At 41.0% G+C, this 72089-nt stretch overlaps 3 protein-coding genes and 2 long non-coding RNA genes across 11 annotated transcripts in view; all 5 read left to right on the forward strand.

The window, feature by feature from the left end:
• The window catches only part of LOC145431187 (uncharacterized), a 1412-nt gene extending 546 nt beyond the window's left edge, over positions 1-866 (forward strand). Inside the window, exons 1-2 of the long non-coding RNA XR_013911533.1 lie at positions 1-705; positions 824-866. The exon at positions 1-705 is cut by the window's left edge and continues 546 nt beyond it. This is a non-coding gene — a long non-coding RNA (uncharacterized LOC145431187). The remainder of the gene's footprint in view (positions 706-823) is intronic.
• Positions 867-3428: 2562 nt separating this feature from the next.
• On the forward strand, positions 3429-26584 carry LOC113029632 (uncharacterized). Its single transcript, XM_026180604.2, has 4 exons — positions 3429-3744; positions 21857-21932; positions 22127-23393; positions 26172-26584. The coding sequence occupies exons 2-3, from the start codon at positions 21915-21917 to the stop codon at positions 23390-23392; spliced, it is 1284 nt and encodes a 427-aa protein (XP_026036389.2). The 5' UTR covers positions 3429-3744; positions 21857-21914; the 3' UTR covers position 23393; positions 26172-26584.
• Positions 26585-28194: 1610 nt separating this feature from the next.
• LOC145431188 (uncharacterized) lies at positions 28195-28888 on the forward strand. The gene is made up of 2 exons (XR_013911534.1): positions 28195-28727; positions 28846-28888. It is a non-coding gene; the product is annotated as an uncharacterized LOC145431188 (long non-coding RNA).
• A 3256-nt stretch (positions 28889-32144) lies between these two features.
• LOC145431189 (uncharacterized) lies at positions 32145-58999 on the forward strand. The gene is made up of 4 exons (XM_080306776.1): positions 32145-33194; positions 51597-51672; positions 52875-53639; positions 56854-58999. The coding sequence occupies exons 2-4, from the start codon at positions 51655-51657 to the stop codon at positions 57430-57432; spliced, it is 1362 nt and encodes a 453-aa protein (XP_080162902.1). The 5' UTR covers positions 32145-33194; positions 51597-51654; the 3' UTR covers positions 57433-58999.
• A 5452-nt stretch (positions 59000-64451) lies between these two features.
• LOC113029633 (uncharacterized) overlaps positions 64452-72089 on the forward strand; it is an 18620-nt gene continuing 10982 nt past the window's right edge. For 2 of the 7 annotated variants that reach the window (XR_013911559.1, XR_013911560.1), the window contains exons 1-3: positions 64477-64768; positions 70171-70276; positions 70713-71393. Coding sequence is in view for 3 of the 7 variants with exons in the window: in XM_080306793.1 (XP_080162919.1) it covers positions 70259-70276; positions 70713-71393 (699 nt within the window). In the remaining 4 variants the exon portion in view is untranslated. Of the gene's footprint in view, positions 64769-69985; positions 70277-70712; positions 71394-72089 lie in introns of those variants that run through there. The other 5 variants (XM_080306793.1, XM_080306792.1, XR_013911561.1 and 2 more) reach the window with 5 other exon arrangements.

The following is a 72089-nucleotide window of genomic DNA, read 5'->3' on the forward strand; positions in this document are numbered from 1 at the left end:
ATGGATGAATGTAACCTTGATTGCGATGACTATTTACATTACTGTTTAAGCTGCTGATGTTCTTTATTGTGATATAATTGTGATAAAATAGTTGATACTGGTACAAACAAGTTACTGTAACTCTTGTAACTTGGTAAAGCTAAATGGAATGCCATTTGTTATTAATACATTTGGAAAAGAAGTTCATGAGCTCATGTTAAGAACACAAGATGGAAAAGAAATTCATTGTTCTGCACTGTTTGTGTAGATTGGTTTTTTGAACTACTAGAAAGGATTCTGGAGAACCACTGACGGCGAGAACAGCCCAAATGAGATCCTGAATGATCATGAAATGATGTGGCCAGCCATGCGATCGGATTGTAGGATTTGCCTGAGAAACTGATTCAAGCATCCCTGTATTTCAGACAAGCCCTATCCCAGATAATAGGGTTTGCACACTGACACTTCCGCTACAGTACACCTGTTTGGGTTTCAACGACTTTAAAGGACAATTCAGACTGGACAATTCAAACTTCACAACGGGAATACTTCCATCCGTTTTATTCATTCAAAAGAGTTCTGATACAATTCAGTATAAGTCTTTCATTCGACTGTCTTTATTTTATTTGTTCTGCTTTATATCTATTCACCTTTAAAATGCACTATTAGTGTGCAGTTTGGTTTATTGTGCTGTATATGTTTATGAATGGTACTGAGGCAATAAAGGTCTCAGTTGTTCATTTCCAAGCCAATTCCTTTTGTGAGTCTCCAAAACAAAACCTCCTTCTGAACCTATTAAGATGTCTAGGGTCTCTATTTGAAGTGAAAGTGTACTGGTCCTGAGTAGAGGTGCTACACAAATGTGGCGCACCAGCCAGGAGGTTTAATTCCTTTTATTTTTGGAAGTTTAGCAACTGGTGCTTTCATGCCTTTTGGGTCAAATCATTACATTTGTCAATGACATTCTGGGTTGGAGTAATAAGAACATGGATGTAATCCAAACTGAAGGTGTCAAAGTACCTAACTCTGTCCTAGTAGGAGGGTAACAGGTGATGAGGTTGACAATGAGGTTATTGATTACTTAGGGTAGTTTGGTTCCATTGGAAGAGTAATTAAAATAACTAGCACAGAGGCACATTTTAAAAACACAGCCATTGTGGAGTTCCAATCAGGTGAACCAGTCCAGTTCCTTAAGGATAGCTTACCTTGCAAAAGACAAAGCCGTAACCCAAGTGTTGTCCATCATATCCAGCTTCTGTCTGGCTGTATGCTGCAGACAGGGGTTCGTGTTTAATCCATTCTTACCTAACTGAACTAAAAGGTCTTGCCGAACTGAGTGGTGCAGATTTTGAGGTTTTGTTAGGTGAGCTGGCCAAAATGAAGAAGTCCACTGAGAGTAACCCCACAGTTGGACCAAATGCATCAGTGCCTAGTCAAAATCCGCAGTTCACTAGTGACACAGACTGAGATGAACCAACCATCATTGAGGATCAAAGTCCTGTTAAATTGGGCAGTGGTTCAACCCACTCGCCTGAGCATGGCTCTCACTCATCCTCTCCAAGTGTAGAGGTGACTGCCTCGCACAGAACAACCACTATCTACTTACCACCTGAACAGCTCACTCCACCTGAAGTACAGAGAGTAGTAGTTGAGGATGTCATTATGAACAATGAAATGCCTTCTCAAGGTCACGCAAAGGCCCTTCTCGGAGAAAACCCCTTGCTCTACTTTCGAAGCTGATTATGATACGTGGCGCAACAATGTTGAATTCCCCCTCACAGATCGTACCATATCTGACAAACATATGGTAAGGAAAATAGTTGAGAGCCTTCTTCCGCCAACTGCTGACATTGCAAAGCACTGTGGTCCTAACGCTTCATGATTATATCAGCCTTCTTCAATCAATCAATCAAAATTTATTTATATAGCACATTTTTAAGACCGAAGTACACCAAAGTGCTTTCCAGTAAAATCGCAGTACAAATAAAATCACAATAAAATATAAATTACAAATATCTAAAATATAAGATAATTCCATAATCTAAATACAGAGCCAGATGTAAATTACCCTAATTCGCCTTAAATGCCAGATCAAGCAAATACGTTTTTAAATGTGATTTAAAAGACTGAATGGAATCTGACGCGCGAATATGAAGAGGGAGAGTATTCCATAGCCTGGGTGCAGCAACGGCAAAGGCACGGTCTCCTCTGGTCTTCAGCCGAGACCTAGGTTGCACCAAGAGCAGTTGGCCCGATGATCTTAGTGCTCTCTGAGGGCTGTACAGACAGAGGAGATCAGCTAAGTAGTCAGGTGCCATATTGTTTAAAATTTTCTAAGTAAACAATAGGATTTTAAAATCAATTCGATATTTGATAGGAAGCCAGTGTAAATTTTTCTTGACATATCCTATGGCACTGTTGATGATGGGGATGAGCTTTTTGCCAAATTCTTGAGCACAAACCAGAACTCAGGTGAAAAGCCTTCTGCCTATTTACAGCGGTTGCAGATAACCCTGAGTAAAGTCATTAAAAGAGGCGGCATCACTACAAATGATTCACTTCCGCTTCCGGCTGCATGGAGTGAAGTAGTGGGTGTGTCCAGCTCCGCTTATTAATTCTAAATATTGCATTTTCCAGACAACGTAATTCTTATTCTTGGTTAGCTGAAACCACACTAAAATGGATACTAAGAAGACCAGAAAATGTCTGTGAAGGTTCTCAGTCATCCAGGTCATCGTAGTCAAAGGAGCTTGCAAAGAAAAGCGTCTGGACTTCTTTAAGTTGCTTGAAGACGTTTCACCTCTCATCCGAGAAGCTTCTTCAGTTCTACACATCAGAAAATACACACAAAAGACCATAGACATCGATTCGACCACCTCAAGGACCTGAAGGACAGAATTGTTTAATTCCATGTGTGTGTCTCTTGCAGTCCTCCATAAGAGTCCTTCGGGCGTAACATTGTTACAGAGAGACGGGTGTAAGGCTGTTCCAATTCTCAGCAGCGCTCTTTGCTTTTCCTGAGTCCTTAGCAATTCTTCTTCCTACGATGACGTTTTCATCAAGGCCAATGAAAAGAAGTTAGGAAAAAAGGAGAATGGAGGAACTTTTGGAACATACCCCATGTGGTTAAAATGTGCTGCTGAGTCACGTGACTGCACGTGACTGGGACATTGTGCATTAAATAAAACACTACAGATGATAGGAGAACATGAGACGGGGCTTTGTGGAGTATGCCAGGAGGAGATGGAGACAGTAGAGCATGTAATACTGCGGTGTAAGGGTTATGATGTGGAGAGGTCAGTTCTGCAGAATAGATTGAAGGAGCGGGGAATTGGAAAATTTATTTATTTATTTTTGGATACAAATTGTAAACTCACTGTCTGACCCATACTCCGGAACAGTAGGAGGCGGTAATGCTCCTTTACGTTGGTTGCCAACCGCCGTTAAACACAAAGAAGAAGAAGAAGAGCAGAGGGCGGAGCAAAGTGTGTGTGCACGAGAGGAGCCGAGCAGAGAGAGCTCCTTTGTCATGAAACGGGAGTAAAGTAGTGAACTTAGAGGAGAGAAACAAACTAAAGTATCGATCATAAACCACTACCAACGTCCTGATCGATATCTGCATCGATCTGCCCACCCTTGTCTCCTGGATCGTAGCTGAGATCAGCGTGAACCACGTGGGTCTCTGCTCCCTGATCTGTTTCCTGTGTTTGGAAAGAGTTGCAGCTTCATCGCGGAGTTTCTCTCGGTTTGTGGGCTCATCTAAAGGTAAGCACCGAGCTAACTTTACTGTGAGTTCAGTTCATGTTGAGTTTAGCTCCTGAATGAGGTCTTCTGCTGCTCTCCTCGGTGTCTGTTCACAGTTTATTGTGAACACGTTGAGAGAAGAGTGAGAGAGTGTTTGGAGAAAAACACCAACTAATCATTAGCTCAGCATGCTGGGAGAAGTTGGAGCAGAAAAGTCTTTTCATTGTCCCTGCAGCTGTTTTTCTGCCTGCACCAAACCTCTACAGCCTCGTTTCTATTTGAAGTGATAACAGGAAATGGATGAGAGCGATCTGCTGCAGTATCAGGGTCACTATAACTTTATTGTCCAGGTGCTGTGGATGAACACGTTGTTTTTGTAGATCTGGGGTTTATAATAGCAGCAGTATTAATGAGACAAGGACAGCTCTGTCTTAACATAGTGAGTCCCTTTATTGGCAGGCCACAACAAAAAAAACCAGACGGTGCTGCATGAACCATTTAATTAGTCCCTACCATAACACCCATCCTCTGAGTATTCAATTCAGTTATATTTATATTTTTTTTATATAGCACCAAATCCTCAAGGCGACTGTTGTTGTGATTTGGCTTCTAGGATATCTTCTTTCCGTAGTTTGGTTACTTGGTGGTATATGAGACTTGGGTGGGTGGGGGATTGTCTCAATGAGATAATATCGTGGAGAATTCCGCTCTGCTTTATATTGTCCCGTTTTCTTTCATGTCCCAGATCCAAACTTGATCTCCTGGTTGTAGTCCAGTGAGGTCTTGTGCTCTCTGTTGTTGAACCATTTCCACTGTTTCTATCTCTCCTCTCTCTCTTTTTTTCTTTTTTATGTCTCTCAGCATAGTGATGTTTATCCTGCCTGGTTTGAGGCAGGATGGAAGTATAGGGGCTGTGGTACGAAGTTTCCTCCCCATTAGAATCTCTGCAGGGCTATGTCCATTGGCAAGTGGTGTGGTGCAATATGCCATGATGGTGAGAGATGGGTCTGCTTTCTGTAGAAGGCTTTTTACTGTTCTCATTTCTCTTTCAGTCTCACCATTTCTCTGAGGGAATCTCAGGCTGGAAGCGGTGTAGGCAAAGCCCCACTCTAGAGCAAACGTTGGGAAGAGTTCTGAGGAGAATTGTGGGCCATTATCTGACTTTAATTATGTTGGTATGCTGTGGCGTGCCAATACGGACTTTAAGTGTTCAATCATTGCTGCTGATGTGTTAGAAGACAGCTCAGGTATTTTTGTGTATCTTGAGAAATAGTCCACTACAACCAAATACTGGCTGTTACTCCAGTCAAAAAGATTTTGCAGTAGAGTTGGACATGTTTTATTGTTTCATCTCTGTGTTGCTGCTGTCTTATTTGTTGTTGTCTGTCCTCTATTTCAGGAAGGCCTGATGTGCATACAAGTCCATTTCATCTCTTAATGTCGTGTTAGAAACCGCTCTTTCTGGCACTCTGGCAGCACGTCTGCAGTTGCTGTGTGTATGACATGTGAGATGGTGAAAGAGAACCTCATTACCGTATTTTCATGACCATAAGACGCACTGTACTAAAAGGCGCAGTCTCAGTTATGTGTGCCATTACTGTATTTAACACACACATAAGGCGCACTGGATCATAGGGCGCATACAAGTACCGTATGCGTATTTAAAAATAAAGCGGGAGCAAACCTGAGTTCGGTACCTTACTCACATTTCTATTACCGGTAATCGTCATCATCAACAACACACAAGCATACAAGTGTGCGTATTTAAAAATAAAGCAGGAGCAAAATAAAGTTTGGTACTCACATTTTTATCATCAATCAAACCCATCGAAGTCCTCATCCGCTGTGTCTGAATTGAACAGCTGCGCTAAATCTCCATCAAACATGCCAGGTTCACTTTCTTCACTGTCAGAGTCACTTTCCGTGCCGTGCGGCTCCTCGGAAACGATGCCGGCTTTTGCGAAAGCTCGAACAACAGTGCCAGCAGACATGTTAGCCCAAGCATCTACAATCCATTGGCAAATTGTGGCGTAACTCGCCCGGCGCTGCCTTCCACTCTTAGTGAAACTGTGGTCTCCATCGGTCATCCATCGCTCCCAGGCCGCTCGCAGCCTTACTTTGAATGGGCGGTTCACACCGATGTCCAGAGGCTGGAGTTCCTTTGTCAGGCCTCCCAGAATGACAGCAAGCTCACAGTTCCTTTGTTTCACAAGTTTTTTCACATCGGCTGTGAGATGGGCACGCATAGAGTCACAGATCAACAGCGATGGTGATGCGTGGAAAAAACCACCTGGTCTCCTTACATACACCTCCCTCAGCCACTCTTTCATCATTTCCTCATCCATCCAGCCCTTTTCATTTGCCTTAATGATGATTCCTGCTGGAAACTTCTCTTTAGGCAAAGTCTTTCGCTTAAAAATCACCATAGGCGGCAGTTTCTGTCCATTAACATGGCAGCCAAGCACAACAGTGAAAGAAGACTTTTCGTGCCCCGTTGTGCGTATCGCTACCGTGCTGGTCCCCTTCTTCTCCACAGTGTGACTCACTGGGATGTCAAAAGTGAGCGGCACCTCGTCCATGTTAGTGATGTGGCTGGGCTGGATGTTTTTGTCGCCGACGTGTTTGCTGCAGTAGGAGCGGAAGATGGCCAGCTTTTCCTTATAATCCGCTGGAAGTTGCTGCGCTACCGTAGTCCTGGTCCGGATGGAAAAATGGCACCGTTTCATAAAACGAAAGCACCAAGACGGACCTCCTTGGAAATGTTCAATGTTCATCTCTTCAGCTAGTGAAACTGCTTTTAGCCGAATGGTGACCGTCGAAACGCTTCTCCCGCTCGCTCTTTGCTCGATGATCCACCGCTCGAGTCTTTCCTCCAACTCGGGCCACCTCGCCTTATGTCCGCGGAAACTCAGCTGCGTTTTCTTGACCTGCCGGAGCTCGTTTTCTAGCTTCCTCCATTTGCGAACCATCGATTCGTTAATCTTAAATTCTCTCGCCGCTGCTCGATTTCCATGTTCCTCCGCATAGCTGATGGCCTTCAGTTTAAACTGTGCTTAATAAGCGTGTCTCTTTGCCATTTTCAGGGTTGTTAAAACAACGATGTTCCACATAATGCACATACCTGTTCTTTTATACAGGTATGTGCGATTTTCCGGTATATACGATCAACACCCACACTTCACCCTTTAGCGTTCTCATGGTGTTCTCTACTACGTCCTCCTTACAACACACAGGGCGCACTGCGCTATAGGGCGCGCCGTACTTTTTAAAGAAAATCTAAGACTTTTAAGTGCGCCTTATGGTCGTGAAAATACGGTAATCTCATTCTCAGTCTTTGTACTCGTGGCGGTAGTTCATCTAAGTTCTTGGAGACTAAAAGTAGCTCTAAAGGCTTGTGATCTGTCACAACATGAAACTTGATGCTGATGAGAAAATCACTTGCACGCCCAGGTTATGGCTCATAGGGCTGCCAAAAATGATTCTTTTGATAGTCGACTAGATTATTTTTGCGATAATCACGTCATGCATCCATTGGATGGAAAATGAACTGCTATTTGCACCAGCATGCATCTGCTCTTATATAATTATCATTAGCTTATAGTGTTTAAAGTATGTGCTAACCAAAAATAAAGACAAGATGACAGTTTATTAAACTTTTAATGAAATTTGCAGATTGCCTCTGTGGAGTTCAATAACCTCAGCCTCCTGCTTCTTGCTGTCTAAAAAATAGCAGGACACTGGAGTAAATTCTACCATCTTACCCTTCTGTTTAACCAGTTTTCTGTTTGACGTTTATTCAGCTGTGTGAAAACTGTAACTTTAATCTCAGCCAAACCGATTTACCAAACGGTAACATTTTTACAATAATCTTTATTCTACACGAGGTAGTTTAGATGAACAGAAATTTGAAGCATTCTTTACTGATTTAAACCTGCCACAGCTTTCTGCTACTGACCAGCAGATTATAGATGCTCCAATTACAGTGGAGGAGATTACCCGTGCAATTAACAGTATGCCACTTAATAAAGCTCCAGGATTAGATGGGTTACCATTGGATTTCTATAGAGCATTTGAGGATATGTTAAGTCCCCTGTTGCTTGATGTTTTTAATGAGGCTTTTAAAGTAGGCTCATTACCTCAGTCAATGCACTCTGGACTTATAACATTTATTCCTAAAACTGGGAAAGACCCTTTAGACCCAAGTGGTTGAGCCCCATATCTTTGCTGAATTCTGACCAAAAAATCTTGTCAAGGGTCTTCGTGGGTCGATTAAAAGTAGTAATGGCGAAAAAATTATATATATGATTCAGTATATCCAAAAGTGGCCCTATTGCTGGATGCTGCTAAAGCTTTTGATTGTGTTGAGTAGGATTATTTGTTTAAGACAGACCTTCCCAAAGTGTGGGGCCCGCCCCTAGGGGGTCACAGAGCCATTGCAGGGGGAGAGCGGTATGAAAAGGGGGGAAAAAAACCAAAAAAACCCAATGTAAAAGCTGAAGATAGAGACAAAATACTGTTAATCTGACTACCTGCCATTCTGCAATTCATCTCCTGTAAACAATAACGTGGCGCACAGCGTGACGTGAAAAAAAGGCACATACCTTTGACCTCTGTATTCCTTGTCCACACGTAAACAGAAAAAAAAGAGTTTTAAAAAAAATCTGTTTTCAGTGATTCGAAACGCCGTTTACGTGTGGACGAAACAGCTGCGTTTTCAAACATACCCGTGTAGGTGCGGACGTATTTGGAATTTCGATGGTTAATAGTCAACATAAGCTTCTATGATATGCAGATGATATGTTGTTACTTATGACCCAGTCTGGGAAGTCAATTCCAGCCCTATCAGAATGTATAGAAAGCTTTACGCTGCTTTCAGGGTATTGCGTCAACTGGGATAAATCAGAGGCAATGCCTATGTCAGGACACTGCCCTCATACTTTATTTAAACAGTGGGAGTTTGGGTGGTCTGTGAATGGTTTGAGGTATTTGGTAGGGCTGAACGATTATGGAAAACAATCTAATTGCGATTTTTTTTGCCCCAATATTGCGATTGCGATGCGATATGCGATTATTTTTTAAGGTCTTTGTCTTCTGTATTATTAAACAAAGACAAGCAATACATCTTATAGTATGGCCAATACTATATTACATTAATTTTAAACTGTTCTTTCCTGGAAGACAGACCTCTGTTATGATAACATGAGGTGATGCATGAATTGATGACTGACATTTTTATTTAACTTCTTCAATCACAACAGTATATTTGAACATACACAATAGTTTATTTTTAGCTTACAAACATCTGAGCATAAAGTGCTGACAAGGAACCCTGGTGTAAACATTAAAATGAAAGTCAGTACAATGTGCAGATTGCAGAAATATACATAAACAAAATCAGTGGCTTTACCACACTCAGTTTTTCGACATCTGTGAACTACTAGACAGTCATTCAATTAAAAAATAATATTAAATAAATAAAACTAATAAATAAAAAATACACACATCTTACTGATCTCTGCAGTCAGTAACATTACACATAAAGTGCAAACATAATAGCAATTGTATAAACACACACACAAACACGCCTTTAAAGTTTAAAGGCGTGAAATTGGACGGTCTAGTTCTGATTAGCGTCACCGCTGTCTCGGTGGAGTTTAATAAACTCGGCCGTCTGCTTCTTGCTATCTAAAATATAACCAGACACTGGCGTAAATTCTCGACTGTCTCATACTTCTGTTTAATAAGTTTTCTGTTTGACGTTTAGTCAGCTGTGTGAAAACCAAGGAGGAACCCACCCGGGGGATTAATAAAGTTTTATTTTATCTAATCTAATAACTTTAATCTCAGCCAAACCGATTTACTCACGAACAAACAAAACACTGAAAAAAGCCCAACAATAACATTTTTAGGTTGTCTAAGTGACTTATATATTACGTTTAACCCGAGCAGCGAAACTCCGCGGTGATCTGAAAATGATGTGCCGGGAGTTGTGCCGTTCTCGGCCGCATCAGTAACCCTCGAGCTCCCGGCTAGCTGTCGAGCTGGTGGGTAGCAGACGCCTCTGAAAACGTCGAAGCACTTTTGCAAATATGGGATATCTTGATAAACCGAGCAGATATTTGATGTTTACACAACTACTTTCTCGCCTGAAAATATGTTAAAAGTTTATTTTGTGACCCAGAAAGATTAGTATGAGTAATTTTAAAACTTAGTAGCGGCCGCCATTGTTGGAAACTGGAGTTTGGCTGGGCCGCGCTATGAATTCTGGGATATGGTAGTAATTTGGACAGCCTTCGGCGCGTCGCTGTGACGTAATCTGTCTACAAATGCGGCCTCAGGAGGATGCAGCCCATGAATTTGGACATGTCCAGAGTATAATCGCAGCCTTTGCGGTTAGAAAATTGCACTTGATCATGTCGCGATATTATCGCAAATGCGATATATCGTTCAGCCCTAGTATTTGGGGATACAAATGACCTCAGATTACACTAAGATGGTCTGAGCAAATATGGAGCCAATGTTTGAAAGAATAAAAATGGAATTTGCTAGATGGTCCAGAGTGCGTCTCACAATATGTGGTAAAATGAGTTGTATTAAGATGATGACTGCACCCATGATCTTTTATATTTTATCCAATATTCCATTACACATTCCAGATAAGTATTTCAAAGATCTAGATTTTTTGATTCGGCAGTTTCTTTGGGGTAGCTCACCACATCGTTTAAGTATTAAGAAACTTCAAGCGAGTACAAAACAAGGAGGTTTTTCATTGCCTAATTTCCAATGGTATTATTGGGTGAAGAATGTGAAACAACTTAGAGCATGGTTACCTACTGCACCAGTTAAACCCATCTGGTCCCATATGGAGACGGAAGTTAATGGCGGTATTTCTCCTTGGAGGGAGCTGTTTGATACCAGTCATAAACGTACCCATCCTATAATTGCAAATGCAAAGACATTGTGGTGTAAATTACATAGGGTGGGTCGCTGGGACTTTATTAAATCTCCTTCGGCATCCTTATGGGGAAATAAAATAATTTTAATTGGAGGGACATCGGTTGACTGGTTACAGTGGTGTAAGGCAGGCATCCTTAATGTATCAGATTTATTTGATTGTGGGACTAAATGTTTTTTAAGCTTTGATAAAATTGTGGAATTATATAAGTTGCAGCGTAATCAATTCTGGAGATATGTCCAAATACATAGTTCATTATCAAAGTGGTTGGGAACCTGTCCTGTGGGCAGCCCTGTGGAAGTCCTGCTCTCAAGACCATTACCTCTAAGATTTATCATTTATCGCAAGAACGGTCGGCTGACCCTCTCCTTAAAGTTAAGGGCTACTGGGCCCAGGACATGGCATTGGCCATATCTTCAGTTGAATGGGATTCATGTTTTCAAAATGTTAATACTAGTTATAAAGAAACAGGCAGTAGATTTATTCAACTTAAAATAATCCATTGGTGGCATCGAACACCGCAACAATTGTATAAATGGAACCTGGCCTCTACGGACGAATGTTGGAGATGTGATGGTCAAAATGTTTCGATTTTACATATCTTATGGAGCTGTTCGGGACTTCGGAATTGGTGGGAAAATATAATGGAGGTAATTTTCAGTGTTTTGAAAAGGAGATTTGGTATCTCACAAAAACTGTCCATACTTGGCATTTTCCAGTTATACAAAAAGATTAGGCCAAAATGCAAAACACTGTGTGGCTGAAAACTAACACTGCACATCACTCTCAACACACCATCCCCACTGTCAAATATGATGAGGCAGCATCATGCTCTGGGGGTGCTTCTCTTTAGCAAGGACAGGGAAGCTGGTCAGAGTTGATGGGGAAATGGATGGAGCCAAATACAGAGCAATCTTGAAAGAAAACCTCTTGGAGTCTGCAAAAGACTTGAGACTGGGGCGGAGGTTCACCTTCCAGCAGGGCACCCACCCTATACATAAAGCCAGGGCAACAATGGAATGGAAAGTCCAGATCTAAATCCAATCGACAATCTGTGGCAAGATCTGAAAACAGCTGTTCACAAACACTGCCCATCTAATCTGACTGAGCTGGAGCTGTTTTGCAAAGAAGAATGGGCAAGGATTTCTGTTTCTAGATGTGCAAAGCTGGTAGAGACAGACCCTAAAAGACTGGCAGCTGTAATTGCAGAAAAAGGTGGTTCTACAAAGTATTGACTCAGGGGGCTGAATAATTACGCACACCCCACTTTGCAGTTATTTATTTGTAAAAAAATAAAATAAAAAAAATGTTTGGAATCATGTATGATTTTTGTTCCACTTCTCACATGTACACCACTTTGTATTGGCCTTTCACGTGGAATTCCAATAAAATTGATTCATGTTTGTGGCTGTAATGGGACAAAATGTGTAAAAGTTCAAGGGGCCAAATACTTGTGCAAGAAAAACTGGTGATCTCACTGATAATGTGGTCCCATTCAGCAAAATGGGCCAAAAAATTGCACAAAAAGCTTAATATCTCAAAGTATAAAAGTTATGTGCACCAGAAGATATAGCAGGCATTAGCAGAAGGAGCAGAACAGTTTAAAGTGTGAATGGTGAAAATCAGATGAAAACTGAGGGAGTAGTTAACCAGCAAATGTCTGAGCAACTAGAATAAGGTAGAACTAGAAAAATTTGCATTTCCTGCGAAAATGCAGTGTGGATGCTTTAAAGCTGAAGCTGTATGCAAAAAGTAGCTGAAAAAGTTGAAAAGTTGCAGAAATTGTAAAAACTTTGCAGAAGCAAAGGAACTTTGCTAAAATGGAATAACTTAGCAGAACTGCAATATCTTAGAGGAAACATAATACTTGGCAGAAATACAATAGCATAGCAGAACTTAGCAGAAATATTGTAACTTACCAGAAACATAACTTCTCAAAAATACAAGAATTTAGGAGAAATAGTATAAGATAACAGAAAGAATATATTTAGACAAAAATACTTAAGCATTACAGAAACACTATGATTTAGAAAAATAGTACAACATAGCAGAAATACTGTGATTTACCAGAGACACTGTGATGAACTATGAATATTGTAATTTTAAATTAAGACTATGTTTTAGCACAAATATTATAATTTGGCAGAAATACTATGATACAGCACAAATACTCTGGTTTAGCACAAATATTATAACATAGCAGAAATACAATTATATAGCAGAAATGCTATATTTAGAAAGAAAAATATAATATAGTAGAAATAGTATGATTGAGCAGAAATACTACAATATAGCATAATAACAATGATTTAGCAGAAATACTATGATTGAGCAGAAGTACTAAGATGTAGTAAAAGTACTTTGATTTAACAGAAATACAATTATGGAGGAGTAATACTTTAAAATGGGAGAAATATTGATACACACACACACATACACAGAGCCTAAAGGGAAGAGTATTTGTGCCATGGAGTGTTAAGAATGTGAGGTCCATATTAGAAAAGCTGGTAAAATCATAAAAGTTTGCAGAATTGTAATAAATGATGAATATGAATTACTGGTCTGTGACAGTGTATTAATTTGTAGGGAAAAAAACATGTTGACCAAGGTGGAATCGAACCCACGATCTTTGGCTTGCAGACCCCTGTCATTACCAACTGCGCCACTGGGAGATGAGCAGTCAGAATTAGATCCCGGTGAGAGGCGAAAAACGCAGTTTTTTGGAGTTACAAAATGTTGTGTAACTCAAAAACTAGGTGGGCTAGAGGCATAATTCTTGTACTGGGTGAATCAGCGGACTTTGGTGTACTTTGACTGCGATTTTCATTGCTCTTTGTACAACCGTCGCTGAGATATGACGAGAGAGGAAACGGAAGACCTCAGACATGATTGGCTGGGTGGGAAGCCGTGCAGGCCCTGATATGTGATATGTGTCTGAGTCCGCACAGAGGATTAGCTGCCTGGCAGAAATATATAGAAATAGTATGATTAAGCATAAATACTACATTTAGCAGAAATACTATATTAAGCACAAATCCTATAAAAAGCAGAAATAGTATATTAAGCACAAATCCTATAAAAAGCAGAAATACTATATTAAGCACAAATCCTATTAAAAGCAGAAATAGTATATTAAGCACAAATCTTATAAAATAGCAGAAATAGTATGATTTAGCACAATAGTAATAAGTTAAACAGAAAAATTGGAAAAGCAAAATGGACAGCTGAAGAAATGCTGAACATGCTGAGGGTCCCTCAAATATACTTGTTAAATGAAAAAAATCAGCAAAAAAATATATAACAGCCACACAATCAGAAATATGTACACATAAGGAAACACACATGCACAGAGAGACACACACACAAGATCCAATTCAGTCAACCAGTCTAAATATATTGAATTTGAATCTTAGAATGAGATCATCCCATTAAAAGGCCTTCTCTCTCTCTCTCTCTCTCTCTCTCTCTCTCTCTCTCTCTCTCTCTGTCACACACACACACACACACACACACACACACACACACACACACACACACACACACACACACACACACACACACACACACTCACACAGGGAGAGAGAAGTAAGTTTCTAGCTCAGTCAGCCTGGGAGCTGCTGAATTTGAATCCACCAATCAGAGAGCCTGTGCACTTTTTCCCGCCAAAACAGGTGCATCTATTTACACACGCAGCACAGAGAGACACAGGATTATCCGGTTGTTCAGTCTGACGTCACTAGCCGTGTCTGGGTCTAAACTCCGCTGCAGGTCCATATATCAAACGATCACTATGGCATTACTGTGAGTTGAAAAACTGTCTAAAGTCTTTCATCTTTAATAAAATGATCAGCGTTCTGCTCTACCAGGTGTAACAATTGAGTTTAACATCCAGGCATCCATGAAAACAGAATTTATGACATTTAACGGAGTTAGAAGTTAGCAGGGAGTTAGCTCGCTAGCTTCTATCTAAATACAATATAGCATGTCCTGACTGCGGGGTTTTGGAAACAAATTAAAACGTACAGCTCTGTTATCACTTCCAACATAAATGAAGACAGAAAGCTAAACAGCAGTGACGTTTGTAGGGTTACTGAAGTTTGGCTAGCTGGTATATAATGATGTGCTACGTGACCGCTAGCGACACAGCTATGTTAGCATAATATAAACAAGCTAACTTTTTTTCCACTTGATAAAAGTTAGCGTGAGTGTTCTCGGTGGTCAGGAACAAATGTAATCGCATGGCAGGATGCTGTAAACGGACCAAACTTCAGCCAGGAGAACAACTGAGATAATCCATCCACAATACGAGGTTAGTCATTCATATACTGCTGCATGGGCTGGGCTGTAGTTACATCCTAAGGTTTTAAAAACTGAGCTTAAATAAATGATTAGCGGTAATAAAAGCCGAGGGAGGTCAACAGTGATCGCTGACTGTTTTAGGAGCTTTTTGAGATCAAATAGAAGAAAATACATAACATTAAACATGTTAACAACACAAATGCCATATTAAACGCAGACTACTTTAGACCCGGAAGTAGGATTCGTCGCATCATCACTGAACAACCGGATTGCAGTCTATTTCTCATAATGACGACTCCCCTCAAACAAATGACCATAATTTCCTAACCGTAGGGGCTAGAGCGGTCATTCTTACACCGTTTTGTTCAGAAGAGATGGGGGAATCTTCAAGTGTTGACAATTTATCATTAAAATATGAATTTTTAGAGATATATGACATGGATGACTTGTTGACTTAGAAGCCACGAATTCCCCAATATGCAAATTTGAATGCCTCAGACCACATATATGATTGGCTGGCTGGGAAGCCGTGCAGGCCCTGATTTGTGGATTTGAATTCCTCAGCCCTCAGATATGATTGGCTGGCTTAGAAGCCATGAAGGCCCCAATATGCAAATTTGAATGCCTCAGGACACATATATGATTGACTGGGAAGCCGTGCAGGCCCTGATTTGAAAATTTGAATGTCTCAGTCCTCACAGAGGATTGGCTGCCTGGGGACCTGGCAGAAATATATAGAAATACTATGATTAAGCATAAATACTACATTTAGTAGAAATACTATGTTTTAGCACAAATACTATAAAAAGCAGAAATACTATAATTTAGCAGAAATACTATATTAAGCAGAAATACTATAAAAAGCAGAAATAGTATGATTAAGCATAAACACTACATTTAGTAGAAATACTATGTTTTAGCACAAATCCTATAAAAAGCAGAAATAGTATGATTAAGCATAAACACTACATTTAGTAGAAATACTATATTTGAGCAAAAATCCTATAAAAAGCAGAAATACTATATTAGGCACAAATCCTATAAAAAGCAGAAATAGTATGATTAAGCATAAATACTACATTTAGTAGAAATACTATGTTTTAGCACAAATAGTATAAAAAGCATAAATACTGTAATTTAGCAGAAATACTATATTAGGCACAAATTCTATGAAAAGCAGAAATAGTATGATTAAGCATAAACACTACATTTAGTAGAAATACTATATTTGAGCAAAAATCCTATAAAAAGCAGAAATACTATATTAGGCACAAATCCTATAAAAAGCAGAAATAGTATGATTAAGCATAAATACTACATTTAGTAGAAATACTATGTTTTAGCACAAATAGTATAAAAAGCATAAATACTGTAATTTAGCAGAAATACTATATTAGGCACAAATTCTATGAAAAGCAGAAATAGTATGATTAAGCATAAATACTACATTTAGTAGAAATACTATGTTTTAGCACAAATACTATAAAAAGCAGAAATACTATAATTTAGCAGAAATACTATATTAAGCATAAATCCTATAAAAAGCAGAAATAGTATGATTAAGCATAAACACTACATTTAGTAGAAATACTATGTTTTAGCACAAATCCTATAAAAAGCAGAAATAGTATGATTAAGCATAAACACTACATTTAGTAGAAATACTATATTTGAGCAAAAATCCTATAAAAAGCAGAAATACTATATTAGGCACAAATCCTATAAAAAGCAGAAATAGTATGATTAAGCATAAATACTACATTTAGTAGAAATACTATGTTTTAGCACAAATAGTATAAAAAGCATAAATACTGTAATTTAGCAGAAATACTATATTAGGCACAAATTCTATGAAAAGCAGAAATAGTATGATTAAGCATAAATACTACATTTAGTAGAAATACTATGTTTTAGCACAAATCCTATAAAAAGCAGAAATACTGTACTATGATTTAGTAGAAAAACTATAAATAATCAGAAATACTATATTTGGCAGAAATACTATATTTTGCACAAATCTTATAAAATAGCAGAAATAGTATGATTTAGCACAATAGTAATAAGTTAAACAGAAAAATTGGAAAAGCAAAATGGACAGCTGAAAAAATGCTGAACATGCTGAGGGTCCCTCAAATATACTTGTTAAATGAAAAAATCAGCAAAAAAATGCACAGGGAGAGAGAAGTAAGTTTCTAGGTCAGCCTGGGAGCTGCTGAATTTGAATCCACCAATCAGAGAGCCTGTGTACTTTTTCCCGCCAAAACAGGTGCATCTATTTACACACGCAGCACAGAGAGGCACAGGATTATTGCAGCCTATTTCTCATAGTGACGACTCCCCTCAAACAAATGACCATAATTTCCTAACCGTAGGGGCTAGAGCGGTCATTCTTACACCGTTTTGTTCAGAAGAGATGGGGGAATCTTCCAGTGTTGACAATTTATCATTAAAATGTGAATTATTAAAGATATTTGACTTCTAATGCACCATAACTGAGTAGAGCGAAGCAAAAACTGGCTTGACTTGCCCTCAAACAACGCTTTGTAACTCGAAATCTATTTGGAGTATCGATATCATTCTTTCACCGTAAGAGACAGCAGGCTTTGGTGAACAGTCATGGAAATTTTCAGGTCTCTGTGGAAATCCAACAAAAAGTTATGACGAGAGAAAAAGTGGTTCATTTCAAGGGTTTGAAATTTGAAGAAATCTGAGCGACGGACGAATTTCCTACCCTCAAACAAGTCCAACTCATTTCAGAACGGTAATACGTGAGAAAGAAATTCTTGAATTGTGAGCGTCACGAGTGTCTGAAGATATACCGGGACAAGCCTCATGTCTTAACTTTGCTTCGTTAAGGAGATATGACGATTCGAATATGCCTCTCATTACAGAAATGCAGCGGTGATTTTGAACAAACTCTCCATTGACTTTATATGGAGAGTTTTCCGACATTGTGTTGGTCTGAGGAGATTTGCGAAAGTTCTATGAATACCACAACAATGATAGTGACATTTTCGGAAACCCAGCAAAAATACCTATGTTTTGATGTATAATTTGTGGAAGTTGAGTGAAGATTGAGCAAGTAGCAAGAAGTTGTTCGGACATGAAGAGAAGACTGCAAAACCTTCAGTGGCACACTGGAAGCCAAGTGCATAGCAACCATAACAACGCATGTATTTTGTGAAAAATCACAATTTTGGAACTGAAAACTTTAAGAGGCATAAAGGTAAAACGGTAAAAGATTTGAAAAAGCTGAATCATACCTGAATAGCCCAATAATTTGAGAACATTTTAAAGTTTGAATGGTTGTTCTACGTGAAAATATGAGGAAGTAGTTAAGTTTCAGAAACAAGCAAATTTTAGCAGAATTGCAGAAGTTTCCCATTCATTTCAATGGGACAAATTAAGCTTAATATTTTAAAAAGTATAATAGTGAAAAATACCAAAAGACATAGCAGGAATTAGCAGAAATAGCAGAATATTTTAAAATTTGAACGGTGAAAATCGGCTGAAAATTGTGGAAGTAGTTAAGTGCCAAAAAGTGTACGGAAGTCCCAAGAGGAACTCAATAGTGTGGATGCTTAAAGCATCCACACAACTAGAAAAGTTGCATTTCCTGCGAAAATCCAGTGTGAATGCCGTGTAGTGGAATCTGAAAACAGCAGAAGAAGGAGAAACCGCTGAAAAAACACTGCGTAGAAGCTGATTTTTTTCCTGAAAGCTGCTGCATTCACACAAGAAAGAATAAAGAGAAACAGGAACACAATCGTTCACACTTCTGCTGTTTTAATTGTGTGAATGCCGTGTGGCATTCACACAATTAAAACTAAGTAGCTGCCACCATAGTTGAAAACTGGAATTGGCTGAGCCACGCTATGAATTCTGGGATAGGCTGGTCACGAAGAATACACCTGACCCATCCAGCACGCATTTGTCGACTGCATTTGGAGAAGTCTTCTAGTTTGGACAGCCTTTGTTGCGTCACTGTAACGTTATCACCTACGATACTGGAAACTGCTTCTTCTTCTTTGGCGTTTAACGGCAACTGGGATTCTTGTAGATGCAGTGTTGCCATCTTCTGTTTCAGTCCGTTAGTACACTCTTGAATCCTACGTATTCCTGTGTCTTTCAGGATCTTACAAAGCTTCAAAGGATGCGTCAACTATTAAATTAGTTGTCAGCAAATTTAATAGTCGAAGTAATCGTGACTAGTTGACAAATCCTGGCAGCCCTAACGGCTAATGCCTCCTTCTCTATTTGAGTATATCTTTGTTGTGTGGGGGTTGATGCTTTTGAAGTGAAGGTCACTACCTTGGTTGAGTCTTCCTCTTGTTTCTGAAGTAGCACTGCTCCCAGTCCATAGGAGGATGCTTAAGGCTGATACTGTTGTTTGTGCTTTGGGACTGTAGACTGCCAGGTACTCAGTACTGACTTAATGCTGTCAAACACTGTTTGTTGAGCCTCACTCCAACAGTACTTTTTTGCTACGGCGTAGTTCTCTCAATAGCTGTGTTTTTTTTCTGCTTGGTGGGGAAACATTGCCTTGATGATTAACCATTCTCAGAAATTGTCTCGCTCCACTTACATCGGCCTCCATGTTGCTGACCATGTTCACTTTTTCTGGGTCTGCTTTGACGCTTGTACTGTCAATGATCTGTCCAAGCAACTTGATCAAGGTTTTTGCAAAGTCGCATTTCTCACTTTTCAATGTCACACCTGCTTTTGTGAACCACACAAGGACTGCGACTAGTCTCTTGTCGTGCTGGGCCTGTGTGTCCAAAATGTCATCTATTTGGCAGACAACTTCGTCCAGCCCCTCCAAGACTTGAGACATTCATTTTTGAAAATGCTCAGGAGCTGAAGATATGCTGAAACAGAGTCTATTGAAACAATACCTTCCAAATGGCGTGATGAAGGTTGTGAAAAGAGCTGACTGCTTGGAAAAAGGTATTTTCCACAATTCTGAGTTAGCATCGAGTTTTGAGAAGAACTTTGCGCCTTCTAGCTGTCCTAGGGTGTGCTATACTGATTGCAACATGTGTCTTTCTCTTTTCACAGAATTGTTACGTTTGGTCAAGTCAATACACACTTCTTCTCTGTTTGGTTTGGGTACTGGAAAGATTCCTGCACAGCAGTCCAGTAGACTGCTACACTCTGGAGATTACCCCTAACTCTTCTATACAAGCTAGCTCCTTTTTGATTTTAGGCAGTAGGGAAGTGGGACCCTTCTTGGGGTCAACAGATAAATGGCTTAGCATCTGCTTTAAGCTCAATTTTGTATTCCCCCTCCATTTGTCCTAAACAGCTAAGTAGCTTCAAAAAGTGCTGCTTTACCGCCTCTGCTGAAGGGAGTGACGCTGCTTCTACTCTGTCCACTAACCCAAGCTCTACACTTGTTGGGCAGCTAAGTAACCCTTGTGTCAGGTCTGCTACTACATACACAGTATTGTAGTGTTGCCCGGAGTACTCAGGTTAGCTGTAAATTTCTCTGTAACTGCTAACTGCTTTCTTTTGTAACTGCTTTTTTCTTTCAGGCAAGACTGTTACATCCGCTCTTTTGTCAATTTTGAGCCAACAGGTCTATATTGTTAACTTTTTTTTTAGTCATCCATGCATCCTCAGTTCTACCAGATGCTACTGTGCTACTTCCCTCTCTTCAATGTCACCACCTGCTGCCCATATTTCTCCCAGTGCCCCCGACCTGCACACTCTTGCATAGTGACCTTTCTTTTTACACTGATTGCAGACTACCTCTTTGGCTGGGCACAGCTTTTTGCTGTGAGGTGTTGTCTTTCCACATCGATTGCATTGCCTTGTGTCATGTTTCATGTTCCTCTCTGTGTTTTGTGGCACAGTCTGTTCTGGTTTGAAATGTTTTATCTTTGCTAATGATGTCCACGTTGCAAGGATTCTCCTGCTTGAAGTTGTTTTTAAGAAGATGCTGGTGCTTCTTAACAAGCTCACTTTGGGGAATCCCTATCACTGCTTTTTCTAACATGAGCTCTGCATCCACTTGCAGTTCCTCCGAGAGCCTCTTGTCTCTCATTCCGACAGCGAGTCTGTCAATTATCATTTCACTGTACAGCGCCCCGTAGTCACAATGCTACGCCAAGGCATATAGGGATGTAATAAACCGATCTGCCGTCTCTCCCACTTCTTGCTGCCTTCGGTTGAACTTTTCACGTTTAAAAGATAATGTTTCTTCTGACTACAAAGTGTGCCTTAAGTTTGTTTTTGAGAGTGTGGTACTCACTCACCTCCTTTTCGGTCAGGTTCATTGACGTGATGATGTCTTCAGCTTTATAGCCCAATGAATATATTAGAGAACCAAGGCTGGCCATTATTCTAACTCACCCTGGTGTGTGATGCTGTGCAGCTTCCTCACAGAAGCTGATGTCACAGGATGTCACAGCATCTCTATAATAATCCAAACTGTTGATAACAATTCTGAAAACCTGCCAGTCAGTGCAGTCCAGACACACCTGCAGATTCTCCACAGCCTCATCAGTCCACTGCTTCAGTGTCTTCACAAAAGCTTTAGAGAGTTTCAGTTTGTGCCTGTTTGCAGGGATCAAGTGAACCATGACATGCTCTAAGAATCTTGATGTAGTTTGAGATGATGATACTCTTACTATCAGCTCACCTTCTGTTTTGTACTGTGTGTTTTTTATCCATTTTGTTTAATAAAATCTATGAGGTTCAAATGAAGCACCAAACTGCAGTTACTCAGTGGAGGTTCATTACTGCAGTTTCTCACCACTGTTGTTAACTGGAGGCTGACACACTGACTGAAGACATTTAGTTTGAGTGGATTTGAGCTTTCCATCTCAGCTTCTTTTGGTCAAGGATGAAATACATATAAATATATTTTTGTTCCAGCTGATCATCAGGAGGAGACGAGCCATTTAGACTCAGCTCAGCCACTACAGAGGAAACAATGACTTCAACCCAAAAGGTGAGCAAGAATATCACTGTGGACGTTACAACTCTCATTGTAGCATATCATTGTAATGTGATAATATCAGCAGAAGGTGGTGGTAACACACCTACGACGTGTTTGTTGACATCTTTGATTCCACTAATGGAGTTTCAGTTTGTTCCACGACTGCATTTCACTCACTGCCTCTGTTTGTATCTCTGTCACTGCAGGACCAACATGGAGCGAGAAGTCAGCGCTCTCAGGAGGCCGACAAACCTCACAGAAGAAAGGGAGAGAAAACATACAGCTGTGAGGAGTGTGGGAAGGATTTTACCCTGGCTGGGAGCTTAAAAAGACACAAAGTCATCCACAGTGGAGTTAAAGCGTACAGCTGTGACTTGTGTGGAAAATCTTTCAACCGGGCTGGAAGCTTAAAAACACACCAACTCATCCACAGTGGAGTTAAAGCGTACACCTGTGACTTATGTGGAAAATCTTTTACTTTTGCTTCTAACTTAAAAAGACACCATCTCATCCACAGTGGAATTAAAGCGTACACCTGTGACTTGTGTGGAAAATCATTTACCCACGCTGAAAGCTTAAAAACACACCGACTCATCCACAATGGAGTTAAAGCATACACCTGTGACTTGTGTGGAAAAAGTTTTACTTTGGCTGTTAACTTAAAAAGACACCAACTCATCCACAGTGGAATTAAACCGTACAGCTGTGACTTGTGTGGAAAATCTTTTGCCCACGCTGGAAGCTTACAAACACACCAGCTCGTCCACAGTGGAGTTAAACCGTACACCTGTGACTTGTGTGGAAAATCTTATATCCACGCTGAAAGCTTAAAAAGACACCAACTCATCCACAGTGGAGTTAAACCGTACACCTGTGACTTGTGTGGAAAATCTTATACCCACGCTGAAAGCTTAAAAAGACACCAACTCATCCACAGTGGAATTAAACCTTACACCTGTGACTTATGTGGAAAGTCTTTTACCCAGCCTAGAAACTTACAAACACACCAACTCATCCACAGTGGAATTAAACCTTACACCTGTGACTTGTGTGGAAAATCTTTTACCGAGGCTGGAAGCTTAAAAAGACACCAACTCAGCCACAGTGGAGTTAAAGCATACAGCTGTGGTCAGTGTGGTAAAGCTTTTACTCACAGTGGCCTCTTACAGCGTCATCAAGTTATCCACTCTGGATTTAAGGCGTACAGCTGCCACATATGTGGAAAAACCTTCCACTTGCTAGGCAGCCTAAATCTTCACCTCCGCATTCATACTGGAAATGACGTTTACTGCTGTGATCAGTGTGGGAAACTGTTTGTGAGATATAAAGACTTAGAACGCCACATGTTTACCCACACTGTGGGGAGACCTTATAAATGTGACCTGTGTGAGAAGACTTTTAAAGCGCCACGTTACCTTAAAATCCACCAACAGAGCCACACCAGAAAGAAACTGCAAGTGCAGTTACTGTGAGGTATGTATGTATATTATTATCTTCTTGTTTAAGACTGACTGTTTCGTTCAACTGTGCTCATTAAATTGTGTTCGCATGTTAGTAATTCTACTGGACTCAATTTTGGAATTTTGGAAACAGTGCATTTAGATAATGACTGAAACCAGCCCACTGAAGGAACAATGTGCTGGGAGTTCAGTTCCTTAAGCTTAATTATGCAGATTCTCATGACCATTGATCAACAACCACTGACCATTATGCAAATGTACTGTTTATAAGATTGGGGGAAAGTTGCAGTCAGCTGAGACTGAAGGAGTCACTTGGATGAGTGACGAAACGTTTCTCCCACAAAATTATATGTCCAGATGAACAGAATCAATTTTTGGAGGTTTACTTACCTGGATGATTGAGCATGCATCAAGATGGGTTGACAATGTTTCTTTCTCGCTGATATAACGGGACACCTCAACGAGTTACAAAATATGATCCCCAGATAACACAACTTTCAAATACAAAGCAGCGGCAGGGATCACATTAATCTGCAAATCCTTGTATAAAGATAAGTCATATTAGCCCAGTTTATTTTTTCTTATCATTGTTTTTGGGGCGAATGTGGCTCAAGAGTTGGCAGTTCTTCTTGTAATCGGAAGGTTGCCGGTTCGAGCCCCGGCTCCGACAGTCTCGGTCATTGTGTCCTTGGGCAAAACACTTCACCCGTTGCCTACTGGTGTTGGCCAGAGGGCCCGGTGGCGCTAGTGTCCGGCAGCCTCGCCTCTGTCAGCGCGCCCAAGGCAGCTGTGGCTACAATGTAGCTGCCATCACCAGTGTGTGAATGGGTGGATGACTGAATGCAGTGTCAAGGTCCGTAGGGATTAAGTAAAGCGCTATACAGGCCATTTACCATTGTTGTGAGGCGACCATTAATAGCATCTGCATTTTCTGTTTGTATAGTTCCTTTGCTGTTATGGTGTTCTTGTTATGGATAAAAAAAATTTTTTTTGAAATATAGCAAATCTATTTCTATGAAGTTGTTCTATATAGTGTGTAAGATAAGATGACCTTTATTAGTCCCACAGGTGGGAAATTTGTCTCGTTACAGCAAAAGTGCAAAGTTATGTAGCACTTAGCAGTTATGTAACTGTTGATATGCAGCATTATTAAATTTATTGTTAATGCAATTGTTGATATGGTAAATTGACTTTTGAGGAAATTTTAGATGGCACTCATCATCAGAAAGGTTGCCTACCACTGGTAGAAAGGTTGCTCTACAACAAAGACATTTATTGAGTCTCAGTACCAGGTCACTTTACTCTAGCACTCAAAGTGCTTTACCGTGTTGTAAAAAGCACCTTGAGTGCTCAGGCAGAGTAAAAAGGTGCTTTATAAGAATCAATCCATTTTACTTGTATTTACTAAATGAACAACGGGAGGGTCATCTAACTAAAACCAATCAGTGTATCCCACCTGACCCCCTCAGAATCAGCTTACTTTTTATTTCAGGCCACTTTCAGAATTAAAATGTTGAAGGAATTCCCTGTGTAACACTGATGTAGCGCTAATGAAGTAATACAGGCTAGGGATTGAGTGTGATTTTATGGTTATTATTAATCAGAAGATTTAGGGACGCCACTGGAGCTGATGGGCAGTAATTAATAAATACACACAACACAAAAAATGGTTTTGCAGGTACCATGTATTTAACCAAACCCCAAAAAAAGAATAACAAGAAAAGAAAAACTTAAATAATCACTCCTGCTGCAGCTATCCAATTAATCAAAAACCCAGTGAGGGTGCACAAAGACAACTAAACAGATTTGTCTGGCTTATACCAAGCAACACAGGTTCTCAAAAAACAGTTCCCCCATAAATACCACATGTTAATATCAAATCCACTGATCCACACTGAAGTCCATGAGTTTAATCTGAATGTCCATGAGAGATGTCCAAGCGCTATTGTCCATAAATGAAGGGAATGGTGTGTATGATTGCGGAAATCAGTGTATTTGGAAAATGGGGACAGAGCGTTGTCTTTGATAGCTTCCTACCCAACCGGTGGAAGCGTCATTTGCAGAATGTGTCCTGCTCCTAGCCGTTCATTGGCTCGCCATCCTTTTTCATACCCCAAAAAGGTTCACCTGGCCTGCATTAAATAAACAAGGCCAATAAGAAATCACAAGAATAATACAAAAATGTCAGCCAATTAAGCTAAATACATTAAGTTATTCTTGTTCCTGTGTACACAATTTATAAATAAATAAACAAACAATATATTGGTTAAATATAATATTCCTAACCATTAAGGATTTAACTGAAAACATTTCAACTGCTACATACATACATACTATGTAGCTCCACAACATTTGTTATTCAACAACTATCAGTCAAATCAAAATCAAATTGTTTGGACCGGCAGCAGCCGATTAGCGTCAGCTGGTAGCAATACAAACAGTCAATTAAAAGTTCAAACTCACCAATTCCGTTCTGTTCAGTGCACAACAACATTATGGCTCTGGCTCACAGTAATCAGCATCTAAGTTGCATAAGTTAGTTGGTGTTAAAAAAATGCATTAAAACGGGAAAAGCAAATGTTTGCCAATACACACCTGCAACAGCTCTGTCACCTGGCTTGCCTCCACGCATCTGACGGAAGGAAGCCGGGACAGGCTTACTATGACCTACATGCCATCCGATTGGCTGAGCAAAGTCATGTGGTTGGAGTCATGCATTTGTGATGCGTTCAATGGCAGGAAATTACTCTGGGTTACACCTGACTTACACTGTCTTTGTGTCTTTGTTTAGAAGCAGAGCAACACAGAAGGATCCAGTTCTCAACCCTGTCATCACTGTGGTGGTGGGAAAGAGTTTCACTGTGACCTTTTGTGGAAAAACTTTCACTCTGCAACAGACCCTAAAAATCTGGACTTCTTTAAATTGCTTGAAGATTATTTCACCTCTCAACCGAGAATCTTCTTCAGGTCTAAGGTCAAATGGTGGAGAGTTCCAGATTTAAGCTCTGTGGGAGCGTCCCCCTTAGAGGGACCTCCTAATGATCCTCTACCTAATCACACAAGAGAAGGTGTGAAAACGGGTGTAGGTAGGATACAATTTATACAAGGAGTATAAAAGAGGTGATATTTTTGTCAATGCTGGTGTGAAGATTGTGCTGTTTTGATTGCTTTGCAAATATTCATTTCAATAAATCCAAGGAAATATTTGGTTTCAACGTTCAGTTTATTTTTAGGAAATATTCCAACAGTTAAGTGTTGATAAATGAACTTGAGTCTCTAAAAATGGGCTAAAGGAGATGTGAAGTGCAAACATATGTACATTGTGTGTAATGGGATTTGGCAAGGTTGAGAGATCTCCCGGATATAAAGAAAAATGTAAATACGAGACTGACAAAAAAATTGATAATAAAGACTTAATAAAGCAAAACACTGGATGGTACAGCTCATGAAGGCACAAACATGGCCTGCTACTGGATGTGTGAGAGGCAGAGAGAAGGGGACGGGCTCCCAGACATCGCAGTGAAGGTCAAAGGTGAAAATAAGACATGCAGAGAGAAGTCACTCACTGTCTGTGCATGTTAGGAATATAGTGATTAAATAAAGTTCATTTAGTGATTTTTATATATATATATATATATATATATATGTATGTGTGTGTGTGTGTGTGTGTGTGTGTGTGTGTGTGTGTGTGTGTGTGTGTGTGTGTGTGTGTGTGTGTGTGTGTGTGTGTGTGTGTATATGTATATACACATTGCAATGGTTCTCATTAAGAGTTGGCCCTCCATGTAATAATGGGTAAAAGAGTGAATTTGGCTCTATGATTGAACTGAATTATTGAGACTGACATGTAGAGCTGCAGAGGGATTTCCAAACATGCTTAGATATCATAGCCAGTTTAAGTCAGGGTGCAATTTTCCTGCGCCAAATTAGTCTGAACAGAATATCCTAGACTTATATAGTAAGTACAAAATTACAGGCTGAGAATTGTTAGATAATAGTGTAACCCATGTGAAATACAGGTCCGTAAAATCCCCCCCCCCCCCTTCTTTTTTTTATCTAAGGCTATAGCCTGTTATTGTCAGAAGGGGGTGCTGTAATGCAGTTTTGTGTTCTGACAACCGTGCGTCTAGTGCGCAGGAAGCATTACCTGTCTCTTCCTATGAGATCTTCCCTCTCTGATGGCAGTCAAGTGTGTCGGAGCTCACCGAAAAGTATTTGGTAACCTGGTTAATGAGACCAGATTGTTTTACGTATAAATGCTAATAAGCTACTCTTTTATTAGGCCCCGAACTCTGACCACAAAGGGAATAACGTCTGTCCAGTTATTTGTGTTGGAATATCCCAGTGAGTGACATGCCGTTTGTTCATCAAATTTGGTGTGTTGTTTTACTTTTCTTGTTGTTCTTCACAGTGTGTTATAAGTGTTGAATGCTTTGAGCTAAAGGTGTTTTACTGCCGATGCTAGCTGCTAATAGCTGTTAGCTACCCTACCCCCACGAAGCCATATTCCGATCGGGGAGGTATTCGGATAGAAGCACTAGCTCTGTTTATATTAGAATGGTTAAGTCTTAATAGAAATGAGCATATTTCAAGTTCATTAGTACTTGCACTGTGAATTAAGTTACCTTTGCTTGTTAGCCTTATGGATGAATGTAACCTTGATTGCGATGACTATTTACATTACTGTTTAAGCTGCTGATGTTCTTTATTGTGATATAATTGTGATAAAATAGTTGATACTGGTACAAACAAGTTACTGTAACTCTTGTAACTTGGTAAAGCTAAATGGAATGCCATTTGTTATTAATACATTTGGAAAAGAAGTTCATGAGCTCATGTTAAGAACACAAGATGGAAAAGAAATTCATTGTTCTGCACTGTTTGTGTAGATTGGTTTTTTGAACTACTAGAAAGGATTCTGGAGAACCACTGACGGCGAGAACAGCCCAAATGAGATCCTGAATGATCATGAAATGATGTGGCCAGCCATGCGATCGGATTGTAGGATTTGCCTGAGAAACTGATTCAAGCATCCCTGTATTTCAGACAAGCCCTATCCCAGATAATAGGGTTTGCACACTGACACTTCCGCTACAGTACACCTGTTTGGGTTTCAACGACTTTAAAGGACAATTCAGACTGGACAATTCAAACTTCACAACGGGAATACTTCCATCCGTTTTATTCATTCAAAAGAGTTCTGATACAATTCAGTATAAGTCTTTCATTCGACTGTCTTTATTTTATTTGTTCTGCTTTATATCTATTCACCTTTAAAATGCACTATTAGTGTGCAGTTTGGTTTATTGTGCTGTATATGTTTATGAATGGTACTGAGGCAATAAAGGTCTCAGTTGTTCATTTCCAAGCCAATTCCTTTTGTGAGTCTCCAAAACAAAACCTCCTTCTGAACCTATTAAGATGTCTAGGGTCTCTATTTGAAGTGAAAGTGTACTGGTCCTGAGTAGAGGTGCTACACAAATGTGGCGCACCAGCCAGGAGGTTTAATTCCTTTTATTTTTGGAAGTTTAGCAACTGGTGCTTTCATGCCTTTTGGGTCAAATCATTACATTTGTCAATGACATTCTGGGTTGGAGTAATAAGAACATGGATGTAATCCAAACTGAAGGTGTCAAAGTACCTAACTCTGTCCTAGTAGGAGGGTAACAGGTGATGAGGTTGACAATGAGGTTATTGATTACTTAAGGTAGTTTGGTTCCATTGGAAGAGTAATTAAAATAACTAGCACAGAGGCACATTTTAAAAACACAGCCATTGTGGAGTTCCAATCAGGTGAACCAGTCCAGTTCCTTAAGGATAGCTTACCTTGCAAAAGACAAAGCCATAACCCAAGTGTTGTCCATCATATCCAGCTGCTGTCTGGCTGTATGCTGCAGACAGGGGTTCGTGTTTAATCCATTCTTACCTAACTGAACTAAAAGGTCTTGCCGAACTGAGTGGTGCAGATTTTGAGGTTTTGTTAGGTGAGCTGGCCAAAATGAAGAAGTCCACTGAGAGTAACCCCACAGTTGGACCAAATGCATCAGTGCCTAGTCAAAATCCGCAGTTCACTAGTGACACAGACTGAGATGAACCAACCATCATTGAGGATCAAAGTCCTGTTAAATTGGGCAGTGGTTCAACCCACTCGCCTGAGCATGGCTCTCACTCATCCTCTCCAAGTGTAGAGGTGACTGCCTCGCACAGAACAACCACTATCTACTTACCACCTGAACAGCTCACTCCACCTGAAGTACAGAGAGTAGTAGTTGAGGATGTCATTATGAACAATGAAATGCCTTCTCAAGGTCACGCAAAGGCCCTTCTCGGAGAAAACCCCTTGCTCTACTTTCGAAGCTGATTATGACACGTGGCGCAACAATGTTGAATTCCCCCTCACAGATCGTACCATATCTGACAAACTTAAGGTAACGAAAATAGTTGAGAGCCTTCTTCCGCCAACTGCTGACATTGCAAAGCACCTTGGTCCTAACGCTTCATGATTATATCAGCCTTCTTTTTCAAGTCAAGTCAAGTCAACTTTATTTGTCAATTCTGCCACATGTACAGGACATACAGAGAATAGAAATTTCGTTACTCTCAAACCCTAGATGAAATAGCAAATGAACATTTAAATATAAGAGAGTGATTAAAAAATGCAAATAAAATAATTAAAGAGTAAAAATTTTAATAAATACAATTTCACGTATAACAAGAAAGCTATGCAATATACAATATACAATATTCAAGTAAGGGTAAATGATATTGAGTGTAAACCAGGCAGAGTAGTGCAAATAAGCAAATAGTGCAAATGGAGATTTAGTAATATACGGTAAGAGATAGTGTAACAACAAAGTCTTATGAGGTAATGGCAGTCCAATGCTCCACAAAGTGACTGGTAACTGGTGCAGGCCAGTGAGTGAGTCAGAGAGAGTGTGTGTGTGTGTGTGTGTGTGTGTGTGTGTGTGTGTGTGTGTGTGTGTGTGTGTGTGTGTGTGTGTGTGTGTGTGTGTGTGTGTGTGTGTGTGTGTGTGTGTGTGTGTGTGTGTGACAGAGTTCAGTGAGACCGTGGTGGAGAGAGGGGAGAGGGGGCAGAATCGGGAGGGAGTTAAGCTTCCTGACAGCCTGATGGATGGAGCTGTCCTTCAGTCTGCTGGTCCTGGCCTGGAGACTCCGCAGTCTCCTCCCTGACGGCAGCAGCTTGAAGAAGCTTTGCATTGGTTGCGTGGGATCAGCCGCTATGCAAAGGGCTTTTTTAGTGAGACGGGTGCTGTAAATGTCCTGGAGGGAGGGGAGAGAGACACCAATGATCCTCTCTGCAGCTCTCACTATGCGTTGGAGGGTTCTATGACAGGACGCATTGCAGGCTCCAAACCACACAGTGATGCAGCTCGACAGGATGCTCTCGATGGTGCCTCTGTAGAAAGTGTACATGATGGGGGCTGGTGCTCCTGCTCTTCTTAGTTTGCGGAGAAAGAAGAGACGCTGCTGTGATTTCTTGGCCAGTGCTGTGGTGTTGTACGTCCAGGAGAGATCCTCTGTGATGTGCACACCCAAGAACTTGGTGCTGCTCACTCTCTCCACAGACGCTCCGTCAATGGTCAGAGGAGCATGTTGGGTGTGCATTCTCCTGAAGTCCACGACAATCTCCTTCGTCTTCTCCACATTCAGAGAGAGATTGTTGTCAACACACCACGTGGCCAGGCGTCTCACCTCACTTCTGTAGTCGGTCTCATCCCTGTTGCTAATGAGACCCACCACCGTTGTGTCGTCCGCAAACTTGACATATCTTGACATATCCTATGGCACTGTTGATGATGGGGATGAGCTTTTTGCCAAATTCTTGAGCACAAACCAGAACTCAGGTGAAAAGCCTTCTGCCTATTTACAGCGGTTGCAGATAACCCTGAGTAAAGTCATTAAAAGAGGCGGCATCACTACAAATGATTCACTTCCGCTTCCGGCTGCATGGAGTGAAGTAGTGGGTGTGTCCAGCTCCGCTTATTAATTCTAAATATTGCATTTTCCAGACAACGTAATTCTTATTCTTGGTTAGCTGAAACCACACTAAAATGGATACTAAGAAGACCAGAAAATGTCTGTGAAGGTTCTCAGTCATCCAGGTCATCGTAGTCAAAGGAGCTTGCAAAGAAAAGCGTCTGGACTTCTTTAAGTTGCTTGAAGACGTTTCACCTCTCATCCGAGAAGCTTCTTCAGTTCTACACATCAGAAAATACACACAAAAGACCATAGACATCGATTCGACCACCTCAAGGACCTGAAGGACAGAATTGTTTAATTCCATGTGTGTGTCTCTTGCAGTCCTCCATAAGAGTCCTTCCCGGGCGTAACATTGTTACAGAGAGACGGGTGTAAGGCTGTTCCAATTCTCAGCAGCGCTCTTCGCTTTTCCTGAGTCCTTGTCATCGTAGAAAGAAGAATTGCTGTTTTCATCAAGGCCAATGAAAAGAAGTTAGGAAAAAGGAGAATGGAGGAACTTTTGGAACATACCCCATGTGGTTAAAATGTGCTGCTGAGTCACGTGACTGCACAACAATAAGTCACAGCAGAGCAGTAAGAAGAGGGCGGAAGCTTGAATGAATACCCTGAGTGTATTCATGTGTTCACGGATGGTGCTAAAAGTCCAGATACTGGAAGTACAGGGTTTGGAATAGCAGTTCCGTCGAAAAATATTGAAATAAACAGACGCACTTCGGATGGACTGGCAGTGTACTCTGTTGAAATGGTAGCAATTTTGGTAGCATTGAAATGGGTAGAGTGTTCAAAAATCAGGCAGGTGGTTGTGTGGTCTGACTCGGCAGCTGTTCTTTCAAGTCTACAATCATTTTGTTCGAAGACAAGGCAGGGCATGCTGTATAGTATTCTGGAGACTATAAGCAGAATAAGGTGTTGTGGTGGCAATATTCACTTTCTTTGGGTGCCAGCTCATGTAGGGATCAGTGGAAATGAAAAGGTGGATAGGTTGGCAAAAAGAGCGTTGACTAAAAATAGGACTGAGATGGAAATTACAAGCAGCGGATCTGAAGCGAAAGGTATTGTTTGGAGGCAGGTTGTTCAGGAGTGGCAGAAGTGGTGGGATTCAGGGAGTACGGGCAGGCAATTGTATCATCTTAAGAGGGAGGTGGCAGTGAGTAGGTTGTATAGGGGTAATAGGAGAGATGAGGTGGTCATTACCAGGCTTAGACTGGGACATTGTGCATTAAATAAAACACTACAGATGATAGGAGAACATGAGACGGGGCTTTGTGGAGTATGCCAGGAGGAGATGGAGACAGTAGAGCATGTAATACTGCGGTGTAAGGGTTATGATGTGGAGAGGAAAGTTCTGCAGAATAGATTGAAGGAGCGGGGAATTGGGAAATTTTTGTTTTTGTTTTGTTTTTTGGATACAAATTGTAAACTCACTGTCTGACCCATACTCCGGAACAGTAGGAGGCGGTAATGCTCCTTTACGTTGGTTGCCAACCGCCGTTAAACACAAAGAAGAAGAAGAAGAGAAGAGGGCGGAGCAAAGTGTGTGTGCACGAGAGGAGCCGAGCAGAGAGAGCTGCTTTGTCATGAAACGGGAGTAAAGCAGTGAACTTAGAGGAGAGAAACAAACTAAAGTATCGATCATAAACCACTACCAACGTCCTAATCGATATCTGCATCGATCTGCCCACCCTTGTCTCCTGGATCGTAGCTGAGATCAGCGTGAACCACGTGGGTCTCTGCTCCCTGATCTGTTTCCTGTGTTTGGAAAGAGTTGCAGCTTCATCGCGGAGTTTCTCTCGGTTTGTGGGCTCATCTAAAGGTAAGCACCGAGCTAACTTTACTGTGAGTTCAGTTCATGTTGAGTTTAGCTCCTGAATGAGGTCTTCTGCTGCTCTCCTCGGTGTCTGTTCACAGTTTATTGTGAACACGTTGAGAGAAGAGTGAGAGAGTGTTTGGAGAAAAACACCAACTAATCATTAGCTCAGCATGCTGGGAGAAGTTGCAGCAGAAAAGTCTTTTCATTGTCCCTGCAGCTGTTTTTCTGCCTGCACCAAACCTCTACAGCCTCGTTTCTATTTGAAGTGATGACAGGAAACCAGAGCGATCTGCTGCAGTATCAGGGTCACAATAAACTTTATTGTCCAGCTGCTGTGGATGAACACGTTGTTTTTGTAGATCTGGGGTTTATAATAGCAGCAGTATTAATGAGACAAGGACAGCTCTGTCTTAACATAGTGAGTCCCTTTATTGGCAGGCCACAACAAAAAAAACCAGACGGTGCTGCATGAACCATTTAATTAGTCCCTACCATAACACCCATCCTCTGAGTATTCAATTCAGTTATATTTATATTTTTTATATATAGCACCAAATCCTCAAGGCGACTGTTGTTGTGATTTGGCTTCTAGGATATCTTCTTTCCGTAGTTTGGTTACTTGGTGGTATATGAGACTTGGGTGGGTGGGGGATTGTCTCAATGAGATAATATCGTGGAGAATTCCGCTCTGCTTTATATTGTCCCGTTTTCTTTCATGTCCCAGATCCAAACTTGATCTCCTGGTTGTAGTCCAGTGAGGTCTTGTGCTCTCTGTTGTTGAACCATTTCCACTGTTTCTATCTCTCCTCTCTCTCTTTTTTTCTTTTTTATGTCTCTCAGCATAGTGATGTTTATCCTGCCTGGTTTGAGGCAGGATGGAAGTATAGGGGCTGTGGTACGAAGTTTCCTCCCCATTAGAATCTCTGCAGGGCTATGTCCATTGGCAAGTGGTGTGGTGCAATATGCCATGATGGTGAGAGATGGGTCTGCTTTCTGTAGAAGGCTTTTTACTGTTCTCATTTCTCTTTCAGTCTCACCGTTTCTCTGAGGGAATCTCAGGCTGGAAGCGGTGTGGGCAAAGCCCCACTCTAGAGCAAACGTTGGGAAGAGTTCTGAGGAGAATTGTGGGCCATTATCTGACTTTAATTATGTTGGTATGCTGTGGCGTGCAAATACGGACTTTAAGTGTTCAATCATTGCTGCTGATGTGTTAGAAGACAGCTCAGGTATTTCTGTGTATCTTGAGAAATAGTCCACTACAACCAAATACTGGCTGTTACTCCAGTCAAAAAGATTTTGCAGTAGAGTTGGACATGTTTTATTGTTTCATCTCTGTGTTGCTGCTGTCTTATTTGTTGTTGTCTGTCCTCTATTTCAGGAAGGCCTGATGTGCATACAAGTCCATTTCATCTCTTAATGTCGTGTTAGAAACCGCTCTTTCTGGCACTCTGGCAGCACGTCTGCAGTTGCTGTGTGTATGACATGTGAGATGGTGAAAGAGAACCTCATTACCGTATTTTCATGACCATAAGACGCACTGTACTAAAAGGCGCAGTCTCAGTTATGTGTGCCATTACTGTATTTAACACACACATAAGGCGCACTGGATCATAGGGCGCATACAAGTACCGTATGCGTATTTAAAAATAAAGCGGGAGCAAACCTGAGTTCGGTACCTTACTCACATTTCTATTACCGGTAATCGTCATCATCAACAACACACAAGCATACAAGTGTGCATATTTAAAAATAAAGCAGGAGCAAAACAAAGTTTGGTACTCACATTTTTATCATCAATCAAACCCATCGAAGTCCTCATCCTCTGTGTCTGAATTGAACAGCTGCGCTAAATCTCCATCAAACATGCCAGGTTCACTTTCTTCACTGTCAGAGTCACTTTCCGTGCCGTGCGGCTCCTCGGAAATGATGCCGGCTTTTGCGAAAGCTCGAACAACAGTGCCAGCAGACATGTTAGCCCAAGCATCTACAATCCATTGGCAAATTGTGGCGTAACTCGCCCGGCGCTGCCTCCCACTCTTAGTGAAACTGTGGTCTCCATCGGTCATCCATCGCTCCCAGGCCGCTCGCAGCCTTACTTTGAATGGGCGGTTCACACCGATGTCCAGCGGCTGGAGTTCCTTTGTCAGGCCTCCCAGAATGACAGCAAGCTCACAGTTCATTTGTTTCACAAGTTTTTTCACATCGGCTGTGAGATGGGCACGCATAGAGTCACAGATTAAGAGCGATGGTGATGCGTGGAAAAAACCACCTGGTCTCCTTACATACACCTCCCTCAGCCAGTCTTTCATCATTTCCTCATCCATCCAGCCCTTTTCATTTGCCTTAATGATGATTCCTGCTGGAAACTTCTCTTTAGGCAAAGTCTTTCCCTTAAAAATCACCATAGGCGGCAGTTTCTGTCCATTAGCATGGCAGCCAAGCACAACAGTAAAAGAAGACTTTTCGTGCCCCGTTGTGCGTATCGCTACCGTGCTGGTCCCCTTCTTCTCCACAGTGTGACTCACCGGGATGTCAAAAGTGAGCGGGACCTCGTCCATGTTTGTGATGTGGCTGGGCTGGATGTTTTTGTCGCCGATGTGTTTGCTGCAGTAGGAGCGGAAGATGGCCAGCTTTTCCTTATAATCCGCTGGAAGTTGCTGCGCTACCGTAGTCCTGGTCCGGATGGGAAAATGGCACCGTTTCATAAAACGAAAGCACCAGGACGGACCTCCTTGGAAATGTTCAATGTTCATCTCTTCAGCTAGTGAAACTGCTTTTAGCCGAATGGTGACCGTCGAAACGCTTCTCCCGCTCGCTCTTTGCTCGATGATCCACCGCTCGAGTCTTTCCTCCAACTCGGGCCACCTCGCCTTATGTCCACGGAAACTCAGCTGCGTTTTCTTGACCTGCCGGAGCTCGTTTTCTAGCTTCCTCCATTTGCGAACCATCGATTCGTTAATCTTAAATTCTCTCGCCGCTGCTCGATTTCCATGTTCCTCCGCATAGCTGATGGCCTTCAGTTTAAACTGTGCTTAATAAACGTGTCTCTTTGCCATTTTCAGGGTTGTTAAAACAACGATGTTCCACATAATGCACATACCTGTTCTTTTATACAGGTATGTGCGATTGTCCGGTATATACGATCAACGCCCACACTTCACCCTTTAGCGTTCTCATGGTGTTCTCTACTACGTCCTCCTTACAACACACAGGGCGCACTGCGCTATAGGGCGTGCCGTACTTTTTGAAGAAAATCTAAGACTTAAGTGCGCCTTATGGTCGTGAAAATACGGTAATCTCATTCTCAGTCTTTGTACTCGTGGCGGTAGTTCATCTAAGTTCTTGGAGACTAAAAGTAGCTCTAAAGGCTTGTGATCTGTCACAACATGAAACTTGATGCTGATGAGAAAATCACTTGCACGCCCAGGTTATGGCTAATAGGGCTGCCAAAAATGATTCTTTTGATAGTCGACTAGATTATTTTTGCGATAATCACGTCATGCATCCATTGGATGGAAAATGAACTGCTATTTGCACCAGCATGCATCTGCTCTTATATAATTATCATTAGCTTATAGTGTTTAAAGTATGTGCTAACCAAAAATAAAGACAAGCTGACAGTTTATTAAACTTTTAATGAAATTTGCAGATTGCCTCTGTGGAGTTCAATAACCTCAGCCTCCTGCTTCTTGCTGTCTAAAAAATAGCAGGACACTGGAGTAAATTCTACCATCTTACCCTTCTGTTTAACCAGTTTTCTGTTTGACGTTTATTCAGCTGTGTGAAAACTGTAACTTTAATCTCAGCCAAACCGATTTACCAAACGGTAACATTTTTACAATAATCTTTATTCTACACGAGGTAGTTTAGATGAACAGAAATTTGAAGCATTCTTTACTGATTTAAACCTGCCACAGCTTTCTACTACTGACCAGCAGATTATAGATGCTCCAATTACAGTGGAGGAGATTACCCGTGCAATTAACAGTATGCCACTTAATAAAGCTCCAGGATTAGATGGGTTACCATTGGATTTCTATAGAGCATTTGAGGATATGTTAAGTCCCCTGTTGCTTGATGTTTTTAATGAGGCTTTTAAAGTAGGCTCATTACCTCAGTCAATGCACTCTGGACTTATAACATTTATTCCTAAAACTGGGAAAGACCCTTTAGACCCAAGTGGTTGAGCCCCATATCTTTGCTGAATTCTGACCAAAAAATCTTGTCAAGGGTCTTCGTGGGTCGATTAAAAGTAGTAATGGCGAAAAAATTATATATATGATTCAGTATATCCAAAAGTGGCCCTATTGCTGGATGCTGCTAAAGCTTTTGATTGTGTTGAGTAGGATTATTTGTTTAAGACAGACCTTCCCAAAGTGTGGGGCCCGCCCCTAGGGGGTCACAGAGCCATTGCAGGGGGAGAGCGGTATGAAAAGGGGGGGAAAAAACAAAAAAAACCAATGTAAAAGCTGAAGATAGAGACAAAATACTGTTAATCTGACTACCTGCCATTCTGCAATTCATCTCCTGTAAACAATAACGTGGCGCACAGCGTGACGTGAAAAAAAGGCACATACCTTTGACCTCTGTATTCCTTGTCCACACGTAAACAGAAAAAAATGAGTTTTAAAAAAAATCTGTTTTTGGTGATTCGAAACGCCGTTTACGTGTGGACGAAACAGCTGCGTTTTCAAACATACCCGTGTAGGTGCGGACGTATTTGGAATTTCGATGGTTAATAGTCAACATAAGCTTCTATGATATGCAGATGATCAGAGATGGGCAGTAACGCGTTAAGTAACGCGTTACTGTAATCTGATTACTTTTTTCGAGTAACGAGTAAAGTAAGGGATTACTATTGCAAAAACGGTAATTAGATTACCGTTACTTTCCCGTAGGAACGCTGCGTTACTAAAACCGTGATTTTTTTGCAAGAATGTCTCATGACAATGACGTAAGCGAGTGCGACGTTCGTGGCAACAGCTGTGTGCAGATCAACAATGAATAATATATCGAGTGCGGGAGAGAGCATGAGTGTGCAGCGTTTAAAGCATGGAAGTACTGACCTTACTTTGAGTTTGATTCCATAAAAAGTGACAAAAACATTAGCGTCCATCGTGCGTGGGAAGAAAAATTATTTTTACAGCGAAAAAAAGCCCTAAACTTCCAAACAAGCACCGAGTGCACAACGACGTAATGGGAAACTCACAGAGAAACTCGCGGATTCTTCCACTGACCGCTGCGGCACACCTGCACCAGGGCAACCCTCCGCCTACCCCAGTCCTGCTATACAGGTGAAAATAGAGCAACAGGACCGCTGAGTCTTTGACTTTATTTATTTTCTGCTGTGTTTTACTTGCATCTATTTGAAAGAGTGAGTGTAAACACAAAAAAAAAAAATATTTTATGTGCTGGAATGTGCAGAAAATAGGTTTAAATATTTAAAAAAATTTCTTCCAGTCAGAGAATGTTGCATATAATTAAATTTTTGCTTGATGCATAAAGTTAAAAGATTAAAACTGATAAAACAAGTTTTAAAAAGAGACTTTTCCATTTGATTACATTTTGTATGATGGATTATGCAGAAAAAGTAGAATTGGGCTGAAAGATCTATCGCTTTATCACCTCTTCAGGTTGTAAATCGTGTTTTTAAAAAGTAACTAAGTAACTAAGTAATTAATTACTTTTGAAAATAAGTAATCAGTAAAGTAACGGGATTACTTTTTTGGGAAGTAATCAGTAATTAGTTACTGATTACTTTTTTCAAGTAACTTGACCAACACTGCAGATGATATGTTGTTACTTATGACCCAGTCTGGGAAGTCAATTCCAGCCCTATCAGAATGTATAGAAAGCTTTACGCTGCTTTCAGGGTATTGCGTCAACTGGGATAAATCAGAGGCAATGTTTGGGTGGTCTGTGAATGGTTTGAGGTATTTGGGGATACAAATGACCTCAGATTACACTAAGATGGTCTGAGCAAATATGGAAGAATAAAAATGGAATTTGGTAGATGGTCCGGAATACGTCTCACAATATGTGGTAAAATGAGTTGTATTAAGATGATGACTGCACCCATGATCTTTTATATTTTATCCAATATTCCATTACACATTCCAGATAAGTATTTCAAAGATCTAGATTTTTTGATTCGGCAGTTTCTTTGGGGTAGCTCACCACATCGTTTAAGTATTAAGAAACTTCAAGCGAGTACAAAACAAGGAGGTTTTTCATTGCCTAATTTCCAGTGGTATTATTGGGTGATGGATGTGAAACGACTTAGAGCTTGGTTACCTACTGCACCAGTTAAACCCATCTGGTCCCATATGGAGACGGAAGTTAATGGCGGTATTTCTCCTTGGAGGGAGCTGTTTGATACCAGTCATAAACGTACCCATCCTATAATTGCAAATGCAAAGACATTGTGGTGTAAATTACATAGGGTGGGTCGCTGGGACTTTATTAAATCTCCTTCGGCATCCTTATGGGGAAATAAAATAATTTTAATTGGAGGGACATCGGTTGACTGGTTACAGTGGTGTAAGGCAGGCATCCTTAATGTATCAGATTTATTTGATTGTGGGACTAAATGTTTTTTAAGCTTTGATAAAATTGTGGAATTATATAAGTTGCAGCGTAATCAATTCTGGAGATATGTCCAAATACATAGTTCATTATCAAAGTGGTTGGGAACCTGTCCTGTGGGCAGCCCTGTGGAAGTCCTGCTCTCAAGACCATTACCTCTAAGATTTATCATTTATCGCAAGAACGGTCGGCTGACCCTCTCCTTAAAGTTAAGGGCTACTGGGCCCAGGACATGGCATTGGCCATATCTTCAGTTGAATGGGATTCATGTTTTCAAAATGTTAATACTAGTTATAAAGAAACAGGCAGTAGATTTATTCAACTTAAAATAATCCATTGGTGGCATCGAACACCGCAACAATTGTATAAATGGAACCTGGCCTCTACGGACGAATGTTGGAGATGTGATGGTCAAAATGTTTCGATTTTACATATCTTATGGAGCTGTTCGGGACTTCGGAATTGGTGGGAAAATATAATGGAGGTAATTTTCAGTGTTTTGAAAAGGAGATTTGGTATCTCACAAAAACTGTCCATACTTGGCATTTTCCAGTTATACAAAAAGATTAGGCCAAAATGCAAAACACTGTGTGACGGAAAACTAACACTGCACATCACTCTCAACACACCATCCCCACTGTCAAATATGCTGAGGCAGCATCATGCTCTGGGGGTGCTTCTCTTTAGCAAGGACAGGGAAGCTGGTCAGAGTTGATGGGGAAATGGATGGAGCCAAATACAGAGCAATCTTGAAAGAAAACCTCTTGGAGTCTGCAAAAGACTTGAGACTGGGGCGGAGGTTCACCTTCCAGCAGGGCACCCACCCTATACATAAAGCCAGGGCAACAATGGAATGGTTTAAAACAAAACCTATCCATGTGTTAGGATGGCCCAGTCAAAGTCCAGATCTAAATCCAATCGACAATCTGTGGCAAGATCTGAAAACAGCTGTTCACAAACACTGTCCATCTAATCTGACTGAGCTGGAGCTGTTTTGCAAAGAAGAATGGGCAAGGATTTCTGTCTCTAGATGTGCAAAGCTGGTAGAGACATACCCTAAAAGACTGGCAACTGTAATTGCAGCAAAAGGTGGTTCTACAAAGTATTGACTCAGGGGGCTGAATAATTACGCACACCCCACTTTGCAGTTATTTATTTGTAAAAAAAAAAAAAAAAAAAATGTTTGGAATCATGTATGATTTTTGTTCCACTTCTCACAAGTACACCACTTTGTATTGGCCTTTCATGTGGAATTCCAATAAAATTGATTCATGTTTGTGGCTGTAATGGGACAAAATGGGTAAAAGTTCAAGGGGCCAAATACTTGTGCAAGCAAAACTGGTGATCACACTGATAATGTGGTCCCATTCAGCAAAGTGGGCCAAAAAATTGCATAAAAAGCTTAATATCTCAAAGTATAAAAGTTATGTGCACCAGAAGATATAGCAGGCATTAGCAGAAGGAGCAGAACAGTTTAAAGTGTGAATGGTGAAAATCAGATGAAAACTGAGGGAGTAGTTAACCAGCAAATGTCTGAGCAACTAGAATAAGGTAGAACTAGAAAAGTTGCATTTCCTGCGAAAATCCAGTGTGAATGCCGTGTAGTGGAATCTGAAAACAGCAGAAGAAGGAGAAACCGCTGAAAAAACACTGCGTAGAAGCTGATTTTTTTTTTTTTTTTTTTTTTTTTTTTTGAAAATATTTTTATTGAAAAAAGAAAACAGTACTTGCAGTTACCGAAATACAATCAACCTTTCTTAATTTTCCTAATTAACACATATATATATATATATATATATATATATATATATATATATATATATATATACACATACATACACACACACACACATACACACATATACACATATATATATATATATATATACATACACATACACATACATACATACATACATACATATACACACATATATATATACACATACATACACACACATACATACATACATACATACATACATGAAAAGAAAAACAAAAAAAAACAAAACACAACGCCCCCCCCCCCCCCCCCCCCAGTCCCACACAGATCAACACAACCATCAAACATATTAGAGGAATATAACAGTAACAAAAGTAGATTTAAACAGGCAATACCTCTAGACTAGCAAAATAAGAGATAAAGGGTTGCCACTTGTGAAAAAATTTGGCTGTGCAACCTCTCAAAGTATATTTAATTTTTTCAAGTTTTAAAAAAAACATGACATCTTTAAGCCACCGGGAAATAGTAGGACACTTAACAGACTTCCAATGCAACAATATTAGACGTCTCGCTAATAGGGATGTGAAGGCTATAATATCCCTTTGTGTGGAATCAAGTGTAAGTGAGCGAGCAGGAATCCCAAATACAGCAATCAAAGGACAAGGATGAAGAGTTACCCCAAGAACAGTTGACATAATAGCAAAATACCTTGTCCAGAAACCTTGTAGCTCAGGGCACAGAAAAAACATGTGGCTAAGGTGACAAGGAGAACCATGGCATTTATCACATTTATTTTCCACTTCTGGATACAATTCAGAAAGTCTAGACTTAGAGAAATGCACCCTGTGTATGACCTTAAATTGAATAAGTCCAAGACGAGCACAGGAGGTGGAAGATCGTACTCTCACTATAGCCTGTTCCCAAGACTCCTCATGTATTCGAAATCCCAGTTCTTCTTCCCATGTACGCTTAAGCTTAACATTAGAGTGGTTACTAAAAGACAGAATAGCATCATAGAGTTTCGAAATGGTTCCTCTGTGATGAGGAATAAATGATAACGTAGTTTCCCACTGCTGTTCTGGAGGCAAAGAGGGGAAATTTGGGAAACACTTAGCAACAAAATTTCGAATTTGAAAATAGCGAAACAAATGGGTAACAGGGAGATTGTAACGAGAAGACAAGTTGGGAAAACTATCGAAAACACCATCCACATATAAATGTTTGAACTGTTTTATACCCTTGTCACACCACACTGAAAATGTCAAGTCCAAAAGTGAAGGGGGAAACAAATGGTTGTCGCTTAGAGGACCCGAGGAAGACGGCATTACAAAATTAAAGTGACGTCTAAACTGAAACCAGATTTTGAGTGTGTTAAGAACCACCTGATTATCAGTGTACAGAGAGGGTCTCACGGGTAAAGAGGAATAGAGCAAAGCCGGTAAAGATGAGCCCTTACATGATGATAGCTCCAATTTACACCACGAGGAACCAGAAGATTTTAGCCAGTAGCAAAGTTTATGGATGTGAGCGGCCCAGTAATAGACTAAAAAATTAGGTAATGCAAGTCCTCCACTAAATCTGCATCGCTGCAGCAAAGTTTTAGAGACCCTAGGTGGCTTCCCTCCCCAAATGAAAGAACCAATAATCTTGTCCAGTGAAACAAAAAAATGTTTCGGCAAAAATAAGGGAATTGACTGAAATAAAAATAAAAATTTTGGTAAGATGTTCATTTTAACAACGTTAATCTTACCGATTAAAGAAAGGGGGAGATTACCCCATCTTTGAATATCAGATGTGACCCTAGATATAAGAGGAGACAAATTTGCTGATTGAAGGCCAGCTAGAGAGCGAGTCACGTTAATCCCTAAGTACTTAAACCCAGACGGACTGAGACGAAAGGGTAGATCGGACTGTTGAAGTTGACGTGCTGCCGTATTAACAGGAAAACACTCACTTTTCCCCAAATTCAATTTATAACCTGAAAACGAACTGAAGTTCTCCAGAATACTTAAAACAGCAGGGATGGAGCATGCCGGGTCAGTCATATATAATAACAAGTCATCCGCATACAATGATACTTTATGTGTAATTCCATTACGGATGATTCCCCTGAATACAGAAGAAGATCGCAATGTAATAGACAGAGGCTCGATGGCAATGGCAAAGAGTAAGGGAGACAAAGGGCAACCTTGACGACAACCACGACCCAGCGCAAAATAATCAGAGTAAACATCATTAGTATGAACACTGGCTTTAGGGGACGAATAAAGAAGCCGAATCCAGGAAATAAATTTATCACCAAAACCAAATTTCTCTAAAACTGCAAACAAGTACTCCCACTCCACCCTATCGAAAGCCTTTTCAGCATCTAAAGAAATCACAAGTTCAGGAAGTTCAGATAGACGCTTTGAGTAAATAACATTAAAGAGTGTACGGGTATTAAAAAACAATTGCCGTCCCTTTATAAAGCCATTCTGCTCTTCAGATATAATTCGAGGAAGCACATCCTCAAGGCGAGATGAAATTACTTTAGCCAATACCTTTGCATCGGCATTAAGCAGAGATAATGGCCTGTAGGAACCACAGGAGGTTGGGTCCTTGTCATTTTTGAGAAGGAGCGCTATGGTTGCTTGTGTGAGAGTAGGTGGTAATGAACCGGTTTCCAAGGATTCGTTAAACACAGACAAAAGCAATGGTGCCAATTTACCAATAAATGTTTTATAGAATTCAATTGGAAACCCATCCGGGCCCGGGGCTTTATTAGACTGCATAGCTGTAATAGCTTTTAATACTTCTTCAACAGATAATGGGGAGTCCAATTGCCCCGCATCATTAGCACCAATAACAGGGTTTGAAAGATTATGAAGAAATGCATTCATTTTAGCTTTATCCGTGGGAAATTCGGACCTGTACAACAAAGAGTAAAATGTTTTAAAGGTAGAATTAATTTCCAAGGGATCTGTAGTAATATTGTCATCAGAGTGTTTAATAATGGGGATCACACGCGAGGAGGCCTGACGTCGTAACTGATGTGCCAACAAGCGACTAGCCTTGTCACCATATTCGTAATATGAGCCACGACTGCGTAGTAATAAGTGCTCAGCCTCTTTGGTTGACATAAGATCAAATTCTGCTTGCAAATCAAGGCGCTGCTTCAGTAATTCTGGAGAAGGGTTCAGTGTATAACTTTGATCAAGGTTACTAATTGCAGCTATAAGTTCTTTAAGCCTGGCATTAATCTTTTTATTAGCACGGACAGAGTAAGAAATAACTTGACCTCTCAGGTAGCATTTAAGAGTCTCCCATAGCAGAGAATATGAGACAGAATCATCCTGATTGAAGGACAAGAACTCCTCAATAGAGCCTGAAATAAATTCACAAAATTCTTTATCCGCCAGAAGGAGAGAGTTAAATCTCCAAAGTGGAGGGCTACGTTTATGGGTAGAAAGATGAACATCCAATAGCAGAGGAGAATGATCAGATATTACAATACCAGAATAGTCGGAAGAATTAACACATGAATTAAGAGTTCTGTCGATGAAAAAATAATCAATCCTGGAATAAGACTGGTGGACCTGAGAGAAGAATGAAAATTTTTTGATTGAAGGGTTGCGAAATCTCCATGGATCAACAAGATCATTCTGTTTCATAAAATCTGAGAATGTTTTAGACATAGATGATTGAGTCAAATTACGAGGACTAGATCGATCCAGAATTGGATCAAAAACACAATTCAGATCACCACCAAGGATAAGCAAATGTGTATTCAGAAAGGGGATGTTACTCAGCAATCTATTAGCGAATTCAGCATCATCAAAATTCGGGGCATATACATTTACCAACAAAACCTTTTTCTGCATTAGGGTACCAGCAACAATGATGTATCTACCGTTCCTATCAGCGACAACATTGGTCAAAGTGAATTGAACTTTCTTATTAATGAGAATGGCCACTCCTCTAGCCTTCGAATTAAAATTTGAGTGAAAGACCTGACCTACCCAAGGGCAATATAACCTATAATGATCCTTAATGCGAAGATGAGTCTCCTGTAAAAATGCTATGTCAGAATTTAGACGTTTCAAGTGAGTAAAAACCTTAGATCTCTTAACAGGGTTACCCATACCTCTGATATTCCAACTAATGAATCTAAGAGGCATACCTGACCCAGCAATGCTGGGGTCTATATTTCCATTAACCATTTACAAAAAGGAAGAGGAAAAAGACCAAACCAAAATGCCAGTGGCCATGAAGAGCCGAAATGGGACAGCCCCCCCCCCAACCCAACCCTGAACACAAATACACCCCCAAGTCTCCACAGAACAGAACAAAGGAGACAGCAGTGTACCCCCAAAGTAGCAAAAATGATTCACCAAAGTGACTGGACTAATTGTTGTCTAAACAAAAATAAAAGCGAGAGAGGGAAAAATAACCTCTCACCAACTTCTCTACAGCATAACAGTGTGCGCGTAACAGTAAACATGTTTTTTTTTTTAAAAAGGAAAAAAATAAAAAGGAAACCAACCAACCAAAAAAAGATCACAGTACAAAATATGACTTCCTCAGAAGGAGAACTTTCCAACAAATCACCGAACGTGCATAAAATTTAAAAAAAGACAAAAAACAAAAACAACATACATAAATAGATAAACAATTAAAACAAAAACAACCAAACAAAAAAATAAATAAATAAAAATTTAACAGAAACGAAAAACAACTCAGTCCTATGCAAATCAATGCAGCAAGCTTGGAGAAGATTGTGCCGGACCGGTCCGAAGTTCAAGAGTATATTATATGATCCAGTTTCAATAAATAACAATGAAAATAAAAGGAACCAGCACACCAACAGTACAATAACCAGCACAATGGCCTAAGAAAACAATGCACAGGTGGCGTTAAACCTAAGGAGAGCGTGAACCCTTAGCAGCATTACAGTGTCAAACTGAGGAGCTAACGAGGCTCACCCAGAAATCAAAGTTTTGACATAATCACTGGCCTCCTCTGCCGAAACAAAGTCCTTCTCGACACCCTTATATGTGATGCGGAGTCGCGCTGGATGAAGCAGGCCATACCGAACACCGTCAATGCCACGGAGTTGCTGCCTGACCGTGTTGAATGCAGCACGAGCCCGTGCCACCCTGGCGGTGTAGTCGGGGAAGACTGAGATGGTCCGATCTCCAACTTTAATCTGTCGGCGTTCTCTAGCACGTCGTAAAATGTCGACACAGTCAGTGTGGTAATGAAACCTGCATACAATGGCTCGTGGACGGTCGCCAGGCTTAGGTGCGGGTTGGAGGGTCCTGTGCGAACGATCCAAAAGCGGCTCCTTCCCCAGATCAAATGCTTCTTTTAGCAAGGAAGCTACGGCGGCAGTGGTGCACGTGTCAGGGCCCTCCGGTACTCCCACTATCCTAACATTGTTGCGCCGCGATCTGGACTCCAAATCTTCACACTTACTTTCCAGCTTGGCTACATGAGCTGTGAGACCCTTGATAGTGTTTTTCATCTCAGCTATATCATCAGAGCAGACAGTAAGTGCGTGCTCCATCTCCTTCACCGTACCTTTTAGCTCAGACATGGTAGCGTCATTTGCAGCTTTATCGATCGCCAGCTGCGTCTTCACCGCCTGCAGGTCGAACTTAATGGTAGACAAAGCATCACCCAGAGTATCCTGAAGTTCCTTTTTAAAGATGTCGGCGATATCTTTCCTCAGCGAAGCCAGCAACTCGACCTTGAGAGCCTCAACATCAGGATTAGCTTGACATGTGGGGGGCTTTGCAGGAGACGACGGCTCACTCGAGGGTGTGGTCGCGGTTTGCAAACTAGGCCTCAGTTGTGTCTGAATAGTACTGCGGGTTTTAACATTTTTTGCTGCCATTTTACGCCGGCCCGAGTAAAACTTCTCAACAAGACAATCCACAAACCAAAACAGGACTGAAAATACGGCCAAAACGCGCGAAGCTGATTTTTTTCCTGAAAGCTGCTGCATTCACACAATAAAGAATAAAGAGAAACAGGAACACAATCGTGTGAATGCCTCACGGCATTCGCACTTCTGCTGTTTTAATTGTGTGAATGCCGTGTGGCATTCACACAATTAAAACTAAGTAGCTGCCACCATAGATGAAAACTGGAATTGGCTGAGCCACGCTATGAATTCTGGGATAGGTTGGTCACGAAGAATACACCTGACCCATCCTTCAAATCTAGTGAAATGAAGCACGCATTTGTCGACTGCATTTGGAGAAGTCTTCTAGTTTGGACAGCCTTTGTTATCACCTACGATACTGGAAACTGCTTCTTCTTCTTTGGCGTTTAACGGCAACTGGGATTCTTGTAGATGTAGTGCTGCCATCTTCTGTTTCAGTCCGTTAGTACACTCTTGAATCCTACGTATTCCTGTGTCTTTCAGGATCTTACAAAGCTTCAAAGGATGCGTCAACTATTAAATTAGTTGTCAGCAAATTTAATAGTCGAAGTAATCGTGACTAGTTGACAAATCCTGGCAGCCCTAACGGCTAATGCCTCCTTCTCTATTTGAGTATATCTTTGTTGTGTGGGGGTTGATGCTTTTGAAGTGAAGGTCACTACCTTGGTTGAGTCTTCCTCTTGTTTCTGAAGTAGCACTGCTCCCAGTCCATAGGAGGATGCTTAAGGCTGATACTGTTGTTTGTGCTTTGGGACTGTAGACTGCCAGGTACTCAGTACTGACTTAATGCTGTCAAACACTGTTTGTTGAGCCTCACTCCAACAGTACTTTTTTGCTACGGAGTAGTTCTCTCAATAGCTGTTTTTTCTGCTTGGTGGGGAAACATTGCCTTGATGATTAACCATTTTCAGAAATTGTCTCGCTCCACTTACATCAGCCTCCATGTTGCTGACCATGTTCACTTTTTCTGGGTCTGCTTTGACGCTTGTACTGTCAATGATCTGTCCAAGGAACTTGATCAAGGTTTTTGCAAAGTCGCATTTCTCACTTTTCAATGTCACACCTGCTTTTGTGAACCACACAAGGACTGCGACTAGTCTCTTGTCGTGCTGGGCCTGTGTGTCCAAAATGTCATCCATTTGGCAGACAACTTCGTCCAGCCCCTCCAAGACTTGAGACATTCATTTTTGAAAATGCTCAGGAGCTGAAGATATGCTGAAACAGAGTCTATTGAAACAATACCTTCCAAATGGCATGATGAAGGTTGTGAAAAGAGCTGACTGCTTGGAAAAAGGTATTTTCCACAATTCTGAGTTAGCATCGAGTTTTGAGAAGAACTTCGCGCCTTCTAGCTGTCCTACGGTGTGCTATACTGATTGCAACATGTGTCTTTCTCTTTTCACAGAATTGTTACGTTTGGTCAAGTCAATACACACACTTCTTCTCTGTTTGGTTTGGGTACTGGAAAGATTCCTGCACAGCAGTCAGTAGACTGCTACACTCTGGAGATTACCCCTAACTCTTCTATACAAGCTAGCTCCTTTTTGATTTTAGGCAGTAGGGAAGTGGGACCCTTCTTGGGGTCAACAGGTAAATGGCTTAGCATCTGCTTTAAGCTCAATTTTGTATTCCCCCTCCATTTGTCCTAAACAGCTAAGTAGCTTCAAAAAGTGCTGCTTTACCGCCTCTGCTGAAGGGAGTGACGCTGCTTCTATTCTGTCCACTAACCCAAGCTCTACACTTGTTGGGCAGCTAAGTAACCCTTGTGTCAGGTCTGCTACTACATACACAGTATTGTAGTGTTGCCCGGAGTACTCAGGTTAGCTGTAAATTTCTCTGTAACTGCTAACTGCTTTCTTTTGTAACTGCTTTTTTCTTTCAGGCAAGACTGTTACGTCCGCTCTTTTGTCAATTTTGAGCCAACAGGTCTATATTGTTAACTTTTTTTTTAGTCATCCATGCATCCTCAGTTCTATCAGATGCTACTGTGCTACTTCCCTCTCTTCAATGTCACCACCTGCTGCCCATATTTCTCCCAGTGCCCCCGACCTGCACACTCTTGCATAGTGACCTTTCTTTTTACACTGATTGCAGACTACCTCTTTGGCTGGGCACAGCTTTTTGCTGTGAGGTGTTGTCTTTCCACATCAATTGCATTGCCTTGTGTCATGTTTCATGTTCCTCTCTGTGTTTTGTGGCACAGTCTGTTCTGGTTTGAAATGTTTTATCTTTGCTAATGATGTCCACGTTGCAAGGATTCTCCTGCTTGAAGTTGTTTTTAAGAAGATGCTGGTGCTTCTTAACAAGCTCACTTTGGGGAATCCCTATCACTGCTTTTTCTAACATGAGCTCTGCATCCACTTGCAGTTCCTCCGAGAGCCTCTTGTCTCTCATTCCGACAGCGAGTCTGTCAATTATCATTTCACTGTACAGCGCCCCGTAGTCACAATGCTACGCCAAGGCATATAGGGATGTAATAAACCGATCTGCCGTCTCTCCCACTTCTTGCTGCCTTCGGTTGAACTTTTCACGTTTAAAAGATAATGTTTCTTCTGACTACAAAGTGTGCCTTAAGTTTGTTTTTGAGAGTGTGGTACTCACCTCCGTCAGGTTCATTGAAGTGATCATGTCTTCAGCTTTATAGCCCAATGAATATATTAGAGAACCAAGGCTGGCCATTATTCTAACTCACCCTGGTGTGTGATGCTGTGCAGCTTCCTCACAGAAGCTGATGTCACAGGATGTCACAGCATCTCTATAATAATCCAAACTGTTAATAACAATCCTGAAAACCTGCCAGTCGGTGCAGTCCAGACACAACTGCAGATTCTCCACAGCCTCATCAGTCCACTGCTTCAGTGTCTTCACAAAAGCTTTAGAGAGTTTCAGTTTGTGCCTGGTTGCAGGGATCAAGTGAACCATGACATGCTCTAAGAATCTTGACGTAGTGTCAGGTAGGGCTGCCACAAACGATTATTTTGATAGTCGACTAATCACCGATTATTTTTGCGATTAGTCGACTAATCAGATCATGCATCCATTGGACGTAAAACGTGGAGCTTATTGCACCAGCAGCATCTGCTCTTATATAACTATCATTAGCTTACAGCTTTAAGTGTTTAAGGTATGTGCTAACTAAAAATAAAGACAAGATGATAGTTTATCAAATTTTAATGAAATTTGCAGATTGTTTCGGTGAAGTTTAATAAACTCCTTGCTATCTAAAATATAACGGGACACCGGAGTATATTCTCGAGCATCTCACACTTCTGATAATCAGCTGTCTGCTTGACGTTTATTCAGCTATAAAAAAAAAACAAAACTATAACTTTAATCTCAGCGAAACCGATTTACTCAGGAACAAATAAAATACTAAAAAAAAGCCAAACAATAACATGTTTAAGTTATCTAAGTGACTTATATATCATGTTTAACCTGAGTAGCGAAAGACGGCGGTGGGTTTGAAAACGATTTGCCGGGAGTCCGGTGTTCCCACGGGCTCTAGTGAGCCTTGCCCCCGGCTAGCTATTGAAAATATGTGGTGTCTTGATAAACTGAGCAGATATTTGAGGTTTCCACAGCTACATTCTCGCCTGAAAATATGTTAAACGTTTATTTTGTGACCCAGAAAGAATAATAAGAGTAATATTTGCCATTGTTGGAAACTGAGCTGGGCTGCGCTATGAATTCTGGGACAGAGCTACCTCTTTTTCGGGGTTTAACGGCAGCTGGCATCCTTGTACATGCAGTGCTGCCATCTTCTGTTTCAGTCTGTTATTACACTCTTAAATCCTACTACTTATTCCTGCGTCTTTTGGGATCTTACAAAGCTTCAAACGACTCGTCGACGATTTTGATTTTCGACGTAATTGTGACTAGCCGACTAATCGTGGCAGCCCTACTGTCAGATGATGACCCTCTTACTATCAGCTCACCTTCAGTTTTTCAAAGTTTTTATCCAATTTGTTTAATAAAATCTATGAGGTTCAAATGAAGCACCAAACTAAAGTTATTCAGTCAGTGGAGGTTCAGTAGTGCAGTTTCTCATCACTGTCGTTAACTGGAGGCTGACACACTGACTGAAGATATTTAGTTTGAGTGGATTTGAGCTTTCCATCTCAGCTTCTTTTGGTCAAGGATGAAATACATATAAATATATTTTTTGTTCCAGCTGATCATCAGGAGGAGACGAGCCATTTAGACTCAGCTCAGCCACTACAGAGGAAACAATGACTTCAACCCAAAAGGTGAGCAAGAATATCTCTGTTATTGAAACTGTGTGCAGGTTACAACTCTCATTGTAGCTCATAATTGTAATGTGATAATATCAGCAGAAGGTGGCAGTAACCAGTGTTGGTCAAGTTACTTGAAAAAAGTAATCAGTAACTAATTACTGATTACTTCCCCAAAAAAGTAATCTCATTACTTTACTCATTACTTATTTTCAAATGTAATTAATTACTTAGTTACTTAGTTACTTTTTAAAAACACGATTTACAACCTGAATAGGTGATAAAGCGATAGATCTTTCAGCCCAATTCTACTTTTTCTGCATAATCCATCATACAAAATGTGATCAAATGGAAAAGTCTCTTTTTAAAACTTGTTTTATTAGTTTTAATCTTTTAACTTTATGCATCAAGCAAAAATGTAATTATCTGCAACATTCTCTGAGTTGAATAAATGAGTTTAACATTTAAACCTATTTTCTGCACATTCCAGCACATAAAATAAAATATTTTTTTTGTTTACACTCACTCTTTCAAATAGATGCAAGTAAAACACAGCAGAAAATAAATAAAGTCAAAGACTCAGCGGTCCTGTTGCTCTATTTTCACCTGTATAGCAGGACTGGGGTAGGCGGAGGGTTGCCCTGGTGCAGGTGTGCCGCAGCGGTCAGTGGAAGAATCCGCGAGTTTCTCTGTGAGTTTCCCATTACGTCGTTGTGCACTCGGTGCTTGTTTGGAAGTTTAGGGCTTTTTTTCGCTGTAAAAAATAAGTTTTCTTCCAACGCACGATGGACGCTAATGTTTTTGTCACTTTTTATGGAATCAAACTCAAAGTAAGGTCAGTACTTCCACGCTTTAAACGCTGCACGCTCATACTCTCTCCTGTACTCGATATATTATTCATTGTTGATCTGCACACAGCTGTTGCCACGAACGTCGCACTCGCTTACGTCACTGTCATGAGACATTCTTGCAAAAAATCACAGTTTTAGTAACGCAGTAACGCAGCGTTCCTACGGGAAAGTAACGGTAATCTAATTACCGTTTTTGCAATAGTAATCCCTTACTTTACTCGTTACAAGTAACGCGTTACTGCCCATCTCTGGTGGTAACACACCTACAATGTGTTTGTTGACATCTTTGATTCCACTAATGGAGTTTCAGTTTGTTCCACGACTGCATTTCACTCACTGCCTCTGTTTGTATCTCTGTCACTGCAGGACCAACATGGAGCGAGAAGTCAGCGCTCTCAGGAGGCCGACAAACCTCACAGAAGAAAGGGAGAGAAAACATACAGCTGTGAGGAGTGTGGGAAGGATTTTGCCTGTTCTAAACACTTGAAAACACACCAACTCATCCACAGTGAAGTTAAAGTGTACAACTGTGACGAGTGTGGAAGATCTTTTACTGATCCTGGAAACTTAAAAAGACACCAACTCATCCACAGTGAAGTTAAAGCATGCAACTGTGACTTGTGTGGAAAATCTTTTGCCCACACTGGAAGCTTAAAAACACACCAACTCATCCACAGTGGAGTTAAAGCATACACCTGTGACTTGTGTGGGAAATCTTTTGCCCAACCTCGAAACTTAAAAGCACACCAGTTTGTCCACAGTGGAGTTAAACCGTTCACCTGTGATCAGTGTGGTAAAACTTTTGCTCGCAGTAGCCAGTTACAGTGTCATCAGGTTACCCACTCTGGAATTAAGGCATACAGCTGTGACATTTGTGGAAAAACTTTCAGTCGTGTAGAGACCCGAAATAAACACCTCCGCATTCACACTGGACATGACGTTTGGTGCTGTGATCAGTGTGGCAAACTGTTTACAACACATGCACGGTTACAAAACCACAAGTTTACCCACACTGAGGAGAGACCTTATAAATGTGACCTGTGTGAGAAGACTTTTAAATCTCCACGTTACCTGAAAGAACACCAACAGATCCACACCAGGAAGAAACTCTGCAAGTGCAGTTACTGTGAGGTATGTATGTATATTCTTGTCTTCTAATTTAAGACTGACTGTTTGGATCAACTCTGCTCATTAAATTATGTTCGCATGTAGTAATTCTACTGGACTCAATGGCATCTACTGGAATTTTGAAAACGTCAGTAAAGAACATAATAAGTCTTCAAACTAAGAACAATCATTACTGTAACTTTGTATCCATATTTGAGGATTTACAGTTGCACTTGTTCTGATTCATTATTTAAATTATTTGTAATTTTCAAATCTCAACAGGACATAAAAACTTTATGCCAGGGGTGTCAAACTCATTTTAGTTCAGGGGCCACATGGAGAAAAGTCTATTCTCAAGTGGGCCGGACTGGTAAAATCATTGTATATACTAACTTAAAAGTTCAAATTGTTTTCTTTGTTTTAATACGATCAACATAAAAATAAAGCTAGAGCCTGCGGACAGTATGTTCAAAATAGTACAGGCACAACATAGCTATTAATTACAAAACACCTCAAGTTATTTGAAAATTCTGAGGACTAAGAACACACAAGCACACAGTGCCTCAGTGATTCACAGAAGTATATCACAGATCACAGAACTACATCAGGGTGTCTCATGCAGCACTTTCAGTGGGGTTGCATAGTTTATTTGACTCCTAATACCTGGCATCTTTTAGCTTTCACCAGCTCATCAATATCAGGCTTCACATCCTGAGCGGCAGCTAACTTCAGGATGTGATTCGAGTGCCTGTGCGTGAGCCTTGAGCGCAGTTTTGTTTTATTTATGCTCACTACAGAGAAAACTTGCTCACAAAGATACGTGGTTCCGAACATGCACAACAGTTTTGCAGCGAGGGCTGTCAAGTTGGGGTAACCTGGCAAGAGATTCTGATAGAATGTGTTCAAGCCAGCTGCGGCAAATTTGCCCTTCAAATCCGAGTCACACTGCAAGTCTATTATTTCAAGTTGGATCCTGACAGGCAGATCAAAGGGATTCACGGTGAACAGCGAGCAAAAACCTTTGAAGTCTTTCTCCAGTTCACCAAAAATCTGAAATCGTTGATCAAACTAGTAACAGTCCCGTTATTTTATCTTTAAACCGCTTCATATCTGCCACACTTTGGAAGTGAGCTGCATCACCACCAGCGAGCTGCGTCTCCCACAATAACAGCTTCAACTTGAAAGAACGTATGCTGTCATAATACTGCGTGACAACGTGCAGCTGTTTGTTCAAGTTATTCAGGTCCTCTGTAACATCCACCATAAATGCAAGGTGCTGCATCCATTCTGCGGAATGAAATTCTAACACTGGTTTGCCCTTTTCTTCCATAAACTGTTCAATTTCTTCTCGTAAATCAAAGAAACGCCTCAGCACAGCACCTCGGCTCAACAATCTTGCCTCAGATGTGGTCTTTCTCTCTGAGAAGACTGTCAAACTGACGGTGATTGAGGCTTCTGGATCGGATGAAATTAACAGTTTGGATGACCACCTTCATGACGTTATCCATTTTCAGTGACTTGCAACACAAAGCCTCCTGGTGCCAAATACAGTGAAAAGTCCAAAAATCACGTCCTCCATTTGCAGATTGCACTTTATCTCTGAACTTTTTTACAACGCCTGCTTTGAGGGCGCACCATCTGTAGCCAGGCTAACAGCGCGCGACCAGTCCACCCTGTCCAGCGCGCCGACGAGTGCAGTGAAAATATCAGCTGCGGTCGTTGTATCTGTCATCGGTACCAACTCCACGAACTCCTCGGTGACGGTCAATGTGTCATCAACTCCGCGGATGAAAATTGCCAGTTGTGCAACATCTGTAATGTCCGTGCCTTCATCAATTGCAACTGAAAACACAATAAATGACTTTATTTTTGGCTTCAACTGGCTGTCCAAATCCGCTGAAAGATCAGGAACCCTGTCGGCAACTGTGTTTCTTGTCAGGCTGATATTTGCAAAGGCCTGGCGCTTTTCAGGGCACACAATCTCCGATGCCTTCATCATACATGTTTTTACAAATTCACCCTCACTAAATGGTTTTGAAGCTAGTGCAATTTCGTTAGCAATGAGGTAGCTAGCTTTCACTGCAGCATCACTGATGTCTCGGCTGTGAGTAAACACAGACTGCTGTTTCTTCAGACCCGCCAACAGTTCATTCACCTTCTCTCTTCTCCGCTGTCCTTGAAAGTTGTCGGCATGAAGACTCACATAGTGGCGACGGAGGTTATATTCTTTCAGCACTGCAACATGCTGGGAACACACCAAATATACAGCTTTCCCATTCACTTCTGTGAATAAATAGGAGGATGACCATTTTTCTTGGAACACTCTGCACTCTGCATCCACTTTTCTCTTTTTTGACAGAGACATATTGGGGCAATAAGGGTGCCAAAGCACATCAGGTTTAAATTTCGCGGGCAAAACAAAGTAGCTCACAATTGCTATTGCGCCATCCAATGGACACAATTGGAACAGCAGCTTCTTTATTGAAAAATTGCTGCTCATTTTTATACTTTACAAAATCATCTCACGGGCCGTTTTAAACCCGTTTGTGGGCCTGATCCGGCCCGGGGGCCGTACGTTTGACACCCCTGCTTTATGCACAGCACAGGTGTCCAAACTTTTTGTAAAAAGGGCCAAATTTTATAAAGTGAAGATGCACGGGGGCCAGTGGTTGCTTTTGACATTTTTTCTTCATAACAATGTTACATGTAAAGACAGGGTGGGCCATTTATATGGATACACCGTAATAACATGGGAATGGTTGGTGATATTAAAGTCCTGTTTGTGGCATATTAGTATATGTGAGGGAGCAAACTCATCAAGATGGGAGGTGACCATAGTGGCTATTTAGAAGTCGGCCATCTTGGATGCAACTTTTGTTTTTTCAATAGGAAGAGGGCCATGTGACACATCAGATTTATTGGTAATGTCAGAAGAAAAACAATGGTGCTTGGTTTCAATGTAACTTTATTCTTTAATGCATTACTTTTAATAGTCTATAGGTTTTACTTACATTTCCTCAAAGTATGGTGAGCCTCTGTTTGCAGCCAGGGTACCAGTGCTTGTTGCTGTTCCTCTACATCAAAGACAGTTATTGTAGCCCAGTAAGCTGAGTGTTATAATGTAAACAGAAGAAATGTAATTGGACGTTGGCAGAGATGCTCTTTATTTCAGGCAACGTTCAGGATGATAAAGTTGAAGGAATTCCCTGACTTACTCTGTCTTTGTGTCTTTGTTTAGAAGCAGAGCGACACAGATGGATCCACTTCTCAACCCTGTCGTCACTGTGGTGGTGGGAAAGACTTTCGATGTGACCTTTGTGGAAAAACTTTCACTCTGCAACGAAACCTAAAAATACATCAACGTAGACACACTGGAGACAAAATGAACTACTGCAAAGAATGTGGGAAAGGCTTCCCCACGTTAGGTGATTTAAAAAAACACGAACTCTTCCACAGTGGTGTTAAAAAGCACATCTGCGACCAATGTGGGTCATCCTTCACCACTGCAGGTGAGCTTAAATGTCATAAACGAGTCCACACAGGAGAGAAACCATACAAGTGCAGACACTGTGACAGAAGCTTTTCACATCCAGGGTCTCGTAACAAACATGAAAATAGACACATGGAAGAGAACTTCAGCTGTGACCAGTGTGACAAGAGTTTTAGGAATCTCACTACATACTCCGATCACAAACGATCCCACGTTTCAAATAAACTCTTTCACTGTTACCAATGTGTAAAAACGTTCACTTCATTATCTGCTCTGTGCAAACATCAGCGTCATCATGAAATCACTCCCATCTCTGGATCACAATGAATCTGAAGATCCTCTTCTGGTTTCTGGGTCAGACTTAAAATCAGATCAGGCTCCACAGAGTTCAGCTGGAATCTGCTGCAAAAAGTGTCAGCTGATGTCAGACTTGGATCTGATGATGTAGCTTTGATTTCTGGACCTGCAGGAAGTAATCCTGAATGTTTAATTTGGGAAGGTGTAAGTAAAGATATGCACATCAATTTTCCTTCTTTTAATTTTGCATAAATAAGATAAGATAACCTTTATTTGTCCCACGCGTGGGAAATTTTATTGCTCTAAAATGTTATCCCTCTTACATTCAAATAATTTTCCTTCAGGAAACAATAGTGTTTAGCAGTAGTGCTTGTAATATAAATCTATAGAAATATATTTTACATCCAGTTACTATTACAGCAAAAGTTCAAACTTCATGTTTAAAGAAGAACACTGCAATAATCTAATCAGTTCAATATTTTTCTAGTTTTATATTTTCATTGTTTTTGAAGTCTTTATTTCTATTTTACTGTTTAAAATTCTGTTTGAATCTGAATTGGCTTTGGCTGCATTTCAATGCAATAATTTATAAAGAAATTTATACCACAAGGTGGAGCAGTGAGTCTATTTATGCTTTATTTAATCAAGCAAAGAACACATTCATATATACAGTGTTGGCCTGCAGAGGGTAAAGTATTTTTAGAAAATTTGGATAAAGCATCAAAGAACTGTTAGAGATTAAAGTTCTCAGAGGACTGTTGTTTGTCAGCTCAGGGCTTATTTCTAATTGGTTCTTTAATTGTTTAGTGTGAGGGACATGAGTGATGTCTCTGTCAGCAAAAGAACTGCAAAGCTGACAGTGATAAAGATGCTAAAGAAAACCTTTAAAACATTTTTTCAGTAGTCAAATGAATAAATCAGTTTCTATATTCTTATTGTGCAGTGTGGAGGTTTTTTTTTCTTCTTTTTGTTTTTTCTTGAAGGATAAAGTGTCATGGTCCTGAGTCTGAGGACTCAGTGTTTTGTGTTTCCTTATGCTTTTGTTCATTCCGAGTATGTATTCTGTTGTGATTTTGCCATTTGTTAGGTTTCTGTTCTTTGCCTGGCTGCTCCCTTCTCTGTGTTCCCTCTGTCTGTCCATGGTGTTATTGTGTCTGCTCATGAGTCTGCCTGTCAAGTTCAGTGTCCTGTCTGGTTCTCTGTGTCTGTTAGTTTCCTGTTTTATTCTGAAAGTTCATGTCTCATGTCAGTGTGTTCAGTTTTACCTCTCCCTGTCTCGTTAGCCTAATTGCTCCCAGCTGTGTCTCCCTCCTGTGGCCCATTCCCTGATTACTCCCTGTGTATTTAAGCCCTGTGTTTTCCTGTGCTCTGTCACGTCGTCTGTTTAGTTCCATGTCAGTCTGCATTATTCTGTTACCCGGTATTCATTCTGCGTCTCTCTGCCATCTCTCTTTGTGCATTTTGCTCCTCCTCCCGTGAGTGTCTGCTTTAAGTTTTGTTCTTTAGTTTTCCCAGTTTAGGTTTGTTTACTCCCTGCTCTGCTCTTCCTGTTTTGTCACCTTCTCACTGCTGTAAATAAAAACTCACTCGCACCCCAGCCAGTACCTGCATTTTGGATCCTTTTTTCAATACACCACACGACTGCCCCCAGCCGTGACATAAAGGTTACTCTTTCAACTTTGGTAAATGACTCTCCAAAGGAAACGCTTGTACTATAGCGTAAAATCTGGGATCTCCATCAATTGGTCTCAGAACTGAAGAAGTCCCTCAAATTATAGGTGAAAATGCTTGAAGAAACACAAAGAATTCCAGTCATAATTCTTTCAGTCACCATTGCCTTTTCCTCTGGTTCCTCTACAAATATTTGGATCGGTATCTGCATCGATCTGCCCACCCTTGTCTCCTGGATCGTAGCTGAGATCAGCGTGAACCACGTGGGTCTCTGCTCCCTGATCTGTTTCCTGTGTTTGGAAAGAGTTGCAGCTTCATCACGGAGTTTCTACCAGGGTGAGATGCTGGAAGCAGATGTGACCTACCTAGCTAGAGAAGCTCTCGTGGAGGCTGGCTTAATTTTGGAGGAAGAAGGTAGACGGCAGTTAGCATAAGCTGGCCTTTGACTGGACTACAATGAATGAATTGACGACAATGAAAGTCTGGTTGGAACGCTAAGTTGGAAACGGGCGATAGGGGAAATTGGTTCAAATGAAGCGAGTGCTTCAAATAGTAAGAGAGGAATTCAAATTAATATTGAACCTTAAGAAGAAGAAGAATGAGAACATACGATTAAGTCCAATTGTGGTATCAAGAGAACTGAAAAAGATGATAGGAAATGTCAAACAAGCAAGAATTCTAAGGTATGGGAACCTGTTGATGTCAGGTAAGACAGAGGAGGAAATAAAATAATGCGTACTGAGAGGATATGTAAAAAGACTGTTGTAGAAAGGAGGCTTGAGGGAGAAAATAAAACAGTCATTTATGAGATCAGTCGTTGTTGATCAATGGACATGATAATTTGCATATTAATGATCAAGGAACTGACCTCACAGAATATTGTTCAGCTGAGACTGAAGTCACTTAGATGAGAGATTAAATGTTTCTACCGCTGAAAACACTACGTTCAGATAAACTTTTTAGGATTTACTTATGTGGAAGATAAATTAATATCATTAACAAGCTCTGTGACCTAATATTGGGTCTGTTCTTTAGATCTGTTGTTTAACTTCTTTCACTTGGGATATCACCTCTCTCGCGACATTCATCATACTCCAGCCTCTCATTATCACCTTGACTGCATCCCAAACTAAAGTGGGCTCAACCAGGCTATTCTTATTCTCTTGTAAATATCCAATGATTTCTCTCCTAGTGTCTTTTATAATACTTTCATTGTTTAGTATACTCATGATCAGTCATTTTACTCCTGGATAAATGGATTGTCTTATGGTCAGAGACATCTGCTGTGTTGGTAGAAGACTAATTGTTCTGATGCCTGTTCACTACATTCATAAGAAAGTAATCAATACCAGAACATATATAATGAGTAACTGAGAAGTGTGTATCTCCAACAGTTGATTCTGTTCATCTGGACGTAGCGTTTTGTGGAACAAACGTTTCATCACTCATCCAAATGACTTCTTCAGTCTCAGCTGACTGCAGGTTTCCCCAATCTTATAAACAGTACATTTGCATAATGACTGAAACCAGCCCACTGAAGGAACAAATGGGCTGGGAGGTCAGTTCCTTAATCATGATTATGCAAATTCTCATGACCATTGATCAACAACCACTGACCAAAACCCACTGATCAAAGAGTACCGAGCCATGAGTACCGTTCACAGAGAATTGTGGAATGGCTGAAATCACAGCATTGTAAGATGGGGAAAGATGTACCGTTAGGCCCCCTCCTCGATTCAGAGATGGTCTTTCCCTTTTCACATAAATGGCCTCCTTGACTCCGCGGCTTTGGCTGCATTTCAATGCAATAAATGCAGCTGGCCGCTGTGTCAGTGGGGATGGTGTTCGCTCTGTGTTGTAGCGTCCTAATGACACCCAGTTTGTGCTCCAGTGGATGATAAGAGTCAAACCTTAAATATTGATCCGTATGTGTAGGTTTACGGTGCACGCCAGCTTCCATCAGTATGGGGGACATCTAAAAGCTGACGTGTACCGTAAACCTACACATACGGATCAGTATTTAAGGTTTGACTGACTAAATGTGTTTATCCCAGCTGGACTTTTGTCAAAGCTGGAAAAGCACCTAAAGAAAGCTCCAGCTGATCCAGGAGAGAAGGACAACCGCTGCCTAAGCGAAAACCTGTAGTGATCCCATATGTGTCAGGAGGATTGGAGCAGTTGAGACACATTTTTTCTAAACACCGGGTCTCTGTGGCTTTTAAACCCCAAACACGCTGCACAAAAAATTGGTCCACCCCAAGGATCGGGTCCCCCGACACAAACAGAGTAACATAGTGTACGCTGTTAAGTGCCAGGAGGACTGCCAGGATTTATACATCGGGGAAACCAAACAACCTCTGGTCTATTTACACCTACAGGCCAGTGGACACTCTTTCAAGGATGAGGATGTACACATCTTGGACAGGGAGTAGGGATGGGTATCGTTTTGGTTTAATCCGATACCAGTACCAAACCGGTACTTTTGAAACAGTGCCGGTGCTTAAATAATGGAGAACACACAATTTGTCCAAAAAACTCTCACGTTTAGCTGGGGGGGGGGGGTGGTTTGTGAAAAGATAACAATGTTAACCTTTTCTGCAGATATGGGGCATAAATAGTATCACTTTCGGCTGGAAGTAGTGCATAATCAATGGAGAAAAAAAACACAAACTTTGTCCAAAAACCTCTCATGTTTAGCTGTTTTCCACTTTTTCTTTGGTCATTTTAGCCTTTTTGGCCAGGGTGAAGGGAGCATCTGCCATCAAACAAGAAGACAGCTGCATGTAGCTATGATGGTGTTTGCTAGTTCACCTTACATGCATTAATGTAATAACGTGGTTAGCCTACTCAGCGTAAATTACACACGAACAACATTAAGCTACTCACGCAGAGAAGAACGGCTGCTGCTGCATCATCATCCTCATCATTTCTGCTACACTGGCAGGGCGGGGCCAGGGCTCTCCTCTTCGGGTTTTTGGGGATGTTGCTAACTCCGGGTCCGATAACAGGCACCACACCCACAGTAGATGTGCTCGGTGTGAGGTCTCGCAGCAAGCTATCAAATACGGCGCATTTCTCGGCTTTTAACAAAATGCTATACGTCACCAGGTGTTTCATCAGATTCGAGGAGTTACCTCCTTTGCACAGTGTCAGCTTGAAGCACTTGTTGCAGGCTGCTGAGTTTGCATCTTTTGCTGTGAAGTACAGCCAGACTTTTGACCGCTTCGCCTTGGGCATTTTTAATCTGTAGCTCTGCTCTAAAAGAACGTACGTACCTGTGCCCGCCTACTACGCTCGCAAAGGTAAAATGATTGGCTAGAATTCAAAGCATATTACATCTCGGGGGGGGGGGGAGCACTGAAAGAAAGCACAGAAATGTGCTGTGAATGTGTAACACAGTCATGTGTGTACAGAGTGTACAGTAGGGGACTCAGTACACAGCCTTGTTGAGAGCCGGTGTTGAGGCTGAGGGCTGAGGAAAGATGAGGCCCCACCCTAACTCTCTGTACACGATCTGAGAGGAAGTCTCTGATCCAGCGGCAGGTGGTAGAAGGAAGTCCAATTTCCAGCAGTTTATCTATTAGTCTGTCTGGAAGTATCGTATTGAAAGCAGAGCTAAAGTCAACAAAGAGCAGCCTGGCGTAAAGGCCCTGCACTTCCAGATGAGAGATGGTGGTGTGGAGCGTTGTAGCAATGGCATCTTCAGTTGATCTGTTAGCTCTGTATGCAAACTGGAGCGGGTCGAGTGTGGGTGGCAGGCAGGACATTTTGTGACATCGGACTAGTTTCTCGAAGCACTTCATTATAACAGGTGTTAGAGCAACTTGTCGGTAGTCGTTGAGGCTGCTAATGTTAGTACGCTTTGGCAGTGGGACAATTGTGGCTGACTTTAGGCACGGCGGGACGCAGGACTGGGACAGTGAAGTGTTGAAGATCTTAGTGAAGACCCCAGCCAGCTGGTCTGCACACTCTTTTAGGACCCTTGCGGTTACCCCATCTGGTCCGGCGGCCTTCCTGGGGTTCACAGCCCTCAGTGTGCGCCTCACCTCATATTCCTGTACTATGAGGCTTGGGCTGCTGTTGCTGTCCGATGTTTTTGCTGCTGCTGCCTCTGGTCCCTTCACCTCTAAGTGTGCAAAGAGCAGCACAATTTAGTGGTTCAACAATACAGAATAAGCTCATGATTCATATATGAGTCTCTCCCCGACAACAGCGAGGAAATTGAGATAAATACGAGGAGGCTGAAGGAGAACCAAAATGCTTTTGATATAAGAGACAACTGTTCTGATAGAAATCCCTGAGCACTGTGCAAAGTGTTCTGAGGATTAGGACCCAGGTACAGATTTATCCAGAGGACAGATGCATCAGTACAAACTGTTTCATCCTATAAACCTGAACTCTATGAAAACTGACTGTTCAATGTGCTAAAGAATGGAAAACATTATTTCCCATCATACCATGGGCAACATTCAGGCATGTAACACAGTAAAACTTTTATTTTTTACATATTCAGCAGAGAGAGTTAGCTGTGTGCACTGCAAAAACAAAAGAAGTGTAACTCATTTCTGCTTGATTTCATTAAAAACTGTGTTATTAAGAAATAATAAATGGGGCTAGCCTCAAAACACTCAGCGTTGGGACTGACTGGAGAATTTCAGGACAGAGCCAAAGTTTTGGAACTGAAATAAAAACTTAAGCCAAATTACACAGTTGTTCCACAAACATTCCCCATCATAAAGTTAAACTGTCCTAACACCTACAGGCATAAGACAGGATACGTTTTTTTTTTTCAATGTTGGATTTTGTGCAATTTGCAGTAAATTGTGTGCCACAGACTTTGTAATTTACATTTGTGTGACTTATTTAATTATTTTTCTCCTGAAAGTGAACCTCTTACAAAAACATATGCCAAAACTTTTAGTCGCAAACTAACACTGAGCCGCTTCAGTAAATCCAGAAGTTTTTTAACATCAAAAGAAGTCGTTGCTGCTGCAGACGTTAGTAAATCTGACCCAAAATGTTACTTCCTCTTTAAAATTCAAACTTTGTAAAGGAATATTTTTAAGAGACGGTTCTCATTTATATGACCACCATAAAACAACAGGGTTAGAACATATTGTGGCGAAATAAGATGTTTGTTTTGTAATCTTCAGCACATTGTAGTTTCAACAGGGCGGACAGCCGGTGTCACATTGTTAAAGAGAGATGAGAGTAAGGCTGTTCAAATTCTCAGCCCGCTCTTCTCTTTTCCTTAATCCTTAACAATTCTACTTCCAACGATAACTTTCTCATAGAACACAAGGAAAAGAAGAAAGGGGGTCGCTTTGGAACACACCCCACGATGTTGCGCTGTGCAGCTGATTCACGTGACCGGACACCAACAAACCACGGCAGAGCAGGAAGAAGAGGGCGGAGCAAAGTGTGTGAGCAGGAGAGGAGTCGAGCAGAGAGCGCTGCTTTGTCATGAAACGGACGTAAAGGACTGAACTTAGAGAAGAGAAACTAAAGCATCGATCATAAACCACTACCAACGTTTGGATCGATATCTGCATCGATCTGCCCACCCTTGTCTCCTGGATCGTAGCTGAGATCAGCGTGAACCACGTGGGTCTCTGCTCCCTGATCTGTTTCCTGTGTTTGGAAAGAGTTGCAGCTTCATCGCGGAGTTTCTCTCGGTTTGTGGGCTCATCTAAAGGTAAGCACGGAAGCAGGGCTAGCGATTTTTCCAGTCGGGCTAACAAAATCTATCTCTGCCCGTCGGGCTGTCATAGGAAGGAAAAATATATGTCAATGCTTTTGCATTCTTTCGGAAATGTAGCTGGGTAATTATGTCTTTGGCATCGGTGAGCCACTGCCAATATGTGACATATTGAAATCACGTTTGAATTTGCGCTTGTTTTTTGCTTTCACGTTGCAATCGCGCGAACTGTGTATAGAGAGCGACAGCACTGATTGGTGAGTGACGATTATTTGTGCACCAATTCCTCTGACGTCGTCTTATTAATCGTTAGCTTACTATGCAAACATGACGAGTGAAATCTCCCGCAGCTTAAACATGTGAGAGGTTGATCGCGCAGAGAATCGCTGAGCTTTACAGGGAGTGCAGAATTATTAGGCAAATGAGTATTTTGTCCACATCATCCTCTTCATGCATGTTGTCTTACTCCAAGCTGTATAGGCTCAAAAGCCAACTACCAATTAAGCATATTAGGTGATGTGCATCTCTGTAATGAGAAGGGGTGTGGTCTAATGACATCAACACCCTATATCAGGTGTGCATAATTATTAGGCAACGTCCTTTCCTTTGGCAAAATGGGTCAAAAGAAGGACTTGACAGGCTCAGAAAAGTCAAAAATAGTGAGATATCTTGCAGAGGGATGCAGCAGTCTCAAAATTGCAAAGCTTCTGAAGCGTGATCATCGAACAATCAAGCGTTTCATTCAAAATAGTCAACAGGGTCGCAAGAAGCGTGTGGAAAAACCAAGGCGTAAAATAACTGCCCATGAACTGAGAAAAGTCAAGCGTGCAGCTGCCAAGATGCCACTTGCCACCAGTTTGGCCATATTTCAGAGCTGCAACATCACTGGAGTGCCCAAAAGCACAAGGTGTGCAATACTCAGAGACATGGCCAAGGGAAGAAAGGCTGAAAGACGACCACCACTGAACAAGACACACAAGCTGAAACGTCAAGACTGGGCCAAGAAATATCTCAAGACTGGTTTTTCTAAGGTTTTATGGACTGATGACATGAGAGTGAGTCTTGATGGGCCAGATGGATGGGCCCGTGGCTGGATTGGTAAAGGGCAGAGAGCTCCAGTCCGACTCAGACGCCAGCAAGGTGGAGGTGGAGTACTGGTTTGGGCTGGTATCATCAAAGATGAGCTTGTGAGACCTTTTCGGGTTGAGGATGGAGTCAATGGTGAACAGATCAAAACACTGACAGAATCCATGGATGGCAGGCTTTTGAGTGTCCTTGCAAAGAAAGGTGGCTATATTGGTCGCTGATTTGTTTTTGTTTTGTTTTTGAATGTCAGAAATGTATATTTGTGAATGTGGAGATGTTATATTGGTTTCACTGGTAAAAATAAATAATTGAAATGGGTATATATTTGTTTTTTGTTAAGTTGCCTAATAATTATGCACAGTAATAGTCACCTGCACACACAGATATCCCCCTAAAATAGCTAAAACTAAAAACAAACTAGAAACTACTTCCACAAACATTCAGCTTTGATATTAATGAGTTTTTTGGGTTCATTGAGAACATGGTTGTTATTCAATAATAACATTATTCCTCAAAAATACAATTTGCCTAATAATTCTGCACTCCCTGTATGTGAGTCCGTGTGTAAAAGCAGCAGGATATATATTTCAGTTCTGCTGAGCCAAATAAGACAGGTCAGGGTGAAGAAGTGACAGCCAAAGAAAAGCTTACCACAAAACAAAAGTTATGACAAATCAGACTATAAGGCAAAAAGAAAGTGCAGCTTTATGGTTTCATGGACAAAATAATTTCTGTGGCTGCAATATGACGAGCTAAATAACCAGGGCTGCACATAAGTGGTCCGCAGGTACGCATTCGCTGTCAAAATAAAAAACGTGCACAAGATAAGAAGTTGCAACGCCTGTTTGCGTACATAAGATTTTCTGGAGGAGGACAGACATTTGTTTAGAACTCTTAAAGATGTCGAAGAAGCTCCTTTAAGCAATTACTTTGGTTTTCCTCCACCTCCAAAGAAATGTCAGGAGTACAAACAACAAAAGAAGCGCGTATTCTCGGAAAAGTATTTGCAGGAGGTGAGCTGGCTTCAAACAAATGATGAACGCACAGAGATGTGGTGCAGAATGTGCCGTGAAAATCCCACTCTAGTGGACAAAAACAGCTTTTTATATGTACGCAAACGCGCGCTGCAACTTCTTATCTGGTGCGTCTTTTATTTTGACAGCGAATGCGCACCACTTATGTGCACCCGTGTAAATAACATAATGTTCTGCCGGGTGTGTTGTTGGTTTTCCCTCAATTTCTGAGTCAAGTGCCTTTGTTACTGGGACCAATAATTTTAAGAAAGGCCCCCATTAAGACCCATTAGAAATGCACGAAATGCATTATTGCTCAGTCTGCAATATCTTTCCCAGAACAAACACAATTGCAAATAACATACTAAAAATACCTTTAGAACTAATTATTGTAACTCAAATTGGCTTGGTAAGCTCAGTGACCCCTGACCTACATACACAGGTGAATCCAATAATGAGAAAGAGTATTTAAGGGGGTCAATTGTAAGTTTCCCTCTTTTAGTTTGCTCTGAAGAGTAACAACATGAGGGTCTCAAAACAACTCTCAAATGACCTGAAGACAAAGATTGTTCACCATCATGGTTTAGGGAAAGGATGCAGAAAGCGGTCTCAGAGATTTAAGCTGTCTGTTTCACAGTTAGGAACATATGGAGAAAATGGAAGACCACAGGCTCAGTTCAAGTTAAGGCTCGAAGTGGCAGACCAAGAAAAATCTTGGATAGACAGAAGCGACGAATGGTGAGAAGAGTCAGAGTCAACCCACAGACCAGCACCAAAGACCTACAATATCATCTTGCAGCAGATGGAGTCACTGTGCATCGTTCAACCATTCGCCGCACTTTACACAAGGAGATGCTGTATGTGAGAGTGATGCAGACGAAGCCTTTTCTCCGCCCACAGCACAAACGGGGCCGCTTGAGGTTTGCTAAAGCACATTTGGACAAGCCAGCTTCATTCTGGAATAAGGTGCTGTGGACTGATGAAACGAAAAGTTATTTGGGCATAACAAGGGGCGTAATGCATGGAGGGAAAAGAACACAGCATTCCAAGAAAAACACCTGCTGCCTACAGTAACATATGGTGGTTCCATCATGCTGTGGGGCTGTGTGGCCAGTGCAGGGACTGGGAATCTTGTCAAAGTTGAGGGACACATGGAGTCCACTCAGTATCAGCAGATTCTGGAGACCAATGTCCAGGAATCAGTGACAAAGCTGAAGCTGTGCCGGGGCTGGATCTTTCAACAAGACAACGACCCGAAACACTGCTCAAAATCCACTAAGGCTTTCATGCAGAGGAACAAGTACAACGTTCAGGAACGGCCATCTCAGTCCAGACCTGAATATTATTGAAAATCTGTGGTGTGAGTTAAAGAGTGCTGTCCATGCTCTGAAGCCATCAAACCTGAATGAACTAGAGATGTTTTGTAAAGAGGAATCGTCCAAAATACCTTCAACCACAATCCAGACTCTCATTGGAACCTACAGAAAGCGTTTAGAGTCTGTAATTTCTGCAAAAGGCGGATCTTCTAAATATTGATTTTATTTCCTTTTTTGCAGTGCCCAAATTTATGCACCTGCCGGATTTTGTTTAAACAATTACTGCACACTTTCTGGAAATCCAGTAAACTTAATTTCACTTCTCAAATATCACTGTGTGTCTCCTATATGATATATTTAACTGACATTTTTAATTGTAGCAACCAACGATTTATACAGGAAAATAATGACTATTAACAAGTTGCCCAAACTTTTGCATCCCACTGTATATGACTTCATAGTTTTATGAGTTGTCCAACTGAAATGTAGATGTTTTGTATAGACAAATGGTCCTTCAACCAGAATCCAGACTCTCATTGGAAGCTATGGGAAGCATTTAGAGGCTGTTATTTCTGCAAAAGGAGGATCTACTAAATATTGATGTCATTTTTCTGTTGAGGTGACTAAATTTATGAACCTGCCTAATTCAGTAACTATTGCACACTTTCTGTAAATCCTATAAACTTCATTCCACTTCTCAATATTACTGTTTGTCTGCTATATGATATATTTAAATGAAATTACTGATCCAAAAAAACAATGAATTATGAAGAACAATCCTGAATATTATCAGGGGTGCCAAAATCTTTGCATACCGGGAGAAACGTTTCATCACTAATTCCAAGTGACTTCTTCAGTCTCAGCTGACTGCATAAACAATACTTTTGCACAATGACTGAAATTCACCCACTGAATAAACAATGGGCTGGGAGGTCAGTTCCTTGATCATTAATATGCAAATTCTCATGACCACTGACCAAAAACCACTGATCAATGGCCATGAGTACCATTCACAGAGAGTTGGGGAATGGCTGGAATCACAACATTGTAAGATAGAATAGAATAAACCTTTAATTGTCCCACAAGGGGAAATTTAGTGATCATGAAAGATGTACCGTTAGGCCCCCCTCCTCGATTCAGAGATGGTCTTTCCATTTTCGCGTAAATGGCCTCCTTGACTCTGCTCAAACTAGCGTTCCTCCCGGTTCAGGATGTCTCATCATTGAAAGAGTTCCCACTGGCCTGTAGGTGTAAATTGACTGGAGAGTCCTGGCCCTACTAAAGAATGTTATCTTGTTTCAGGATACATAATACCTGCCATTATCCAACCCATTCACAGTGTTGAGGAAAGCCTAAGCTGAGAAGGCACCTAAAGTAAGCCCCAGGCGGTAGAGAAGGACAGCTGCTGGTTAAACGAAAACTCTTAGTGATCCCTCATGTCAGCAGTATTGAAACAGTTCAGACATGTTTTTTTCTAAATGTAGTCTAAGTGTCAGGAGGAATGCCGTGATTTATACATTGAGGAAACCAAACAACCTCTGGCAATGCAGATGGCACAACACAGAAGAGCTACCTATGTTCACATCCACAGGTCAGTGTGGCCTGTAGGTGTAATTCTTAATTCCACTCTGCCTAGATGATACCCATAAATCAGGTGATGTTATGCCATCATTTCTTAGTACACAACAAACACTTCACATTAGAATGAAAAAAAAATCCCAAGTGTGCGGAAGTAGAGGCAGTAGTAGCACATTTAATTATTTACAAGCATAATGTTTGTTTATTGACATACATGGGCAATCAGAGCAATCTGCTGCAGTATCAGGGTCACAATAAACTTTATTGTCCAGTTGTGGATGGTGGAGAGTACCAGCTTTTTAAACCCTGGTAGGGGTTCTCCCTAAAGAAGTGTAATTGACCCACTTTTGATCACATGCCTTATCACATAAGGGATAAAATACATATCTATACTTTTGTGTCCCAGCTGAGTAACAGGAGGAGAAGAGTCTGGTGGAGCAGCAGAGGAACAGTTTCAGCCATTTGGATTCAGCTCAGCCACTACAGAGGAAACAATGACTTCAACACAGGAGGTGAGAAAAATATCTCAGTTACGCTGTTATTGAAACTGTGCACAGCTGGTTGTTATCAGCAGCTTTATCTTTTCCATCCTGGGCTCCTCCATAAATAGAGAAGCTACATTCACAAACAAAAACCACAGAAGTTACAAGAAAATACAAAGATCACATTTTATCAGAACACATTGAAACAACAATGTCATCAGTTGGACTCAGAATTTGTTATGAAGTACAAGATTTTCTCAAGTAATCAATATTTCTTTAATAATGTCATTTTCAGTCCAACTCTCATTGTAGCACATAATTGTAATGTGAAACTATCACCAGAAGGTGGTGGTAACACACCTACAATGTGTTTGTTGACATCTTTGATTCCAAAATGGAGGCAGGTTCAGTTTGTTCCATGACTGCATTAGACTCACTGCCTCTGTTTGTATCTCTGTCACTGCAGGACCAACATGGAGCGAGACGTCAGCGCTCTCAGGAGGCCGACAAACCTCACAGAAGAAAGGGAGAGAAAACATACAGCTGTGATGATTGTGGAGAAGATTTTACTGGAAAGTCTAACCTGAAAATTCAACAACTCATCCACACTGGGATGAGACCATTCAGGTGTGACTTGTGTGGAACGTCTTTTACCAAGACAGTAAACTTAAAAAGACACCAACTCATCCATAGTGGAGATAAACCGCACAGCTGTGACTTGTGTGGAAAATCTTTTACCCAACCTGGAAACTTAAAAAGACACCAGCTTGTCCACAGTGGAGTCAAACCGTACGCCTGTGATCAGTGTGGTAAAACTTTTAATTGCAGTGGCAACTTACTAAAGCATGAAGTTACCCACTCTGGAATTAAGGCGTACAGCTGTGACATTTGTGGGAAAACTTTTAGCCTTTTAGGGAACAGAAATAGACACCAACGCATTCACACTGCAAATGGTGTTTACTTCTGTGATCAGTGTGGGAAACTGTTTACAACAGATGCACACTTACAATTCCACATGTTTACCCACGCTGATGAGAGACTTTATAAATGTGACCTGTGTGATAAGGCTTTTAAATCTCCACGTTACCTGAGAAAACACCACCAAATGCACTCCAGAAAGAAACTCTACAAGTGCAGTAATTGTGAGGTATGTATTTATATTTTTATCTTCTAATTTCAGTGTCACTGTTTGGATCAACTCTGCTCAGTAAGTAAGTAACTTGTTAGCAAGTTAGTAATTCTGCTAGCTATAACAGCAGTGCTGGCTGATGATCAGATTTCAATCATTATTTCTTTTCATCCATGATCATGAAAAAAGTTCATTATTACTTTTCTGTATTCACAATATCCACGTTGTACCATATTTAGGCCCACATTACATTTGCCATGGCTGCTGGAATTTTGACAGTGTCAGTAAAGAACATAATAAGTCATCTAATTAAAAACAACGGTTACTGTTACCTTGTAGCCATATTTGAGGATTTGCAATTCTTTTGAAGCGTTATGTTAATTAACCTTAAATTAAAATCTCAATGGGATATAAAAATACTTCATTTACAGAATATTCAGTCAACTCTCACAAATCTCTTAAAACATTCCTAATATAATACAAAGTGAAAATTTCTCCCTCTTCTATCTAACATTCACACTCCATTGGATCCATCGGAGAACAGCTTGGGGTTAGTATCTTGTGACATGCAGAGTGGATTATGTAGATCAGCAGTCGCCACTAATCATTTTTATCGTTAACTGGGTTTCCCTGGGTCTTTTCCCGTTTTTTTTTTTTGGGTACTGGTTTTATTTTGTTGCATTTATCCTCCCCTCCTTGAAGGCCGATTCGTGA

The sequence above is a fragment of the Astatotilapia calliptera genome, chromosome 9 (genome assembly GCF_964374335.1).
Source record: "Astatotilapia calliptera chromosome 9, fAstCal68.1, whole genome shotgun sequence".
In the NCBI taxonomy this organism is placed as follows: domain Eukaryota; kingdom Metazoa; phylum Chordata; class Actinopteri; order Cichliformes; family Cichlidae; genus Astatotilapia; species Astatotilapia calliptera.

Coding starts and splice junctions, on each gene's coding strand:
- LOC145431189 (XM_080306776.1), top strand. Junction 53,640..56,853: donor GCAAGTGCAGTTACTGTGAG/GTATGTATGTAT, acceptor GTCTTTGTTTAG/AAGCAGAGCGACACAGATGG.